This window comes from Euphorbia lathyris, chromosome 9 (assembly GCF_963576675.1).
Source record: "Euphorbia lathyris chromosome 9, ddEupLath1.1, whole genome shotgun sequence".
Lineage (NCBI taxonomy): Eukaryota > Viridiplantae > Streptophyta > Magnoliopsida > Malpighiales > Euphorbiaceae > Euphorbia > Euphorbia lathyris.
The window spans coordinates 29,102,736-29,174,824 of record NC_088918.1 but is presented as its reverse complement, the minus strand read 5'-3'; the positions used below and the strand labels follow the sequence as shown (position 1 = coordinate 29,174,824).

The 72,089-nt window shown below is 38.2% G+C and overlaps 3 protein-coding genes across 5 annotated transcripts in view; 2 read left to right on the top strand and 1 right to left on the bottom strand.

Annotated features, from left to right (window-relative positions):
- Positions 1 to 47,397: 47,397 nt before the first annotated feature.
- LOC136206158 (protein PHR1-LIKE 1) lies at positions 47,398 to 53,716 on the top strand. 2 transcript variants are annotated; one of them, XM_065997106.1, is made up of 8 exons: positions 47,398 to 47,703; positions 48,839 to 49,448; positions 49,709 to 49,898; positions 49,998 to 50,074; positions 50,185 to 50,224; positions 50,430 to 50,487; positions 50,974 to 51,043; positions 53,191 to 53,716. In XM_065997106.1, the coding sequence occupies exons 2-8, from the start codon at positions 48,867 to 48,869 to the stop codon at positions 53,551 to 53,553; spliced, it is 1,380 nt and encodes a 459-aa protein (XP_065853178.1). In that variant the 5' UTR covers positions 47,398 to 47,703; positions 48,839 to 48,866; the 3' UTR covers positions 53,554 to 53,716. The 2 variants fall into 2 exon arrangements, with proteins under 2 accessions (XP_065853178.1, XP_065853179.1); XM_065997107.1 differs by having other exon boundaries at positions 47,403 to 47,703; positions 48,939 to 49,448.
- Positions 53,717 to 53,803: 87 nt separating this feature from the next.
- On the bottom strand, positions 53,804 to 57,757 carry LOC136206157 (probable linoleate 9S-lipoxygenase 5). Its single transcript, XM_065997105.1, has 9 exons — positions 57,513 to 57,757; positions 57,162 to 57,436; positions 56,319 to 56,538; positions 55,914 to 56,240; positions 55,742 to 55,827; positions 55,561 to 55,668; positions 55,139 to 55,446; positions 54,800 to 55,063; positions 53,804 to 54,721 (listed from the first exon to the last, which is right to left on the bottom strand). Exons 1-9 carry the CDS (start codon positions 57,688 to 57,690, stop codon positions 53,962 to 53,964), a joined length of 2,526 nt encoding a protein of 841 aa, XP_065853177.1. The 5' UTR covers positions 57,691 to 57,757; the 3' UTR covers positions 53,804 to 53,961.
- A 10,450-nt stretch (positions 57,758 to 68,207) lies between these two features.
- The window catches only part of LOC136206205 (peroxisome biogenesis protein 12), a 4,791-nt gene continuing 909 nt past the window's right edge, over positions 68,208 to 72,089 (top strand). The window contains exons 1-8 of one of the 2 annotated variants that reach the window (XM_065997167.1): positions 68,208 to 68,470; positions 68,744 to 68,849; positions 69,711 to 69,859; positions 70,138 to 70,387; positions 70,854 to 70,963; positions 71,376 to 71,450; positions 71,586 to 71,672; positions 71,919 to 72,005. In XM_065997167.1, the coding sequence (XP_065853239.1) occupies positions 68,363 to 68,470; positions 68,744 to 68,849; positions 69,711 to 69,859; positions 70,138 to 70,387; positions 70,854 to 70,963; positions 71,376 to 71,450; positions 71,586 to 71,672; positions 71,919 to 72,005 (972 nt within the window). In that variant the 5' untranslated portion in view covers positions 68,208 to 68,362. The remainder of the gene's footprint in view (positions 68,471 to 68,743; positions 68,850 to 69,710; positions 69,860 to 70,137; positions 70,388 to 70,853; positions 70,964 to 71,375; positions 71,451 to 71,585; positions 71,673 to 71,918; positions 72,006 to 72,089) is intronic. The other variant, XM_065997168.1, reaches the window with a different exon arrangement.

The following is a 72,089-nucleotide window of genomic DNA, read 5'->3' as shown; positions in this document are numbered from 1 at the left end:
ATTTTGTCCGCTTTACGGAGCACAAGGTCTCCCACATTCAGGTTTATAAGCTTGGCATTTTTATCATGGTAAGCTGCGATCCGCTGCTTGTAAGCTGCCATGCGGACATATGCATGTTCCCGCTTGTCCTCTACTTGATCAAGACTTTCTTTCAATCCTTGGCTGTTTTCGTCTTCGCAGTAGAATGCGACTCGGTCACTGGGGACCTGTATTTCGACCGGGATTACAGCTTCCATGCCATGAGAGAGGGCGAATGGCGTTTCGCATGTGGCTATTCTGAGCGTAGTGCGATACACCCATAGGACGCTCATTAATTGATCCGCCCATTTCTTGTCATGCTCCCCCAATCTTTTCTTTATTCCTTTTACGATCGTCCGATTTGTGACTTCGGTCATACCGTTGGATTGAGGATAATAAACGGAGGCGAATCTGTTCTGAATGTCCAATTGTTCACAGAAAGTTTTGAACTCTCCACATTTGAATTGCGTCCCATTATCAGTGATAATCGTGTGGGGAACTCCATATCTTCCCATGATATTATCTTTGACGAACTCTACCATTCGTTCCGCATTGATGGAGGAGACAGCTTCAGCCTCTACCCATTTGGTGAAATGATCTACTGCCACTACCACGTACTTCCTTTGTCTTCGGGTAGGAGGAAATTGTTGGTCCCTTGTAAGGTTGCAAATATAGTTCCAAGGGGGGGTTAGGAACTATTTTACCCTTTTTAAAAGATTAGGGCAGATTTCTTTTTCTTAAGAAAAGATTATATGACAGCGGCGCTGATCAATCGACAAGACTCTGGCTTAGTCAACTAGTGACTAGGTCAGTTTCGTTGCTTAGGTCAGGAAATAGCACTTAGAGTCTATTCCTGAACTAATTCATTGGCAGCGGACAACTCAGCTTGACCACTTTTACTTGATCAGTTTTAGTTTGTTTTAAGCAAGCAATATAAATAAGGAGTTAAGGTTTAGAAATACTTCACTTAGCAGATTTATCCAGGTTCGGCTTCTTCTAAGCCTACGTCCTGTCCCCGGAACACTTCCGAGATTTCAAATCCTCTACTGAGCTCTTTAAAGGTAGAGCCTCAAACCATTTACAATATCAGCAATTGAGTATGACAAGAGTACCTTCCTCTATACTTCTACTCAATCCTAATCTCTCCGCTGAGTACTTAAAACCGAGTACTCAACCTCTCCTTTCTATCTCTAGAAATGATAAGTGTTTTTGTCCTAATACAAAGATGTGCTAAGACACTTTAGATGATTTACAATCACTCTAGACTTTTACACAGATATGAAAATGTAGTGTAAGAATTTTGCTTTGCTTCTTGCTTGCAGAACTTGTAGAGATTTGGACAGCGTAATGGCTTGATCAAGTACTGTGTTTTGTGAAGCTTGTGATGACACTATTTATAGAGACGTCTGGTCATTCGGTCATTTCGAATTTCGAAATAACCGTTGGAGGGAAATGGCTATGTGTCGTTGTCATCCTGACTTGCACAGAGCTCTCGGCCAATCACAATCGTGTATCTTCTGTCCTCGATCAGCACAGCAGATGGTCTCTCCTTTTATGGTAAAGTCAACTGGACAGCATACTGTGTCGTCTGAACTTTGCCAAAAGAGGAAACACTTTGTCTGGAAGTTTTCCTTTGCCAGTCTGCTGTCTTGTACGCTTTGTCGAGACTACTCAGCAGCTTCATTGTGAAGTTGTTCCCGAAGGTCTTCTAGATCCTTCCGTTTGCTGAGTTGCGTTTTTGTCCAAAACGACAACGTCTTGACATACGCGGGCCGAGTGTACTGAGTTGTTTGACTTGGGCCTTGGCTTCCGTATTGGGCTTGGGCCTTCCAATCCTTATGACTTATAACATTTATACTCAACATTGAACAAACACATTAGTAGAATAAATCAAAGCATTTAAACTTAGTGTGTTTAAAATATGTATTCTAATTTATACTTAAACAATTTTGTCAAATCAAAATTATGTGGAAAGGTGTTTCAACAAACTCCCCCATTTTGATGTTGGCAAAACTATTCAGCAAGGAACTCAGTATGAGCTCCCCCATGATAGTTGACCTTATATCATTTAGCAAACTCCCCCGTAAGGGTTGCACTACTGACTTAGTTTTAATTGCAACATTTAAGAATTTAAATGAGTGAGTCTAAGGTCAGTTTTTAGGTGAAGGTCAGCTATATTACATATTCTATTTACTCAGTGTTAAGCGGAAGTTTTAGATATACAGAGCGCGCTGAGCAAATTATTGTTCAATGAGTTCTTTATCAGAATGTTTCATAAGATCATAGTATGATGTCAAACATGTTATCAGCATATCATTTAGTCAATAAATATTATAAGTGTTAAGCATAGCTGATATAAACGAAGATACATAATAACTCAGTACTTAATAGCATATATCATAACTCAGTATTTGAATAAGAAAAAGAAGTATGATATATTGATAGAAGTTAGCAGTTACACAACAAAAGAAATAAAATAGCACATATAGCACATATTACAAAAGTTAAGACTTAGCCTAACTATTTCTTTTTCTTGCCCTGTGACTGACTTCTCTCGTACTGACGTTGCTTATGCTGAGCTCTAGCAGCTTGCGCTTTCTCCCCCGTTTTGTCAACTTCAGGGAGCTTAAACGCATCGGTTAAGACAGCGCAAGTCAGTTCTTGTGAAAGCTCTTTGAGTTTGTCAGCACTTTCATTGACCCCATAAAAAATGGCAACGCCATCAGCTGATACTTCGACTGGTATATGAAGATCAGCAGCACTGAGCATATTTACACTGAAGGCTTGTGCTTTGGCTTGCCAAATGAGAGCTTCAGTGAGACCAGCAAAGACTTGGTGGAAGGTTTTCAAGAGTGCTGAGTCATAATGATGACACTGGATATTGTTATGACGGATGTGATTGAAGGATTGCAGTGCAAGAGATAGCAACTCATTTTGCTTCATCGCATCGGTATCCATCTCTTGCTTGTTGAGATTAAGGAGCCGGATGGCCTCACCAATTTGCTCGACTGAGCACTGACTATAGGATACCATTTGCTCATTTGTCTTAAGTTGCTCAGTATGAAGCTGAGCAAAGAGCATCTTGAGTTCTGAGGAAGTGGCGTAGTCAGTGTTCACAGCAGACAGCTTCTGAACTTGCTGATGGAGTGAGTTCAGATGTTGAATTGTTGACAGCTGTATCTCTGCCAACTTGGCAATTGAATCCTGCTTAGCTTGCTGGGCTTGTAATGACAGGACGACATTCAGCAGATTCTTGAGTCCCTTGACTTCGTTGAGAAGTAGAGTGACTTGAGAGAGCTGAGTTGCGTCAGGAATTGAAGATCCAGCAGCAGGCGAAGCGGAATGTTGAAGATCGTGGATGAGTGCTTGCAATGAGCCAATGAGCTTTTTGCCGGACTTAGTGGTATCCCGATGTACATCAGTATGACTAGAAGAAGGTGGGGTGAAAGGAGTACCCTGGTCAGTGACTGGATGACTTGGCTCAATCTGCACGTGAGTTGGAGGTAAGTTTGATTGATCAGCAGAGAGGTTGTTGATGATGGAAGTCATAACCCGAACACTGTCTGTGCTGACGGAAGAGGGATGAGGAGTCAGCATTATGCTTGAGGAAACAGCATGGGCAGTGCTTGGTTCAACCTGACTTGTAGAAGTGGTTGAAGTGTTATGCTCGGCATGTTCCTGTTGAGAAGAAACAGAGGCTTGTTTTTCCAACGACGTTGTAGTAGAGGAAGTTGAGGGCCGTTTGAAAAATTTTAATTGGACGGTAGAAGGATCCTTTGTTGTCTTGGAGAGGACAAGTTCAGGAATGGATGGTGGTTGCACAGGAGGGTCACTAACTATTACCTCACTGGCCTTAACCAGTTTTCGCCTTCTACGTGGTGGAGTAGTATGATGAGCAGGTTCTTTTGAGTGAGTAGGAGAAGGTTCCTATTGCTCAGTCTGAATCTGGTCAGCTTGCTCTTCAACTTGTTCAACTCCCACAGCCAACTCAGTGTCAGTCTGCACAGCTCCACCTGCTAACCCAGGGTCAGCGTCCTCAGCTTCAATTTCGCTGGCATATTCTTCAGACTCCTCAGCGTCATTCTGACCGCTGGTTTCATCATCTTCTTCTTCTTCCTCAGTATTATCTCCATCAAGTTCTTCCTCAACTTGGGAGATGAAGTGGTCATCTAACTGGACCTCAGTTCCCTCAGCATCAGTACCTTGGCATTGAGTGAAGTGAGAATCACCCGGTATAATAAAATCCATCGGCATGACGTCGAGAGGGGCCAGTGTTGAAGACTTCTGCTTCTTCTGAGGGAGCTCAGCAGCTTCCTCAGTGTTAGGCTCATCTTGCCTGCTTCTCTTCTCAGCTGACTTTCCAGCTGACCTCTGCCTCTTTGCTGGAGACACAACATTAGGTGTCTCAGCAGATTTTCTCTTGCGAGAAGCTGGGGCCTTAGTTCTTCGCCTTGTCTTAGGCTCAGCTATAGTCTCCTCAGTCTGATCAGCTTGGCCAGCAGTAGCAGCAGCTTTTCCTTTCTTCAAAGGCTGCCCATATTTCAGTGCCCTCAGCGAGGTTGCTGTGATTTTGGTTCCTCTGAAAGATTCCTCACCTTCGAGGTCAATCTTGTGGTCGATAAGGATCCTGGTAATGATTGATCCCAACCTCATTGTACCCGTGCTGCGTAGGAACCCAGCAACTAGGAAGACCGGCATGTTGATAGGGGTGTACGTCAGCATGTGCCATATAAAGCACTGTTCAAAGTTCGTTGCTGAGGTCGTGCAGTTTATCTTAGGGTAAATGAAGTAGCTCAGCAGGTAGTGAGCCATCTTTTAGTGCTGTCCCATTGAAGATGTTGAGATCTCGCCTGAGTGACCCTCAGGTTTGCAGAAAGTATGGACGTAGTCGGTCTTGTCCTGATCTCCAGACTTCCTCAGCCTTACTCCCTCAGTTTTAAGCTGAAGGAGATTTCCTATGTACAGAGGGTTGATGAAGATCGTCTTTCCTCTTACTTTAGTGCTTAGATAGTCAGGGGAGTCACTGGCAACCATGAGATTGTGGTAAAACTCCCTTACCAGGTCAGGATACGTCTCATCTCTGACAGAGAACAACCCAGTCCATTCGTTCTTTGCAATCCATTCGGCAAACGGTTGTTCATGTTGGACGAAGTGCTCAGAAACCCATCTGGAGGGCTCAACTTTCCATTCGAGGACACTTTCGAAGACTTTGGAGTAGGTACGTATCTTCACAGCTTTCTCTTTTCCAGAGTTTTGATCAGTTTTACCCTTGCTAGAGGTGGAAGGGTTTCGTGAAGGTTCATCGGAGCTGGACTTATTTTGGCCGGCACCGGAGACGTTGAAGGATAGCTTAGTCATTCTTCTAAGATGGAGAGAATAGAGGTATTTGAGAGAGAGAAATTTGGGTGATTTCGTAGCCTTAAGAATTTGTTAAGCGTAAGGAGTAAAAGATGGGGAAATGCCCATAATTTATAGACGAGTTGAACGGTGTGGATCTTAACCAAATCCATGTGTCAGTTTTGCCTTGGGATCATGTACCGATAAGGATCCTGGCATTTATGACACATTACGGCGAATACGTCATCCTAGGTTATACGCGTGCTTAGAATTTATGCTAACGGATTAATCACTCAGTATTTAGAATGTCAAGCGTTTGATATTCTGAGTGGTCAGTGCATTATTTAAGGATGATTTTAAGTTCAAGTTCTAAACTAATTTACTCAGTGTGCAAGTTTACTCAGTATTGTATATTCAGTCAGTTTCAATGAGATACTCAGCAAACAATAAATCATTCAGCATGTAATTCACTCAGCATTCAATATGCATTTAGCACAGGAATTTACTGAAGAGGATTAAACATACCAATTGCTTCTCTCAGTATGCTGAACTGCTCACGAGCCAGTGGCTTCGTGAAGATATCCGCCAGCTGTTCGTTCGTTGGGACAAAAGTCAGCTTGATCTCATCTTTGAGTACATGGTCTCTAATGAAGTGATGTCTGATGCTGACATGCTTCATTCGGCTGTGTTGAATTGGGTTCTTGGAAAGATCAATTGCACTTTTGTTGTCATATTTGACTTCAATTGTCTTCGTTTGAACACCATAATCTTCAAGTTGTTGCTTGATCCATAGGACTTGAGCAACACAGTGACCAGCAGCAATGTACTCAGCTTCAGTGGTAGACAATGCTACTGACGCCTGCTTTTTGCTGAACCAAGATACAAGGCAGCTTCCTAAGAAGTGGCATCCTCTAGAGGTGCTTTTACGTTCCAGCTTATCTTGTCCATAGTCAGCGTCAGTGTATCCGATGAGTGTAAAATCATGAGTATTTGGATACCACAAACCTGCGTTCACTGAGCTTTGCAAATATCTAAGGATTCTTTTTACAGCAATGTAATGAGATTCCTTAGGGTTAGATTGATATCTAGCACAGTAGCATACTGAAAACTGAATGTCCGGTCTACTGGCTGTTAAGTAAAGTAGAGAGCCTATCATACCTCGATATAACTTGCTGTCTACTGACTTACCATTCTCAGCAGCGCAGAGGACAGTGTCAGTGCCCATAGGAGTGGATATTGGCTTGCAATTTTCCAAGTCATATTTCTTTAAGATCTCCTTGGCATATTTGGCTTGACTGATGAAGATACCATTCTTTCCTTGTTTGATTTGAAGACCGAGGAAGAAGTTGAGTTCTCCCATCATAGATATTTCAAACTCAGTCTGCATTTGTTTGCTAAACTCCTTGCACATTGATTCGTTAGTTGCACCAAATATTATATCATCAACATAAATTTGGGCCAACAGGGTATCTTTACCCTTTTTCTTAATGAATAAGGTTGTATCAGCTTTACCCCTGACATAATTTCTAGTCAGTAGGAAACTGGTCAGCCTCTCATACCAAGCACGTGGTGCTTGCTTGAGGCCGTACAGAGCCTTTTTGAGTTTGTAAACATGGTTTGGGAACTTAGGGTCCTCAAAACCTGGAGGTTGATTTACATAAACCTCCTCGTTTATAACTCCATTAAGAAAAGCACTTTTGACATCCATTTGGAATAATTTAAAGTTCATGTAAGATGCATATGCACACAGTATTCTAATTGCCTCTAGCCTTGCCACTGGGGCAAAGGTCTCACCGTAGTCTATACCTTCTTGCTGACTGTAGCCCTGAGCTACAAGCCTTGCTTTGTTCCTGACTATGTTTCCTTGTTCGTCCATCTTGTTCCTGAAGACCCATCTTGTTCCGATGGTCTTTTGACTCTTTGGATGAGGCACTAACTCCCATACATCATTTCTTCGAAATTGATCGAGCTCCTCTTGCATTGCGTTCATCCAGAATTCATCGTACTCAGCTTCAGCGAAATTCTTCGGTTCGTGTACTGAGACGAAAGCAACATTGCTGAGGTACTTCCTGAGTTGATTCCTCATCATCAGGGTATTCCCAGCAGAATCAAGGATTGCACTTTCGGAGTGCCCTCTTGGAATCCTTATTTCTTTGGGTAGATTCATGTCTTGTGTTGTTCCTGTTTCAACAATCTCTGCAGAAGTAGATGGGTCAGTAAAAGTAATCTTAGGTTCACTCTTACTCTTGGTCAGCCTTTTCGTGAATGACTCAGTAGCTGGTTCTGAGTCAGCGATGGTTACTGAGTTTGGTTCATCTTCGGTCAGCGGCTGGTATCTACCTGCAGGGTCAGTTTCATCGAACTCTACATGTATTGACTCTTCTAAAACTTGAGTTCGCTTATTAAAAACTCTGTATGCTTTGCTGTTTGTTGAGTAGCCCAAAAAGATAGCTTCATCAGCTTTTGAATCAAACTTTGCTAAGCTATCTTTGGTATTTAAAATGAAGCATCTACAGCCAAAGGCACGAAAGTATCCAATATTGGGCTTTCGTCCTTTCCAAAGTTCATAGGGGGTTTTCTTGAGTATAGGTCTAACTAGAGCCCTATTAAGAATGTAGCATGCTGTGTTAACAGCCTCTCCCCAAAAATACTTTGGAAGCCTATGCTCATCCAGCATTGTCCTTGCTATTTCAACAAGAGTTCTGTTCTTCCTTTCAACAACCCCATTTTGCTGAGGCGTTCTAGGAGCAGAGAAATTGTGGTCAATGCCGCTGGCTTCACAGAATTCAACAAACTTTTGGTTTTTGAATTCTCCACCGTTATCACTACGGATATGAGCTAATTTTAGGTCTTTCTCATTTTCAATTTTTTTAACCAAGTTTGAAAATGTCTCAAAGGTCTCATCCTTACTGGTCAGCAGGATAACCCATATGTACCGAGAGAAATCATCTACAATAACCAAGGAAAACCTTCTTCCACCCAGACTCAGCGGCTGGACTGGACCAAAGAGATCCAAGTGTAGCATTTCTAACGGACGCTTAGTTGAGACAATGTTTTTACTGTGAAAAGATTGCTTGGTTTGTTTTCCAAGCGTGGCATAGTTGATCTTTTTGGAATTTAAGTTCAGGCAGTCCCTCAACCAATTGCTTTCTTGCTAATTTGGCCAGGAGGTCCATGCTTACATGACCAAGTCTCCTGTGCCATAGCCAGGAATTTTCTTCCTTTGTTACTAAGCACACAGTTTTTGAAAACTTTTTCTCTAAGTCTAGCATAAAGACATTATCTATCCGAGGGGCAGTTAAAATTAACTCATTAGTTTTACCCTCGTATATTTTACATCCAGTAGCATCAAATATAACTTTTCTCCCATTGTCACATAGCTGAGCTACGCTGAGTAAGTTATATTTGAGTCCGCTGACTAGGGAGACAGATTCAATAGTAGGGTTACCTCCGATGGTTCCTGAGCCTACTATCTTACCCTTCTTGTTGTCTCCAAAACTTACACTCCCTCCTCGTTTACGTTCAAACGTGATGAACTGAGTTTCATCACCCATCATATGCCTTGAGCATGCGCTGTCAATATACCACATCTTTGACTTCTCGGCACATCTCAGGCTTACCTGCATTGTAACTAGTTACTTTTAGGTACCCAATTCTTTTTGGGTCCTGAATTGTTAGGTGCAACAGGTATAGCATCATATTTTATTTTATGGCGGCATACATGGATAGTATGGCCATTCTTTCCACAGAAGTCACAACTGACCTTCTGTTTAGGATTTTTTACTGACTTGTCAGCACCCCAGTGCTGAGCGTGCCAGCACACTTTAGTAGTGTGTCCTAACTTCCCACAAAAGTCACATTGAACTTTTCTCTGGGGATTTCGTCTCTGCTGAGTACCTTGGTACTGTGTACCTTGATACTGAGTTCTCAGCGGAAAATTGTTTTTGTTTGGAACCTTTAATTGGTTCTGAATGGTTGTGACATCCTTCCTCAGTTTCTTTGAAACTGACAGGACTTCAGAGACAGACTCATGAGTGATTTTCATATTTTTATGCAAAACTGAGTTGTCTTGAAGAAGGTATCTGAGGTCACTCAGTTTGACCTCTTCTACTTCATCACAGCGTCGGCTGAGTGCTTTAATCTTCCTGTTACACTTTTTAACAAGTGTATAGAGATCACTCAGGGCGTTACCCATTTCATTTCTGAGTTGAGAGAGTGAGATTACCTCATTAGATTGCTCTTCATTATCTGACTCATCAGATTGGTCAGCATGCTCAGAAATGCATGGCTCAGCAAGTTCGTCAGCCATAAAGCATATCTTCGCTGACTCGGTGGCCTCAGTTTCTATTGATGAAGATTCATCACTGTCACTCCAAGTAGCCACCATTGCCTTCTTCCCACTTTTCTTGTCTTTCCTCAGCGTGGGGCAGTTTGACTTAATATGGCCATCTTGGTGGCACTCAAAGCATGTAATGGGCTTTGAGCTGTCCTTTCTGTATTTGCTGTCGCTTGAGTCAGCCTTATACTTATCAAACTTTTTGTAAGGCTTTTTAGAATATTTGTCGTTCTTCCTGAACAGCCTCTTCATCTTTCTTGTGAACATAGCCATCTCCTCATCATCAATTGAACTCCCGTCAGTGGAGTCAGCCTTCATGACAAGTGACTTCTGCTTCTTGTCATCAGATTTTTCCTTCACCTCAAAGTTTTTCATGGATATCTCATGGGTCAGCAATGAACCGATGAGTTCGTCATATTTGTAGGTGGTTAAATCCTGAGCTTCCTCAACTGCTGTCTTCTTTGCTTGCCAGTCTTTTGGAAGACTCCTGAGTATCTTTTTGACTTGTTCTTCCTTAGTGAAGATTTTCCCAAGTCTCTTGAGCTCATTAATGATGTTGGTGAACCTTGCGTTCATGTCTGAAATGCCCTCATCATTGTTGATCTCGAACAGCTCGTACAGTCTCATCTGCTGATTCACCTTGGATTCTTTTACTTTGTTTATTCCCTCGTAGGTGACTTCCAGCTTTTTCCAGATCTCTTGTGCCGACTCACAACCTGAGATTTTGTTATATTCTGCAGCATCGAGCGCACAGTGAAGCATATTGATAGCCGAAGCATGGTTTTAAAGCTTCTTAAGATCATCCTCTGTCCATTCAACCTCAGCTTTAACAACTGACTGGCCAGCAACAACTTTCACAGGTACAAACGGGCCTTGGACTATAGATAGCCAGGCACTCATGTTTGTAGCTTGAATGAAGTTTTTCATCCTATTCTTCCAAAAGGTATACTTTGACCCGAAGAATAGGGGAGGCCTGATAATGGACAACCCCTCAGGTAATATCTGAGTTGTCTGGTTTCTAGGGAGAAACCGAGTGCTGTTTTCGCCCATGGTATGGATCAACTCAAGGTTGTTAGACCTTTAGTAATGAGCTTTTAGGCTCTGATACCACTTGTTGGTCCCTTGTAAGGTTGCAAATATAGTTCCAAGGGGGGGTTAGGAACTATTTTACCCTTTTTAAAAGATTAGGGCAGATTTCTTTTTCTTTAGAAAAGATTATATGACAGCGGCGCTGATCAATCGACAAGACTCTGGCTTAGTCAACTAGTGACTAGGTCAGTTTCGTTGCTTAGGTCAGGAAATAGCACTTAGAGTCTATTCCTGAACTAATTCGTTGGCAGCGGACAACTCAGCTTGACCACTTTTACTTGATCAGTTTTAGTTTGTTTTAAGCAAGCAATATAAATAAGGAGTTAAGGTTTAGAAATACTTCACTCAGCAGATTTATCCAGGTTCGGCTTCTTCTAAGCCTACGTCCTGTCCCCGGAACACTTCCGAGATTTCAAATCCTCTACTGAGCTCTTTAAAGGTAGAGCCTCAAACCTTTTACAATATCAGCAATTGAGTATGACAAGAGTACCTTCCTCTATACTTTTACTCAATCCTAATCTCTCCGCTGAGTACTTAAAACCGAGTACTCAGCCTCTCCTTTCTATCTCTAGAAATGATAAGTGTTTTTGTCCTAATACAAAGATGTGCTAAGACACTTTAGATGATTTACAATCATTCTAGACTTTTACACAGATATGAAAATGTAGTGTAAGAATTTTGCTTTGCTTCTTGCTTGCAGAACTTGTAGAGATTTGGACAGCGTAATGGCTTGATCAAGTTCTGTGTTTTGTGAAGCTTGTGATGGCACTATTTATAGAGACGTCTGGTCATTCGGTCATTTCGAATTTCGAAATAACCGTTGGAGGGAAACGGCTATGTGTCGTTGTCATCCTGACTTGCACAGAGCTCTCGGCCAATCACAATCGTGTATCTTCTGTCCTCGATCAGCACAGCAGATGGTCTCTCCTTTTATGGTAAAGTCAACTGGACAGCATACTGTGTCGTCTGAACTTTGCCAAAAGAGGAAACACTTTATCTGGAAGTTTTCCTTTGCCAGTCTGCTGTCTTGTACGCTTTGTCGAGACTACTCAGCAGCTTCATTGTGAAGTTGTTCCCGAAGGTCTTCTAGATCCTTCCGTTTGCTGAGTTGCATTTTTGTCCAAAACGACAACGTCTTGACATACGCGGGCCGAGTGTACTGAGTTGTTTGACTTGGGCCTTGGCTTCCGTATTGGGCTTGGGCCTTCCAATCCTTATGACTTATAACATTTATACTCAACATTGAACAAACACATTAGTAGAATAAATCAAAGCATTTAAACTTAGTGTGTTTAGAATATGTATTCTAATTTATACTTAAACAATTTTGTCAAATCAAAATTATATGGAAAGGTGTTTCAACAGAAATGGTCCAACAATGTCAATTCCCCAAATAGCAAAGGGTCGACCTTCAAGGATGGGTCTTTGGAGGTGTTTGGCAGTGTGTGATTCATTTGCATGAATCTGACAACTATGGCAAGATTCCACCAATTTTTGTGCATCGAGTTCCGCTGTGGGCCAATAAAATCCTGCTAACCTAGATTTCTTCAAGATGGAGGCAGATGCCTCATGGGCTCCACATATTCCTTCGTGCAACTCCTTGAGGACCTGTTGTCCTTTTTCTGGCACAATGCATTTTAACCAGGGGTGGCTAAAATACTTTCTGTAGAGGCATCCATTAATCATGGAGAAATAGGCTGCCTTCCTTACTATCCGTCGAGCTTCTTCCTTGTCCAAAGGTAGAGTTCCATCTATCAGATACTGACGGATTAATGATCTCCAATCATTTTCCACTGTCGTGAGTAAGGATACCTCCTCCAAGGCAAATGTCGGGGCTGCTTTGACTTCAAATGGGCACTATAGATCCGCCCAGTTCTCCTTGTTGGAAGCCATTTTAGCTAGGTGATTCACCTCTGTGTTTGATCCTCGAGGTATATGGATTAGCTCCCACTTAGTTTCTTTAGCTTCAAGGTGATTCAGTAATTTTTTAACCTCATCAACGTATTTGGCTAGAACATCATCTTTTACCTCGAAATTTTTGATCACCTGGTTAACCATTAATTTGGAATCACTGTAGATCACGATCCGCTCAGGAGTGATTTCCTTTACCAGGCGTAGCCCCAATATTAAGGCCTCATATTCCGCCGCATTGTTGGTTGCAAGGAAATCCAATTTTGATGCGTACCGTAGCTTTATATATTGGGGACCCTTGATCACGATGCCTATACCTGCACCTTCTGCCGAGGAAGCTCCATCTGTATGCATCGTCCATTCCTCGATTTTAGATTTGGGGAGATTCATTCCCTCTTTAGTGAATTCATTCACAAAGTCTGCCAAGACTTGACTTTTCAGGGCTGATCGGCTTTCATAACGAACATCGAATTCTCCCAGGCGAATTGCCCATTCCATCAATCTTCCTGAGGTCTCGGGCTTTTGCAACACTTTCCTCATTGGTATGTTTGTGCGAACTATGACAGCATGAGCCTGAAAGTAGGGCCTAAGGCGAATCGCTGTGGTGACAACGGCCAACGCCATTTTATCGAGCTTGGAGTATCGGGTTTCAGCATCTTTTAATACTTTTCTCACGTAATAAATGGGATACTGCTGACCATCTTCTTCCCTTATCATGACCATACAAACGGCTTTATCTGTTACCGAAACATACATATAGAGATTCTCACCTTTCTGAGGCCGGCTCATCAGGGGCGGCTCCGTGAGAAACCGTTTGATCCCTTCAAAGGCCTTCTCACAATCCTCGTTCCATTCAAATGCCTTTTGCTTCTTGATTACTTCGTAGAAGGGTTGGCATCTACGAGCAGAACATGAGATAAACCTGCCCAAGGCTACGATGCGCCCGTTAAGACGTTGCACCTCCCTAATATTCTGTGGCGCTTTCATTTCCAGGACAGCTTTGATTTTGTCGGGATTTGGGCTTAATCCCTTCTGACTGATCATGAATCCTAAGAATTTTCCATACGTTGCTCCAAAGGTACATTTTTCTGGATTTAACTTGATGTTGTGACGTCGAAGTACGCCCAGTACCTCCTTTATATCATCCGTATGTTTTTCCACAGTGGTACTCTTGATGATCATATCATCTACATAGACAGAAAAGTTATCACCTTTGCTTTCTCCGAATATTTTGTTCATCATCCGTTGATAAGTTGCCCCTGCATTTTTAAGCCCGAAGGGCATGACTTTGAAGCAATAGGTGGCCTGGTGAGTCACGAACGAAGTCTTGATTCTATCCGATGGCTCCATTGGGATCTGGTGATAACTCGACTTCACGTCGGTGAAGGAGTACATGGCGTGTCCCGCGGTTCCATCCACTAAGATATCAATACATGGCAGGGGGTAGTTGTCTTTAGGACAAGCTTTGTTGAGATCTGTGAAGTCAATACACATGCGGTACGATCCGCCTGCTTTTTTGACAAGAACCACATTTTCCAGCCACTGTGTATAAAGCACCTCCTCGATGGCGTCCGCCCGTTTAAGCTTGGTGATCTCCTCTTCTATCACCTTTTGCCTTTTAGGGCCATGATTTCATCGTTTTTGTGCCACCGGGACCGCATCCTTGTCAATGTTGAGCTTGTGGGTGATCACGTCTGGACTAATTCCGGGGAGAATCTCATCTTTCCACGCAAAGACATCCTCCAAATCATGGAGAACTTTGGTAATCGCTTCTTTGATCTCTCCCTTCAGCCCCTTAGCCATCCGTACCTGCTTTTCATCCGCCATAAGGTACATCTCCGTTTCACCCAAGGCCATGGTGACAAGTTCTTCCTCGTCTTCCTCCTTAGACTGCGGACGAATCGTTAAAGAGGCCGAATATGTCTCCTGAGCCACTTTTTGATTCCCTCGGATCATTACACCTCCCTTGGCCGTGGGGATGTAAATGGTTAAATGGTGTATGGAGATGAGAGATGCGGCTTCAGAGATAAAGGGTCGCCCAAGGATAATATTGTAAGCTAACTGGCCATCCAGGATGGAGAATTCCAAATCTCCTTTCCAGACTTGATCTTCATGAGCTAACTCACAATCTAATGTTACCTGGCCCTTTGTTTGGATGGTGTGCCCTGTTACTCCCAGAATGTCTACTATGGTGGTTTCCACTTGGATGGGGTCGACCATAAGCTTGGCGAATGCTCCTCTCGTGATTACATTGCATGAACTTCCCGTATCAATCATCACTCTTTTCATCTCCCAGCCTTCCACCATCATAGTAATGACCAGGGCATCCGCATGAGGAGAGATCTCAGAGCCGGCATCTGCAAAAAGGCGATTGAGTGATGTCCTATCCAGAGCAGTTGTTTTTGCCTTTTTCAACACAGGTTGGTATCCAGGTCCGCCTGCTATGACATTGATGGTCCCTTTTGCCTTTTTCTTCTGATCATCTCTCGACCTGTCTCCATCACCCTTCTTACTATCATTTTGGACGAACCTGTCCAACTTTCCTCTTTCGATAAGCCTTTCTATCTCCCTGGCCAACTCCCAGCATGCGTCTGTGTCATGGCCATTCTTTCTATGGTATTTGCAATAATTTTTGGGATTTTTCCCGGTGTTGGTATACTCCCCCCCTTTTGGTTCGGGGTATGAAATGCTCCGTTTGTGCTGGCTGTTCTCAATCCACATCAGCACTTTGCTTTTAGAGGCATTGAGCGGCGTAAATGATGACACATATGCCGATTTGTTCTTAGAGCCCCTCCGCCGACCTCTAGATGAGGAATCAGAGTTCTTATCTTTCTCCTTATCCCGATGGCGAGATTCACCTTTATCCTTCTTTGGTGGAGATAAGGACTCCCTGCGGATATCATCGACCTTCATGAAGTCTTTGCATCTTTCAATTAGTTCTGCCATATCCCTGGGCTTCTTCCTAATTAGATCTTCCTGCAAGCTTTTACACGTGGTGTTCTTCACTAAAGCTTCCACTACCATGGAGACATCCACATCGATAATTCGTATGCATAATTTGTTGAAATTGTCTACATATTCTCGAAGGGGTTCATTCGTCTTCTGCTTCAATTCAAAAAGCTTCCGCGACTTGACCACTGGAGGGATACACCCGGCGAATTTAGCACAAAATTCCCTACTCAACTGATCCCAGCTGTCTATTGATCCGGGAGGTAAAGATTGGAACCAATCATAAGCAGGGCCTCCTAATGTGGTGATAAACATCCGGCATAAGACCGCCTCACTTGCACGGTTAAGTCTGAGCAACATTCGATACTTTCTGGCATGGGCCTCCGGGTTGTCTACACCCATGTAAACCGGGATATTAGGTATTTTGAAATGCCTATCTGTTTCCTCAGCTTCGATCCATGCCGTAAATGGTGAATCACGATTGGCGAATGGGTTATGCCTAACATTATCTTCATTTATGCGGAGCACCGTAGCTCTAACTCGATCGTCAAAATTTTTTGGACCCGCCCTGGGGCGTCCCTGACACGGGGATCGACTTGGTGAAGATGAGGAGCTAGAGCCGGACGACGGGTCTGATGGCGAATGTCCACCTCCACTTCCACTTTCCTCCAAGAGGAGCTTGTCCATCGTCCCCTCCACATCTTCCAGGAGGTGCTTGCCTATCTTCCCCCTGGTTCGGCGGTGGTGGAGGCCTATCTGAATGAGGTGTCTCTATTGGCCGCTTACTTTGTCTCCGTCCGGAGGATGGGGGTGATCTACCTCGTCGGGAGGATCTCCGTCTAGGCGAAGGTGACTTTGATCGCCTGCTTTTCCCCTTTCTTCTTTTTTTATGCCTTTGGCCCTCCGATCCACCGTCTGGAATATTTGGTCGTGAGTGACCGGGTGCACCGAATCCGCCGAGAGAAACTCTAGGGTTTGCTGATCCGCCAGAAAAAGCTGTAGCATTCCTCTGACTTCCTTCTGCTCCATCAGGAAATAATTCCCGATTGATCGGCCGTTCGCCAGGCGGTAGTGTGGTGGTTACCAAAGAATCTGTAGTTTGAGCTTGGAAAAACGAAGAGTTATGGGCATTCGATCCTATAGCCGCCTATGGCCATTGAGATACAGTAGAAGTGGGTGCCATGCTCCAAAGCGGAGGAATGATCATGAATGACCGTAGGTGGTTACCCATCTCAGGTCCGAACTCTCTTCCTACTGATCCCGCACACATGTCGATGAATGCATCCGGTGCCATACTCCCTTTAGCCTGCGTCGTTGGAGCACTTGAGTCAGCGCGACCAGCACTGGCGTCAGGTTGGCTTGATGGTGTTACCAATGGTGTTTCGACCCCCAAGGAGGGGTTCTGTTCTCCATTCATCATATCATTTAACGTGAACGAAAACCCTCTATTTGATTAAGGGGTCCACGATCACCGCACCAATTGATGACTTGTGGAGAATTTCCAATTAGCTTTCGTCCATGTGGGGGCGTCGTTGGGTTCGACGGGGGGAAGCTCCGATGCCAAAGTCAGTATTGAGGAACAAGAGAGTAAACTGAATTGACAAAAGGTAAGTGAATGTGTAAATGTACCTTGATAGCTCGAGATACAAGCTATATATAGTCATGAAGTTGTAACCTTTAGTAACTAGAAAGTCTCCATTAATGCTCCATTAATGGCGGTTATTGGTTTCCTTTAAGCACATCCGTTAGCTCATTAATAGTTCGTTAATAGCTTTTATGAAGGAATCGGCTCAGCTGTTTCAACTGGCGGATCGAGGGATTATGGCGGATCTCTACGTAGGTTTGCCTACGGATCTCAGATGGCGTATTCTCGTTGATCCGCCCATCGGATCTCTTCGTTTGATTCGCCTTAGCGTTCCGACATCGAGTGATCAATACACGGCCGTTTTGAGGTAAATATCTCTTTTGATCCTTTGGATAATATCCCAATGTTATCAAAATGTCATAAAATTTAATTTTTTAACATCAAAATTATCTGATAACAAAGAGAGAACGTCAAACCGAACCTCAAAGAGATGTTTCGGGTCGAGTGTTTTATAGAGAATCTGGAAGGAGGTTATAAAGGGAATACGGTGCGGCCAATAAGAGATTCACGTTCTAAATTTTGGAGATCCGACCGATAGAGCCTAAAAAAAGAACTCTGAGCCTTACGTGAGCAAGGGCTCCGAAACCGAGATACCAGAAAAGGCACACTAGCCACGTGTAAAAAGAGTGTTAGTGTCAGCACGAGTCCTAAGCAGTTTTTACATACGGATGGCTCTCATTAGGACAATAAGGTACACCAATGAGAATGAGACACAAAAGGAGTAAAAAATAAGCTTTTATAGGTCAGCCAATATTTTCAGAAATTTCTGTCTCTTGTCACGTCATTAATGTTAAGTGTGTAATGTAAAATTTCTCGATTATATAAGGTGCAAATCACGGTTCTCGTTGTGCAACAAAAAAACTACACTGACTGATTTTGGATAAAATATAACCATGATTTATTTTTATTTTTTGAAAAAGTACAAAAGAATCCATGCAGTTTCATCGGTTTGCAAGTAGGGAAGTGTGGTATTTTTTTCTTACAAAAATGGCATGTGATTTACAAAATTATCAAAAAGAAATTTGACTAATGGTGTTCAGACCCCATTTGTTTATCGAAAAATATTGTGTTTTGGAAAATATTGGATAAGAAAAAAATGTTGGAAAATAAATACTTTTCGGTGTTTGGTAAAAACATCAGAAAACGGTAAGAAGTGATGGGTGCCTACAATTTTCAAAATTGTAAGAAGAAATGAAGTAGTGTTCCAAAAGGTTTAGGAAAGTATTTTACTCTTTTCAAAATGGAAGCAAACAACCATTGGAAAATTAAGAAAATATTTTCATACACAATATTTTCCGACAAACAAACGAAACTTTAGTCTTGGATGATGATGCATGTTGACTTTGATGACTCAAACTTATTAACTTTGCTTACGTGGTACAATGAAATTTTAGCTTTTGATGATGTGGCATGTTGACTTAATGATATAGCAAATATCCTATTTGCTAATTTTGTAAAGCACATATCCTATTTTACAAGAAAAAATAATGCGTGCCTTTACTTGGAAATTGATGAAACCATGTAGATTAAGTTTTTTTAATTGTACTTTTTCTTTTTCCATAATTTACTCTAAATTTTATTATTATAGTAAGTTTCTAAACTCAAATATGTTTATAAATGAAAGATATAGATATTACTTATTAGAGAAACATATGGAAATCATAAACCATGTAATTCAAAAGGAAAGAAAACTAAATAAACATTAAAGACTTGTTTAGTTTATCTATTGTTTGTTATTATGGTTTGCTGTTGGAAAAGAAAAATGAAAGAATGGGAAAAGTAAAAGCAAGATTAATGAATACTTACGTTCAACTCAAAATCGCTAGAAAAAGGAGAGCAGGAAGCATTAAGAAGGCAATGGGCGAGATGTAAAAAGAAACTCATCAAACCCCTCTTATATTATGGAAGAAGAAAGCGAAGCAACAACCATCATCATTACTAATAATAATGATCAAAGAGAATTAACTGCTCCGAGCACGCCCCTTCAAAGAACACAAAATGCAACATGTTGCAAGCAAAGACAAACCACCATCAACTCGAAAAACACTCAAACATAGATAAATGCACTCTGACACAATTGTAGTTAAGAGCATACCAAAAGACAAGAAAATCAATCTGCATGAGCTCATGCAATCTCCTTATCAGTCCTTCAGTTCTTGAAAAATCCAAAAATTGCAAGATCGGACTCCCTCATATAAAGGCTCGTGCCCCTTTTTGATCCAGCAAGAATAAGTAAATACAGTGGCCCCGAGGCGAGGGCTTTCCCATCCTAAAAAACGATAAACTTAATTCGGGGGGCATATGATATGAGACGAATATAAACACATCCATTTGGCACTTATGAAATCTGAGCCACCACACAGGGTCAGAGCCCACATGGAATGATCATAGGGAATCAGCTACCGGTACGACCCAGTCTTATAGTCTTGGCCCGTGAGATCTCCATCGACCCCATCAAAGATCAAGTTGTTACAACAATCATGCACAATCCCATTAAACACAGATCAAGTGGGTTTAAGGGACATAAACCTCGATCTACAGGTACACGTTCACCTATCAACATGTGACACATAGCTCAACACACTCCAAGGCTTACAATCGCCTCTCAATGTCCGAACATAATATAAATAGAGTAAGAACCATCCAAGGTACAATACTTCATTCTGATAACAACCCAAATTATTCTTGAATAAGGAATAAGGGAAAATTAATAGAAATAATGGCAAACCATTATTCCTTCTAAAAGAGATATTTATGCATGATTAATATGGAATTAATGACAATTATTGCAGGATTAATGCAGGGGTGAATATATAAATAATGAAGAAAAGGAAGGAGTTTCTAGCATTATGCCATGGCGAGATACGCCATAACGAGATACGCCCGATGAGAGCGAGTAGTGGAGACCCGCCATAGCTCTCAAGGAGAGCGTACATACGCCTTGACGGATCAAAGAATACGAAAAGGCGCCTTTATTACCATCCATGAATGGGAATAAATACAATTAAATGGCAATTAATAGCCATTAAAGGGGAATAAAGACTTGACTGTTCGAATACCTCAACTCTGAGGGTTTCGATGCTAAATGTTGTGATTAATGGAGAATTGATAGCAATTAAAGATGAGTAATGACATGACTCTTCACCTGCTTCCCCATTAATGCTGAAGGTTATAGAAACCTATATAAATACCCCAGCTTTCTAGGATCAAAGGTACACTTACTGATTCTCTACTTTTGTGCTTACAGTTTATTCTCAGAAATATTACTGACTTTGGCATCGGAGTGTCCCCGGCCGATCCCAACGGTGCCTCACAGGGAAGTGCTCCGATCAAGGATTTTTCCACAAGTTATCAATTAGTGCGGTGAAGGTGGATCTCTAACAAACAGAAGATCACAAAATCTTGATTGTATAGAGTTTCACAAAGAACAAAATAATGGAGTCAACGGAACAGAAATCTCAATCTCAAACCTTGGCTCAATCAGTACAAACAAATTTATCCAAAGATACAGTTCTCCATATATTGGTGGGAAAGAGTTTTCTACATTAAATCTGGAATTTTATGATGAAAAAGATAAGTTTCCTCCCCTTTCTTATTCAATTTTTAATTAAAGAAAATTGAGATCCCTCACTCTTATAAAGTGCTATGAATATCATTACATGTTATTATAATAAATCTAATAAATTGTGAAAGATAAAGTAATAGGCATAAATCTTTCATTAAATCTTGCATGCTCAATATTCTTATATTTTTATGCATGACAAGTATAATATGTCATTATCATTGAATTAGTACAAGATGCATATATAAGATCCGTAATCTTGGAATTTTATAAAAAAATTCATCCATTCAATGTGATTTTATCACTTAATATTAAGATATCATAAAAGGCTCGTGTAATTACAGATGATTTAGGTCTGGTCAGTCTTTTGGATGAACATGCATATAACTATTAGAAGAAATTATAAAAAATCATATTTGGTTTTTCTTGTATAATTCACTATCTATGTATGGCTTTTCTCATATATAGTACTTTTAATATAAATTCATATTTTTGAATATTGTTTTGTCAAACAGTTATTTCATTCCCTTTTTTACAAGGATGTGTTTATTCATAATAAAAACTGTTTATCTGACATTGTTAGAATTTCTTTTACCAACGTAAGAGAATTGAACATATTGAATCTATTTGTGATTATCATGTAATTGTCCCTAACTATTAAATGCATTATGGACTGATGAATTACCAAATTGGATAAACGAAACTTTCATACCCTGAGCTAACTACAAAATAGTGCAAGTATCAGTTTCGAATGAGAACATTATTTTATGCAAAGTTCTTTGGCTATACATGAGCGTTCTTTAAAGATTATTTGGATGATGGCAGTTGAAGGTATGTGAGGGTGAATTTTAGGTAATTTTCCTTACATCCCAAATTGAAGGAGAATCATGGTACATGTCTTTTTCTTCCAAAATTACCCTTTGTCTTTTATTTTATTTATACAAATCAAAGGATATAAGATTAATTTTATATGTAACTATATTATTAAATCATCACTTACCTTACTTTAATTACACCTCATTCAAATGAGTCCTTAATGATCTCTGAATGTCATTAATGCATGAATGCACAATATTAATTGCAAGTAAATAGCAACTATGTAAGATATCTTACCCAATATAGAATGTCATAACTTTTATGATGTTTAAAATAAATATGCTATCTTGGATATTAATGCGCATTGAAATACAAAAGGACATTGTTCTTAAACCATTTTCATTATGGTTATTTATTAAGAATTCATTATGATATTCATGTGCAATAGTAATCTTTATGGTTATGACCATTATATATGGTATTATTAACACAAGACTGAATAAGATTCTATTATGAATTTGTTTGACATATAATATTTACTCGGTTTTGTCCTTTGACTAAGTTCATTCTAGAGTCAGGGACCAACGTAAAGGAATTACTAAATTGATTCCAAGATGAACTAAGAATTCCATAAAGAGACATTGCATCGTACATGATATTTGCCAACAAAGGTCAATGCAAATAGTCTTTCACTATGAAGTCAGTTCCATGGATCAAGTCATTGATCCCCAAGGTAAGTGAATATAGCTTTTATGCCTTACCACAATCTTTTAATAATGGACAGGATATGCCCCACTTCTAGAGTTCTTTCAGTACTAACCCACAAGTACAGGGGAATCGTTAATACTGCAACTAGCGCCAAACATTGGCATGAAAAGTAAAGCTCAACCTAGAGAGGTGTACATTCGAAGTCACTTCAGAAAAATTCCTTGACCACGTCATTAGCCAAAAAGGAGTTAGAGCAAATCCAGATAAAGTAAAAGCCCTACGAGGTAAATGGTGAAAAGAGCGCCTAAATAAAAGCCATACGAGGAGAAAGGTGAAAAGAGCGCCTAAATGAAAGCCCCACAATGGGTGAGAAAGATCCAGAGGTTGAACGGGCGGATCACCGTACTAGAAAGATTGTCAACAAGCATATCAAGGTATAAAACAATTCCTAGCAGAACCACCCTTGATGAGCAGACCAATCTGAAGGGGAGACCTGCATTTGTATCAATCTGTCATGGATAAAGCTATGTGCACCGTGGTTATTCAAGAAGAAGTAGGTCAACAGTTCCCCATCTATTATGTTAGCAAAATGTTGAAGGATGCGGAGACAACATATTCGAAGCTAGATAAAATGGCTCCAGCGGTTGTGACAACATCCATTCGCGTCAAACCGTAGTTCCAAGCATAACCTCAACATGATCGAGATCAAAATCAAGAGCCGATTTTGCCACCACTGAACACATGGATGATGAGATTGAAAGGCGAGTGCATGCCGCTCTAGATAGATGAAAGAACAATGCAGAAAGGTACGCCCATCCAGTTAACAGGAATTCACCATTCACAGCACGGATCATGTGGTACGAGGCGGACAGAAGGTTTAAGGCTTCCAACTTGCCACAATATAAAAGAGAAGACTCAATATAAACGGGACATTACATATCCCGAACCCGAAGGAGGGGAGCATGTAACCATTGGAAGAAACGCCAAAGCATACTACATGTTCCATAGAAGAAATGGCCACCACACTGAAGCTTGCTGGGAGTTAGCAAACTAGATAGATTCGTCCAGAATAACAAATAACAAGACGACAAGCAGAAGACAGAGCCCAGAAAAAAATTCAAAAGTGTCATTAATGTCATAGCAAATGGATCAGTGTATCAGCCACCCGTGGAAAAAGCAAAAATATCCGCTCTGGATAAAACATCCCTCAATTGCCCCTTTTGCAGAAACAGGTCCAGTAATCTCTCCATATACAGATGCGTTGACGATTGAAGGATGGGAGATGAAATGAAGCGAGTAATGGTAGACACGGGCAGTTCTTGCAATGTCATCACCAGAGGTGCATTCGCCAAACTAAAGGTTGGTCCGATCCAAATAGAAACAACCATTGTTGACATCATGGGAGTGATAGGTCACACTATCCGGACCAAGGGCCAGGTAACTTTGGAATGCAAGTTGGCGGATGATGATCAAGCGTGGATTGGTGATCTCGAGTTCTCTATTATGGATGGACAATTAGCTTATAACATCATTCTTGGGCGGCCGTTCATCTCAAAGGTTGTAGCCTTAATTTCCACCCGCCGTCTGGCAATGTACATTCCCAACAGCAAAGGAGGAGTAATGATTAGCGGGAACCAAAAGGTGGCTCAAGAGACTTACTCGGCGTCACTATCGATCCACCCACAATCCAAAGATGACGAAGGTGAGGAAGATGAACTTGTCACTACAGCTTTGGACGACACAGAAATGCTCCTTATTGCTGATGGAAAGCGGGTGCGGATCGCCAAAGGATTAAAACCTAAGATCAAGGAGGATGTTACGAAAGTTCTCATTGAGTCTGAAAGCGTATTTGCATGGGAGAATGAGATCCCCACAGGAGTAAGCCCAGATGTGATTACTCATAAGTTAAACATCATTGAGGATGCGGTTCTAGTTGCTCAGAAAAGACGGAACCATGGGCCTAAAAATCAGTATTTTTACGTATTCTTATATGTGCATTAAACTGTTATAGTATCCTATATTTTATAATTTATTCTTTCTCGCCATACTTCTTATATTCATTTGCCTAGTTTTGTTCTATATCTTTCCAAATTCTATAGAAGAAGAAATAGCAAAGCTGAAGAAGGCGGATGTAATCAAAGAGGTGATATACGCCCAGTGGCTGGCGAATGAAAAGTTCCACAAGCGGATCAATTACCTCAAAGATAGGACAATTGATCCCCATCACGGGCGGATCCCCTTTCCACAAAGATAAGAAACACAGACCCTCAAGAGCTTTCAAATGAGCTCAAATCTCTCCTCAAAGACAGGAAAAATATTGGTCACCATAAAAAACGGGTTAAAATTATCTCAAACATAAGAAAATTACACCCTAAACTTTCTCCTCAAAGATAGGAGAACAATAATCTCAGCGGCGGATCGATCTACCTCAAAGATAGGAAACGATTGATCGCCGTCAGGGACGGGTTAAAAATTTCTCAGACGTGAGATCTTTACACCCTCAAGTATTCTTCTCAAAAGGAGAGTATTAAGACCCGTTGGCGGATCGATTTACCTCAAAGATAGGAAACAATCGATCACCTGGGGCAGCTTAACTTCCTCACCAGGAATAAAAGCTTCTAGCCTTCAAAAAGGCTTATACTCCGAGGTATGGCTGGCCACCTACCTTGAACAAACCAAACAAATCCTAAACCAGATTCTAGAAAATTACTTGCTAAAAGATATAATGCATTAGTAAAAATAGTTCTGGAAAGAAAATGGTTCATCCAAATAATGAAGCCTCGTCTTCATCTCCAAACAATGAAGCCTCGTCTTCATCCAAACAATGAAGCCTCGTCTTCATCTCCAAATAATGAAGCATCGTCTTCGTCCAAGTAATGAAGCCTCGTCTTCATCTCCAAGTAATGAAGCCTCGTCTTCATCTCCAAATAATGAAGCCTCGTCTTCATCCAAGTAATGAAGCCTCGTCTTCATCCAAACAATGAAGCCTCGTCTTCATCCAAACAATGAAGCCTCGTCTTCATCTCCAAATAATGAAGCCTCGTCTTCATCCAAATAATGAAGCCTTATCTTCATCCAAGTAATGAAGCCTCGTCTTCATCAAAACAATGAAGCCTCGTCTTCATCCAAATCAATGAAGCCTCGTCTTCATCCAAGCAATGAAGCCTCATCTTCTTCCAATTAATGAATCCTCATCTTCATCAAAAGCAATGAAGTCTTGCCTTCACAAATGCAAAGTAAAAACACTTTGGAAAATGAGTAAAGGCTAAAAAGGCAAGTGCCTAGAGTGTCAAAAACCCCCACAAAATGCGCAAAAGTCCCTAAATGGCTGATCATTCTTACTGATCCCTAAGGGCGGGTCATTCTCCTCAATATGGCAGAACTGAAGAAAAGTAGTCCCTAAAGGCGAATCATAATCCTATGCGGTAGGAACAAATGGTCCCATAAAGGGCGGGTTATTCCCCTTCTAAAAGAAATATAACTCTCAAGAAGCCCCTAGAGGCTAACAATGGATACAGATGACCACCTATCCACGAAGAAGAAAAAACCCCTAAAAGTGCATCGTATCCACATATGATCCCATCTAGGGCGGGTCCACTTTCCTCCAACATAGAAAAATAAAACACCATCTAGACAGCCCTAAAGAGCTTTTTTATACCTTTAGGGGGGGCTTCTGATAACAACCCAAATTATTCTTGAATAAGGAATAAGGGAAAATTAATAGAAATAATGGCAAACCATTATTCCTTCTAAAAGAGATATTTATGCATGATTAATATGGAATTAATGACAATTATTGCAGGATTAATGCAGGGGTGAATATATAAATAATAAAGAAAAGGAAGGAGTTTTTAGCATTATGCCATGGCGAGATACGCCATAACGAGATACGCCCGATGAGAGCGAGTAGTGGAGACCCGTCATAGCTCTCAAGGAGAGCGTACATACGCCTTGACGGATCAAAGAATATGAAAAGGCGCCTTTATTACCATCCATGAAGGGGAATAAATACAATTAAATGGCAATTAATAGTCATTAAAGGGGAATAAAGACTTGACTGTTCGAATACCTCAACTCTGAGGGTTTCGATGCTAATCTCAGCGCTCTCTGAATGTTATAACTTCCGCTTAAACACTGAGTAAAATAAAATATGTTCCATGAGCTGACCTATATCTGAAAACTGACCTTAAACTTACTCGATTAAACCTTTAAATGTTTAGAGTAAAACTAAGTCAGTAGCTCAACCCTTACGGGGGAGTTTGCTAAGTTATATTAGGTCAACTATCATGGGGGAGCTCAATACTGAGTTCCTTGCTGAATAGTTTTGCCAACATCAAAATGGGGGAGTTTGTTGAAACACCTTTCCACATAATTTTGATTTGATAAAATTGTTTAAGTATAATTAAAAACATATTCTAAACACACTAAGTTTAAATGCTTTGATTTATTCTACTAATGTGTTTGTTCAATGGTGAGTTAAAATTGCTTATAAGACATAAGGATTAAAAGGCCCAAGCTCAATACAAGAGTCAAAGCCCAAGTCAAACTGCTCAAGACAACTCGGCCCGCGAATGTCAAAACGTTGTCGTTATGGACAAAACGCAACTCAGCGGAAGAAGGATCTAGAAGACCTTCAGGGAACAACTTCGGAACGAAGCTGCTGAGTTGTTTCGACAAAGCGTACAAGACAGCAGCTGGCTAAGGAAAACTTCCAGACAAAGTGTTTCCACTTTGGGTAAAGTTCAGACGACACAGTATGCTGTCTAGTTGACATTACCATAAATGGAGAGACACTCTGCCGAGCTGACCAAAAGCTGACCGAGGACAGAAGATACTCAAATCTGATTGGCCAAGAGCTCTGAGCAAGTCAGGATGACAACGACAGGTAGCCGTTTCCCTCCAACGGTTATTTCGAAATTCAAAATGACCGATGCCTCAAGACGTCTCTATAAATAGTGCCATCAGAAGCTTCATTCACTACAGAACTTGATCAAGCCATTACGCTGACCAAATTTCTACGCAAGTTCTGCAAGCAAAAAGCAAAGCAATCTTACACTATATTTCATATCTTTTGTGTAAAAGTCTAGAGTGATTATTCAATCATCTAAGGTGTCTTAGCAATCATTGTTTAGGACAAACACTTATCATTTCTAGAGATTAGAAAGGAGAGGCTGAGTACTCGGTTATAGTACTCAGCGAGAGATTAGGATTGAGTAGAGGTATAGAGGAAGGTACTCTTGTTATACTCAGTCGCTAAGATTGTAAAAGGTTTGAGGCTCTACCTTTAAAGAGCTCAGTAGAGGATTTGAAAGCTCGGAACGTGTTCCGGGGATAGGACGTAGGCTTAGAAGCCGAACCTGGATAAATCTGCCGAGTAACGTATTTCTTACCTTAAAACTCCTTATATATATTGCTTGCTTAAATAACAAAAAACTGACCAAGTAAAGAGGTCAAGCTGAGTTGTGTGCATCAAACATCTGAGCTCAGGAATAGACTCTAAGTGCTATCTACTGACTCAAGTCAAGAAACTGACCTAGTCACCAGTTGACTAAGCCAGTATCTTGCTGTTTACTCAGCGCCGCTGTTAAAACCTTTTCTCTTAAGAAAAGAAGTCTGCCCTAAGCTTTAAAAAGTTTGAATAGTTCCTAACCCCCCCTTGGAACTATACTTGTAACGTTATAAGGGACCAACAAGTGGTATCAGAGCATAAAAGCTCACTGTAAAAGGTTTAACAACCTTGAGCTGATCCCCACTATGGGCGAAAACAGTACTCGGTTTCTCCCAGGAAACTAAACAACTCAGATATTGCCTGAGGGGATGTCCATCACTCGGCCTCCCCTATTCTTCGGGTCTAACTATACCTTCTGGAAGAATAGGATGAAAAATTTCATTCAGGCTGCAAATATGAGTGCCTAGCTATCTATAGTGCAAGGCCCATTTGTACCTGTCGAAGTTGTGGCTGGCCAAACAGTTGTAAAAGCTGAGGCCAAATGGACAGAGGATGATCTCAAGAAGCTTCAAAATCACGCTTCGGCTATTAATATGCTTCACTGTGCACTCGATGCTGCAGAATATAATAAAATTTCAGGTTGTGAGTCGGCGCAAGAGATCTGGAAGAAGCTAGAGGTCACCTACGAAGGAACCAACAAAGTAAAGGAGTCCAAGGTGAACCAGCATATGAGATTGTACGAGCTGCTCGAAATGAACAATGATGAGGGCATATCTGACATGAATGCAAGATTTACGAACATCATAAATGAGCTCAAGAGACTTAGGAAGATCTTCACTGAGGAAGAACAAGTCAAAAAGATACTCAGGAGTCTTCCTAAAGACTGGCAAGCAAAGAAGATCGCTGTTGAGGAAGCTCATGACTTAACCACCTACAAATATGACGAACTCATCGGCTCGTTGCTGACCCATGAGATATCAATGAAAAACTTCGAGGTGAAGGAAAGGTCTGAAGATAAGAAGCAGAAATCTCTTGTCATGAAAGCTGACTCCACTGATGGGAGCTCAACAAATGATGAAGAGATGGCTATGTTCACAAGGAAAATGAAAAGGCTGTTCAGGAAAAATGACAAATACTCTAAGAAGCCTTACAGAAAGTTTGATAAGTATAAAGCTGAGTCCAGCGACAGCAAATACAAGAAAGACAACTCAAAGCCCATTACATGCTTTGAATGTCATCAAACTGGCCATATAAAGTCAAGCTGCCCCACGCTGAGGAAAGATAAGAAGAACGGAAAAAAGGCAATGGTGGCTACATGGAGCGACAGTGATGAGTCTTCATCAACAGAAGCTGAGGCCACCGAGTCAGCGAAGATATGCTTCATGGCTGACGAACTTGCTGAGCCGTGCGTCTCTGAGCATACTGACCCCTCTATTGCATCTGATGACGAGGAGCAATCAAATGAGGTAATATCACTTTCCCAGCTCAGAAATGAAATGGGTAATGCCCTGAGTGATCTCTATACACTTGTCAAAAAGTGTAATAAGAAAATTAGAGCACTCAGCAGGCGATGTGACGAGGTTGAAGAGGTCAAGCTAAGTGACCTCAAATTCCTTCTTCAGGACAACTCAACTTTGCATGATAACATGAAGATCATACATGAGTCTGTCTCTGAAGTCCAATCAGTTTCAAAGAAACTGAGAAAGGACGTCACAACTATCCAGAACCAATTAAAGGTTCCAAATAAAAGAAACATTCCTTTGAGAACTCAGTACCAAGGTACTCAGCAGAGATGGAATCCCCAGCGGAATGTCCAGTGTGACTTCTGTAGGAAGAAAGGTCACACCATAAAGGTGTGCTGGCATGCTCAGCACTGGGGTGCTGACCAGTCAGTGAGACAACCCAAACAGAAGGTCAGCTGTGACTTCTGTGGAAAGAATGGCCATACTGTCCATGTATGCCGCCATAAAATAAAATATGATGCTTTACCTGTTGAACCTAACAAGCAAGGATCCAAAAAGAATTGAGTACCTAAAAGTAACTAGTTACAATGCAGGTAAGCCTGAGGTGTGCTGAGAAGTCAAAGATGTGGTATATTGACAGCGCATGCTCGAGGCACATGACTGGTGATGAAACTCAGTTCATCACATTCGAGCGTAAACGAGGAGGAAGCGTAAGTTTTGGAGACAACAAAAAGGGTAAGATAGTAGGGTCAGGAACCATCGGAGGTAATCCTACTATTGAGTCAGTCTCCCTAGTCAGCGGACTCAAATATAACTTACTCAGCGTAGCTCAGCTATGTGATAATGGGAGAAAAGTTATATTTGATGCTACTGGATGTAAAATATATGAGGGTAAAACAAATGAGTTAATTTTAACTGCCCCTCGCATAGATAATGTCTTTATGCTAAACTTAGAGAAAAAGTTTTCAAAAACTGTATGCTTAGTATCAAAGGAAGAAAATTTCTGGCTATGGCACAGGAGACTTGGTCATGTAAGCATGGACCTCCTGGCCAAATTAGCAAGAAAGCAATTGGTTGAGGGACTGCCTGAACTTAAATTTGAAAAAGATCAATTATGCCACGCTTGCCAAGCTGGAAAACAAACCAAACAATCTTTTCATAGCAAAAACATTGTCTCAACTAAGCGTCCGTTAGAATTACTACACTTGGATCTCTTCGGTCCAGTCCAGCCGCTGAGTCTGGGTGGAAGAAGATTTTCCTTGGTCATTGTAGATGACTTCTCTCGGTACACTTGGGTCATCTTGCTGAGTAGCAAGGATGAGACCTTTGAGACATTTTCAAATTTGGTTAGAAAAATTGAAAATGATAAAGACCTAAAATTGGCTCACATCCGAAGTGATAATGGTGGAGAATTCAAAAACCAAAAGTTTGTTGAATTCTGTGAAGCCAGCGGCATTGACCACAATTTTTCTGCTCCTAGAACACCTCAACAAAATGGGGTTGTTGAAAGGAAGAACAGAACTCTGGTTGAAATAGCCAGGACAATGCTGGATGAGCATAGGCTTCCAAAGTATTTTTGGGGAGAGGCTATTAACACAGCGTGCTATATTCTTAATAGGGCTCTAGTTAGACCTATATTAAAGAAAACCCCCTATGAACTTTGGAAAGGACGAAAGCCCAACATTGGATACTTTCGTGCCTTTGGCTGTAAATGTTTTATTTTGAATACCAAAGATAGCTTAGGAAAGTTTGACTCAAAAGCTGATGAAGCTATCTTTCTAGGCTACTCAACAAACAGCAAAGCATACAGAGTTTTCAATAAACGAACTCAAACTTTAAAAGAGTCAGTACATGTTGAGTTCGACGAGACTAACCCTGCAGGTAGATACCAGCCACTGACCGAGGATGATCCACACTCAGTAACCGCTGACCAAGAACCAGCTGCTGAGTCATTCACTAAAAGGCTGACCAAGAGTAAGAGTGAACCTAAGATTACTTTCACTAACCAGTCTACTTCTGCAGAGATTGTTGAAACACAGACAGCACAAGACATCAATCTACCTAAAGAGATAAGGATTCCAAGAGGGCACTCAGAGAGTGCAATCCTTGATTCTACTGGGAATACCCTGATGACGAGGAATCAACTCAGGAGGTACCTCAGCAATGTAGCCTTCGTCTCAGTTCAGGAACCTAAGAACTTCGCTGATGCTGAGGAAGATGAATTCTGGATGAGCGCAATGCAAGAGGAACTTGACCAATTCAGAAGAAACGATGTATGGGAGCTAGTGCCACATCCAAAGAGTCAGAAGACCATTGGAACAAGATGGGTCTTCCGAAACAAGCTGGATGAGCAAGGAAACGTAGTCAGGAACAAAGCAAGGCTTGTAGCTCAGGGCTACAGTCAGCAAGAAGGTATTGACTATGGTGAGACCTTTGCCCCAGTGGCAAGGCTAGAAGCTATTAGGATCTTATGTGCATATGCATCTTACATGAACTTTAAATTATTCCAAATGGATGTTAAGAGTGCATTTCTTAATGGAGTTATAAACGAGGAAGTTTATGTTAATCAACCTCCAGGGTTTGAGGATCCTAAATTCCCAAACCACGTTTATAAGCTCAAAAAGGCTCTGTACGGCCTCAAGCAAGCACCACGTGCTTGGTATGAGAGGCTGACCAGTTTCCTGCTAACTAGAAGCTATGTCAGGGGCAAAGCTGATACAACCTTATTCATTAAGAGAAAGGGTAAAGATACCCTGCTGGCTCAAATTTATGTTGATGATATAATATTTGGTGCAACTAACGAATCAATGTGCAAGGAATTTAGCAAACAAATGTAGACTGAGTTTGAAATGTCGATGATGGGAGAACTCAACTTCTTCCTCGGACTTCAAATAAAACAAGGAAAGAATGGCATCTTCATCAGTCAAGCCAAATATGCCAAGGAGATATTAAAGAAATATGACTTGGAAAATTGCAAGCCAATATCCACTCCTATGGGCACTGACACTATCCTCTACGCTGACGAGAATGGTAAGTCAGTAGACAGCAAATTGTATCGAGGTATGATAGGCTCTCTACTTTACTTAACAACCAGTAGACCGGACATTCAGTTCTCAGTATGCTACTGTGCTAGATATCAATCTAACCCTAAGGAATCTCATTACATAGCTGTAAAAAGAATCCTTAGATACTTGCAAAGCTCAGTGAACGCAGGTTTATGGTATCCCAACACTCATGGCTTTACACTCGTTGGATACACTGACGCTGACTATGGTCGAGACAAGCTAGAACGAAAAAGCACATTTGGAGGATGTCATTTCTTAGGAAGCTGTCTTGTATCTTGGTTCAGCAAGAAGCATGCGTCATTAGCCTTGTCTACCACTGAAGCTGAGTACATTGCTGCTGGTCATTGTGTTGCTCAAGTCCTATGGATTAAGCAACAGCTTGAAGACTATGGTGTTCAAACAAAGACAATTGAGGTCAAATGCGACAACAAAAGTGCAATTGATTTATCAAAGAACCCAATTCAACACAGCAGAATGAAGCATGTCAGCATAAGGCATCACTTCATTAGAGACCATGTACTCAAAGGTGAGATAAAGCTGACTTACGTCCCAACGGATGAGCAGCTTGCGGATATCTTCACAAAGCCACTGGCTCGTGAACATTTCAGCATACTGAGAGAAGCCATTGGTATGTTTAATCCTCTTCAGTAAATTCCTGTTCTAAAATGTAAATTTATGCTGAGTGAATTACTATGCTGAATGATTTATGCAAATGCATGCTGAGTGATTGTTATGCTGAGTACTTAACACAAAATACACATCAATACTGAGTCAATATGCACAACGAGTAGTTATCTTAAATTGAGAAATCATCCTTTCATATACTACTGACCACTCAGAATCCAAAACGCTTAGTATTCTAAACGCTGAGTGTTAGATCCGTTGCATTAAATGCAAAAGCACGCGTATAGCCACCTAGGATGACGTATGCGCCGAATGTGTCATAAAAGCCAGGATCTTTGTCGATTGACAATCCCAAGGAAAAACTGACATATGGATTCGATAAGATCCACTCTTCACCGCTATAAATAATGGGTAAATCCCCATTCTTTATTTTCTTTACACCTATCGAATTCTAAGGCAAAGCTTTCTCTCTAAAAACTCTCAAAGCTTCCCAAACTTGTTCTGAAACTATGACTAAAGTTTCCATCAACATCTCTGGTGCCGGTCACCCTAAGACCAGCTCCGATGAACCCTCCAGGCAAACTTCTGTGCCTGAAACTGCCAAGGTCACTACGACGAGTAAAGGAAAAACTGGGCAAGCTACCTCCTCCAAAGGAAAACCGACCAAAACCAGAACCTATACCAAGGTTTTTGGTAATATTAGCGAATGGAAAGTGGACTTCTCTCGATGGGTCTCTGAGTCCTTCGTGACTTCCGAGCAACCCTTCTGCGAATGGATATCGCAAAATGGATGGACCGAGCTGTTCTCTATTAGGGATCACACATATCCTGACCTCGTAAGGGAATTCTACAAGAACCTCCAAGTCGCTGATGATAACCAGGACTGTCTGGCAACAGTAGTAAGGGGAAAAACGATTTTCATCAATCCCACCTATTTGGCGAATTTGCTGAAGTTGAAAAATGAAGGAGCAAAGCTGAGAAGATCTGGAGATCATGAAGGTACTGGGTACGAGGTCACCTTCTGTAAACCTGAAGGTCACTCAGGAGAAGTCTCCAGTTCCTCTATGGGTCAGCATCAAAAGATGGCTCACTATCTCCTGACCTACTTTATTTATCCTAAGATCAACTGCACCACCTCAGCAATGAATTTTGAGCAATGCTTCATATGGCATATGCTGACATATAAGCCGATCAACATGCCAATATTTCTGATTTCTGGGTTCCTACGAAGCACTGGAACTCTAAGGCTGGGCTCGCTCATCACCAGGATCCTCATTGATCATCAAATAGACCTAACTGATGAAGTTAAAGCTAGAGGATCTGAAATCACAGCAGCTTCGCTGAGGGCTTTGAAGTTCAATCAGCCTCTGAAGAAAGGAAAATCTGCTGCTGCTGGTGAACAACAAGCTGAGGAAACAGCTGTCCCGAAGAAAGGGAGAAGAACTAAGGCTCCAGCTGCCCGCAAGAGGAAAGCTGTTGAGACCCCTTCAAAGAAGGCTGAGCCTAAGGCAAAGAAGCCTAAGTCAGTTGCTGAATCAGGTCAGGAGAGACCTAAGTCAGCTGAGAAAAGGAGCAGGCAAGATGAGCCTGAAATTGAGGAAAGACAAGTTACTGATGAGCAACCTCAAAAGAAGCAGAAGTCTTCTTCACTGACTCCAATTGATGTTATCCCTACTGACGTCATTGTTCCTAGTGACTCTCACTACACATAGTGTCTAGGAACTGTAGCTGAGCATCAAGAAGATGAGGTGCATTTGGACGATCAGTTCATTACACAAGTTGAGGAAGAGCTAGATGGTGACAGTTCAGAAGGTGACGAAGAAGAAGAGGACAGCGGTCAGGATGACGCTGAGGACAATGAGGAAACAATTAGTGAGGTTGAAGCTGAGCAAGCCAATACTGAGTTGGCTGCTGGAGAAGAACAAGAACATGACCAACACAATGTTGATCAAGTACAAGAACAAGTTGACCAGCTTAATGCTGATCAAGAAGCTGATCAAGAAGAAACTTCTCCATCTCACTCAGGAGAGTCTATTCAAGCTGACCCTCCTCCTCGCAGAAGAAGATTGGTTAAGGCAAGTCAGACGACAGTCAGTGACATTCCTGTTCAACAACCAACCCTTCCTGACTTTGCTATTCAGAAGCCAACCAAGGACCCTTCTGCACTTAAGCTGAAATTTTTCAGAAAGCAACCATCCTCTACTCCACCGGCTTCTCTAGAAAATCAAGCCTCTGTTTCTTCACTAAAGGAACATGCCAACTTGAATGCTTCCGCAAATTCTACGAGTCAAGTAGAATCAATTCCCGTCGATGCTGTCAATCCAAGTCTTGTGCTGACTTAGAACATTCCTGCCTCAGTTAGCACCGATAACATCCGGATTACTTCTTCTCCAATCAACACCTCTGCCGATCAATCAGTTCTACCTGAAACACAAGTGCAGATTGGAAACTCACTTCCAGTCACTGACCACGTCATTCCCTTGACTCCTCTTCCAACCGGTCATACTGATGTCACTGGACAACTTGATGAAGGCTCTCGAACCTACTTAAATGCCACTGAGTCTGGCAAAAGAATAATCGACTCAGTGCAAGCATTGATCAAAGACCTTCAACAAACTACTCCTCCTGCTGCTGGGTCTTCCACTATTGAGACAACTCAGCTTTCCCAAGTCACTCAGCTTCTCAACGAAGTTAAGGGATTCAAGGATTTGCTGAATGTCATCATTACCTTTCAAGCACAGCAAGCTAAGCAGGATTCCATCGCAAAGCTGGCTGAGATCCAGCCGACAACAGTTCAACATCTCAACGCTCTTCAAGAACAAGTTCAGACTTTGTCAGCTGCGAACACACGCTATGCTACTTCTGATGAAGTTAAAATGCTCTTTGCTCAGCTTCACACCGAGCAAATCAAAACCAACGAGCAAATGGTCTCCTATTCTCAGTGCTTAGTGGAGCAAATTGGTGAGGCCGTTCGATTGCTGAATCTGAACAAGCAAGAGATGGATACTGACGCTATGAAGCAAAATGAAATGCTGTCTATCACCAGACAAACCTTCAACCACATACGTCACAGCAATATTCAGCGTCAATACTATGACACCTACTTACTCAAAACATTCCATCAAGTCATTGCTGGTCTGACCGATGCACTTACATGGATAGGCAAATCTCAAGCCTTCACAGTCAGCATGATCAGCGCTGCTAAGCTTAATATACCCACCGGGGTCTCAGATAATGGAGTGGCTATTTTTGATGGTGTCAATGAAAGCGCCGATAGACTTAAAGCGCTGTCCACAGAACTGACCAGAGCCGTCTTAACCGACGCCTTTAGGATTCCTCCTCCCGATGCTGACAAAACAGGGGAGAAAGAACAAGCGAGAACACAGCATGAGTCTTGATAACTCGGGGAAAAATTCTTGATCGGAGCACTTCCCTGTGAGGCGCCGTTGGGATCGGCCGGGGACACTCCGATGCCAAAGTCAGTAAGGAAGAACAAGAGAGCAAACTGAATTGACAAAGGTTGTGAGAATGTGTACCTTGATAGCCTAGGGATGTAGGCTATATATAGCTAGGAAGTCGTAACCTTCAGCAACTAGAAGGTCTCCATTAATGCTCCATTAATGGCGGTTACTGGTTACCTTTAAGCTGGCGGTTACTGGTTACCTTTAACCTGATGGTTAGCTAATTGATAGCTCATTAATGGTCTTTATGGCCGAGTCGGCGGTTAGCCGTTACTGTGATGAATCAGGTGAAAGAGGAGATTCGCCTCATAGGTTCGCCAGCAGATCTCACTGAGCTGAAACCGTGGAGATCCGCCATCCGGTTCTTCTTGCGGCGTTCTCAAGGTGAATATCCCTTTTGGTCCTTGGGATAATATTCTGTCAGTAAGATGAATATCCCTTTTCGTATTCTTTGATCCGTCAAGGCGTATGTACGCTCTCCTTGAGAGCTATGGCGGGTCTCCGCTACTCGCTCTCATCGGGCGTATCTCGTTATGGCGTATCTCGCCATGGTCCACGTGGCATGGCATAATGCTAGAGACTCCTTCCTTTTCCTCATTATTTGCATATTCTCCCCTACATTAATTATCATTAATTCCACATTAATCATGTATAAATATCTCTTTTAGAAGGAATAATGGTTTGCCATTATTTCTATTAATTTTCCCTTATTCCTTATTCAAGAATAATTTGGGTTGTTATCAGAAGCCCTCCCTAAAAGTATAAAAAGCTCTTTAGGGCTGTCTAAATGGTGTTTTATTTTTCTATCTTGGAGGAAAGTGGACCCGCCCTAGATGGGGGATCATATATGGAAATGATGCGCCTTTTGGTGCTTCCTTATGTGGGATCTTATGAACAAGATCCGCCCTATGTGGGATCATATATGGATATGATACGCTTTTAGGGGATTTTGTTTCTTCGTGGATAGGTGGCCAACCGTATCCATTGTTAGCCTCTAGGGGCTTCTTGAGAGTTATATTTCCTTTAGAAAGGAATAACCTGCCCTTTATGGGACCATTTGTTCCTACCCCATAGGATTATGATTCGCCTTTAGGGACTTGTTTTCTTCAGTTCTGCCATATTGAGGAGAATGACCCGCCCTTAGGGATCAGTAAGAATGATCAGCCATTTAGGGACTTTTGTGCATTTTGTGGAGGCGAGACTTTGTTATTTCTATGATAAAGATGAGGATTCATTACTTTGATGAAAACGAGACTTCATTGTTTGGATAAAAATGAGGCTTCATTGATTGGATGAAGACGAGGCTTCATAAATTGGATGAAGACGAGGCTTCATGAATTGGATGAAGACGAGGCTTCATTACTTGGAGATGAAGCTTCATTATTTGGAGATGAAGACGAGGCTTCATTAGTTGGAGATGAAGACGAGGCTTCATTGATTGGATGAAGACGAGGCTTCATTGTTTGGAGATGAACCCTTTGCTTTCCAGAACTATTTTTACTAATGCATTATATCTTTTAGCAAGTAATTTTCTAGAATCTGGTTTAAGATTTCTCCGATTGTTTAGGGTAGGTGGCCAGCCGTACCCCAATGTGTGAACCTTTGTGAAGGTTTAGAAGCTGTTCTATTCCTTCTAGAGGAAGTAAAGCTGCCTAGGGGATCAACTTGCTACCTATCTTTGAGGTGAAGCGATCCGCCCGTAGGACTTGTGAACCCTTCTTTGGGAAGGGAGTGAGAGAGTGTAAAGTCCTTGCGTCCAAGGAATGTTTTAACTCTTTCTCGAATGGTGATCATCTAAAGATGGATCCGCCCATGAGAATGTTCTCCTATCTTTGAGGAGAAAGTTGAGGGTGTAATGATCTCATGTTTGAGACGATTTTAACCCGCTTTTGATGGTGGTCAATCCTTTTCCTGTCTTTGAGGAGAGAGTTGAGCTCATTTGAAAGCTCCTGAGGGTCTGTGCTTCTTATCTTTGTGGAAAGGGGATCCGCCCGTGATGGGATCAATTGTCCTATCTTTGAGGTAATTGATCCACCTGTGGAACTTATGATTCGCCAGCCACTGGGCGTATATCAGCACTAAAAGCTAGACAAATGAATATAAGAAGTATGGCGAGAAAGAATAAATTATAAAATGTAGGATACTATAACAGTTTAATGCACATATAAGAATATGTAAAAATACTGATTTTTAGGCCCATGGTTCTGCCTTTTCCGAGCAACTAGAACCGCATCCTCAATGATGTTTAACTTATGAGTAATCACATCTGGGCTTACTCCTGTGGGGATATCATTCTCCTATGTAAATACGCTTTCAGACTCAATGAGAACTTTTTTAACATCCTCTTTGATCTCAAGTTTTAATCCTTTGGCGATCCGCACCCGCTTTCCATCAGCAATAAGGAGCGTTTCTGTGTCGCCCAAAGCTGTAGTGACAAGTTAATATTTATCACCTTCGTCCTTTTTGGATTGTGGGCGGATTGATAGTGACGTCGAGTATAAGTCTCTTTAGCCACCTTTTGGTTCCCGCTAATCATTACTCCTCCTTTGCTGGTGGGAATGTACATTGTCAGACGACGGATGGAAATTAGGGCTGCAACCTCTGGCCCTTGGTCTGGATAGTGTGACCCGTCACTCCAATGATGTCAACAATGGTTGTTTCCATTTGGATCAGATCAACCTTTAGTTTGGCGAATGCACCTTTGGTGATGACATTGTGAGAACTGCCCGTGTCTTTACTCGCTTTATTTTATCTCCCATCCTTGAATCTCCATTGTTACTACCAATGCATCTGCATGTGGAGAGATTACTGGACCTGTTTCTGCAAAAGGAGCAATGGAGGGATGTTTTATCAAGAGCGGATATTTTTGCTTTTTCCACGGGTGGCTGATACACTGGTCCATCTGCTATGACATTAATGACACTTTTGAATTTATTTTTGGGATCTGTCTTCTGCTTGTCATCTTGTTATTTGTTATTCTGGACAAAGCTATCTAGTTTGCCAGCTCCCAGCAAGCTTCAGTGTGGTGGCCAACCAATGTGGTGGCCAACCTGTAGTACGCTTTGGCGTTTCTTCCAACGGTTACATGCTCCCTTCCTTTGGGTTCGGGATATGTAATGTCCCGCTTATATTGAATCTTTTCTTTTATAGTGTGGCAAGTTGGAAGCTTTAAATATTCTGTCCGCTTCGTACCCCAGGATCCGTGCTGTGAATGGCGATTTCATGTTAACTTGATGGCGTACCTTTCTGCATTGTTCTCTTGTCTATATAGAGCGGCATGCACTCGCCTTTCAATCTCATCATTCGTGTGTTCAATGTTGAATCATGATGGTGAAGCCGGTTCTTGATCTTGATCTCGATCATGTTGAGGTTATGCTTGGAGATATGGTTTAACGCGGATGGATGTTGTCACAACCGTGGGAGCCATTTTATCTAACTTCTGATATCTTGTCTCCGCATCCTTCAACATTTTGCTAACGTAATAGATGGAGAACTGCTGACCTTCTTCTTCTTGAATAACCACGGTGCATATAGCTTTATCCATGACAGATTGATACAAATGCAGGTCTCCCCTTCAGATTGGTCTGCTCATCAAGGGTGGTTCTGCTAGAAATTGTTTTATACCTTGATATGCTTGTTGACAATCTTTCTAGTATGATGATCCGCCCGTTCAACCTCTGGATCTTTCTCACCCATTGTGGGGTTTTCATTTAGGCGCTCTTTTCACATTTTTCCTCGCATGGCTTTTATTTAGGTGCTCTTTTCACCTTTTTCCTCGCAAGGCTTTTATTTTATCTGGATTTGCTCTAACTCCTTTTTGGCCAATGACATAGTCAAGGAATTTTTCTGAAGTGACTCTGCATATACACTTCTTTGGATTGAGCTTTATTTTTCATATCAGTGTTTGCACTGGTTGTAGTATTAGCAACTCCCTTGTACCTGTGGGTTAGCACTGAAAGAACTCCAGAAGTGGGGCATACTCTTTCCATTATTAAAAGATTGTGGTAAGTCATAAAAGCTATATTCACTTACATTGGGGATCAATGGCTTGATCCATGGAACATACTTCATAGCAAAAGAATGTTTGCATTTGCTTTATTGGCAAATATCATGTATGATGCAATGTCTCTTTATGGAATTTTTAGTTCATATTGGAATCAACTTAATAATTCCTTCACGTTGGTCCCTGACTCTAAAATGAGCTTAGTCAAAGGATAAAACCGAGTAAATATTATATGTCAAACAAATTCATAATAGAATTTTAATCGTGCTTGTTTTAATAATAATATCACGTATAACGGTCATAACCATAAAGATTGCTACTGCACATGAATATCATAATGAATTCTTAATAAATAACCATAATGAGAATGGTTTAAGAATAATGTCCTTTTGTATTTCAATGCGCATTAATATCCAAGATAGCATATTTATTTTAAACGTCATAAAAGTTATGTCATTCTATATTGGGTAAGATATCTTACATAGTTGCTATTTACTTGCAATTAATATTGTGCATCCATACATTAATGGCATTCAGAGATCATTAAAGCCTCATTTGAATGAGGTGTAATTAAAAAAAGGTAAGTGATGATTTAATAATATAGTTATATATAAAATTACTCTTATATCATTTCATTTGTACGAATAATATAGAAGAGAAAGGGTAATTTTAGAAGAAAAATACATGTACCATGATTCTCCTCCAATCTTTAAGGAATTCTCATGTATATCCTAAGAATTTTGCATAAATTAATGTTCTGATCCGAAACCGACACTTGCACTATTTTGTAGTCAGCTCAGGACATGAAAGTTTTGTTTATCCAATTTGGTAATTCATCAGCCCATAATGGCCTTAATAGTTAGGGACAATTACAGGATAATTACAAATAGACTCAATATTTTCAAGTCTCTTGTGTTGGTAACAGAAATTCTAACAATGTCAAATAAACAGTTTTTATATGAATAGACACATCCTTGTAAAAAAGGGAATGAAATAACTGTTTGACAAAACAATATTCAAAAATATGAATTTTTGATATTAAAAGTACTATATAGGAGAAAAGCCATATATAGATGGTGAATTGTACAAGGAAAAACCAAATATGATTTTTTTGTAATTTTTTCTAATAGTTATATGCATGTTCATCCAAAAGACCGACCAGATCTAAATAATTTGTAATTACATGAGCCCTTTATGATATTTTAATATCAAATGACAAAATCACATTGAATGGATGATTTTTTTTGTAAATCCCAAGATTACGGGTCTTATACATGCGTTTGTACTAATTCAATGATAATATCATATTACACTTGTCATGCATAAAAATATGAGGGCATAGTAAGCATGCAAGATTTAATGAAAGATTTGTGTCTATGACTTCATCTTTCACAGTTTATTAGATTTATCATAATAACATGTAATGATATTCATAGCACTTTATAAGAGTGAGGGATCTCAATTTTCTTTAATTAAAAATGGAATAAGAAAGGGGAGGAAACTTATCTTTTTCATCATAAAGTTCCAGATTTAATGTAGAAAACTCTTTCCCACCAATATATGGAGAACTGTATCTTTGGATAGATTTGTTGTACTAATTGAGCCAAGGTTTGAGATTGTGATTTCTATTCCGTTGACTCCATTGTTTTGTTCTTTGTGAAACTCTATACAATCAAGATTTTGTAATCTTCTGTTTGTTAGAGATCCACGATCACCGCACCAATTGATAACTCGGGGAAAAATTCTTGATCGGAGCACTTCCCTGTGAGGCGCCGTTGGGATCGGCCGGGGACACTCCGATGCCAAAGTCAGTAAGGAAGAACAAGAGAGCAAACTGAATTGACAAAGGTTGTGAGAATGTGTACCTTGATAGCCTAGGGATGTAGGCTATATATAGCTAGGAAGTCGTAACCTTCAGCAACTAGAAGGTCTCCATTAATGCTCCATTAATGGCGGTTACTGGTTACCTTTAAGCTGGCGGTTACTGGTTACCTTTAACCTGGCGGTTAGCTAATTGATAGCTCATTAATGGTCTTTATGGCCGAGTCGGCGGTTAGCCGTTACTGTGATGAATCAGGTGAAAGAGGAGATTCGCCTTATAGGTTCGCCAACGGATCTCACTGAGCTGAACCGTGGAGATCCGCCATCCGGTTCTTCTTGCGGCGTTCTCAAGGTGAATATCCCTTTTGGTCATTGGGATAATATTCTGTCAGTAAGATGAATATCCCTTTTCGTATTCTTTGATCCGTCAAGGCGTATGTACGCTCTCCTTGAGAGCTATGGCGGGTCTCCGCTACTCGCTCTCATCGGGCGTATCTCGTTATGGCGTATCTCGCCATGGTCCACGTGGCGTGGCATAATGCTAGAGACTCCTTCCTTTTCCTCATTATTTGCATATTCTCCCATGCATTAATTATCATTAATTCCACATTAATCATGTATAAATATCTCTTTTAGAAGGAATAATGGTTTGCCATTATTTCTATTAATTTTCCCTTATTCCTTATTCAAGAATAATTTGGGTTGTTATCAAGTCTAGTCAGTCCAAACAGAAGAGAAAGAAATAGATATAGGCTAGCTCAGTATAGACTAAGTATGTAGTCTCTATGCCTGTCTTGAACTTTTGTTTGTAAACGCTGACTACCTATATTAATTATCAATACTTGCATCTTCTGTTCAAACCATGAGTTATGAATTATTTTTATACGATGCTGTGTATTATGTCATTATGTATCTTCAATTGAATCAGCTATGTTTAATGCTTATAAACTTTAATGATTGAACCCAATGCTGATAACATGTTTGACACTGACTTATATGCTTATATAATATTGTCTTATAAAACTCATTGAACAACAAATTACTCAGCGCTCTCTGAATGCTATAACTTCCGCTTAAACACTGAGTAAAATAAAATATGTTCCATGAGCTGACCTATATCTGAAAACTGACCTTAGACTTACTCGATTAAACCTTTAAATGTTTAGAGTAAAACTAAGTCAGTAGCTCAACCCTTACGGGGGAGTTTGCTAAGTTATATTAGGTCAACTATCATGGGGGAGCTCAATACTGAGTTCCTTGCTGAATAGTTTTGCCAACATCAAAATGGGGGAGTTTGTTGAAACACCTTTCCACATAATTTTGATTTAACAAAATTGTTTAAGTATAATTAAAAACATATTCTAAACACACTAAGTTTAAATGCTTTGATTTATTCTACTAATGTGTTTGTTCAATGGTGAGTTAAAATTGCTTATAAGACATAAGGATTAAAAGGCCCAAGCTCAATACAAGAGTCAAAGCCCAAGTCAAACTGTTCAAGACAACTCGGCCCGTGAATGTCAAAACGTTGTCGTTATGGACAAAACGCAACTCAGCGGAAGAAGGATCTAGAAGACCTTCAGGGAACAACTTCGGAACGAAGCTGCTGAGTTGTTTCGACAAAGCGTACAAGACAGCAGCTGGCTAAGGAAAACTTCCAGACAAAGTGTTTCCACTTTGGGTAAAGTTCAGACGACACAGTATGCTGTCTACTTGACATTACCATAAATGGAGAGACACTCTGCCGAGCTGACCAAAAGCTGATCGAGGACAGAAGATACTCAAATCTGATTGGCCAAGAGCTCTGAGCAAGTCAGGATGACAATGATAGGAAGCCGTTTCCCTCCAACGGTTATTTCGAAATTCGAAATGACCGATGCCTCAAGACGTCTCTATAAATACTGCCATCAGAAGCTTCATTCACTACAGAACTTGATCAAGCCATTACGCTGACCAAATTTCTACGCAAGTTCTGCAAGCAAAAAGCAAAGCAATCTTACACTATATTTCATATCTTTTGTGTAAAAGTCTAGAGTGATTATTCAATCATCTAAGGTGTCTTAGCAATCATTGTTTAGGACAAACACTTATCATTTCTAGAGATTAGAAAGGAGAGGCTGAGTACTCGGTTATAGTACTCAGCGAGAGATTAGGATTGAGTAGAGGTATAGAGGAAGGTACTCTTGTTATACTCAGTCGCTAAGATTGTAAAAGGTTTGAGGCTCCACCTTTAAAGAGCTCAGTAGAGGATTCGAAAGCTCGGAATGTGTTCCGGGGACAGGACGTAGGCTTAGAAGCCGAACCTGGATAAATCTGCTGAGTAACGTATTTCTTACCTTAAAACTCCTTATATATATTGCTTGCTTAAATAACCAAAAACTGACCAAGTAAAGAGGTCAAGCTGAGTTGTGCGCATCAAACATCTGAGCTCAGGAATAGACTCTAAGTGCTATCTCCTGACTCAAGTCAAGAAACTGACCTAGTCACCAGTTGACTAAGCCAGTATCTTGCTGTTTACTCAGCGCCGCTGTTAAAACCTTTTCTCTTAAGAAAAGAAGTCTGCCCTAAGCTTTAAAAAGTTTGAATAGTTCCTAACCCCCCCTTGGAACTATACTTGTAACGTTATAAAGGACCAACATAAGGTTCAGGAATTTGGATCCATTTACTGTGATTTTGTCAATATCTGTAATTTCCGATATAGACAGCCGAATTAGACTCGTAATATGAATCAAGTAATTATTTGGACTTTTGAATGATTTAACACAATTAAGCAAAAACATAAACAGAAAGATTAATAACACAATTGGAAATCAAACTGAACTTTGTATTAAAGATGAAGTGTAATTGTCACAAATACAACCAATTCAGAATTCCTAGAAGGATCTAAAAAAGTAAATAGAGTTTAAAGAGGGTAAAAATCCCTTTTGGAACCTGTCGACTCAAACAACCGTCTTTCTGAACTTGGAGGATGAGACTTGAGAATCCTTGAGCAGAGATGGATTAAGCTTTTTTTTTTGTGATTTAATGGCAGATGGAGGTAGGAGAAGATGAATTCTCAAGGGTACCGAGTTTACACAAATGACGATGGATTAAAAACTAATTACAGATTGATAAAAACTAAGAAAACTAATTGATTACATGATGCCTTGTGAATCAACACTTAAGGTCTTTAAATAAGCAAAAGAAAACTTAAAATACCAAATCAAACGTTATAGGCTTTTTTCAAATATTCAAAACAGACTGGATCATTTTTAAATTAGGATTGAACCAGTCAAAATTGACTGGTTTGCAGGTCCAGCTCGTTGAGCTGGACCTTATCGATGGCGTAGGCCAGTTTTGGTGGCCAGCTCGCTGAGATGTCCCCCCAGACCGGCCTAGCTAGTGATACTAATGGCCAGGTCGTCGAGCTGGCATGGAGGGGGGTCAGGAGTAGATTTTCTTTTGATTTTCCTCTTGGCCAGTCTTGCCATTTGATCTTTACATGCAAAAACACACTAAAATCTCCAAAAATCATTAGTTCTAAAGCTAATTTGATTCACCAAACTAAGTCTATACATACCAAGTCATTTCATTTTGATATTTGGTGAATCAATTAGCTTAGAGATTAAGGAAAATTTAAATGAACACTTAATCTGACACTATTTCATTGAAAATGACAAAAATAAAGCATAAAAATGACAAAGTGCTATAAAAGATAATAAAAAACTAAAAGTGGATGAAAGTGAGATAACAACTATAAAATTGACATTACTTGACTCAAAACAATATGAAATAATCCCGAAAATTGTACCAAAAGATAGAGGTTTTTCACCCCTATCAATTATCAATATCCACCATAAGGATAACTTATGTACCTCCACTAATCTAATGAGAGATTGCATCATTGATTAACTTACTCCTATGGTGGATGATTATATTGACAAAGATGGACTCCATAAGTTACTAAGTTACTGTCAAAATAGAAAACAAAGAAAACAATCCATTCTTAACTATATCCAAACACACATATTATGAATAAACAGTTAATAAACAAATCAAAATCAAATTGTAAATGTAATAAAATTATCCATTATTCATTAATCCCAATCTAACAACCAATTTGTTAATAAAATCCTCTTGCATAAAATTCACTTGTCAAACTAAAAGTATATTTGTACAAAACCCCTAATTTTTTTGACATTATAACCAAAATACCACCATCTTGTCACGAATAATTTTAAACTTCTCTAAAAATGCGACAAAATATGGAGACCTTATTTGTTTTTTTAGAACTCAGACTATCTTCTTAGTTACTGAAATAACAAAGAGTGAGAGATGCGAGATGAATAAAGGAAAAAGGTAAAGAGAGTAATCTCGAAGAGAGAGAAAGAGAGCCGAAACAACCAAATTCAATTTTTATTGGAATTCCAACGCAGTGTCGAGGTGACATTTGTGTCAAACGCGTGTTCCTCAAGCTTTTCCTTTAAAGTGGTCATTTTGCGAATGAGTGTTAAATGATATCACTTTTAATCACTTCATGGGACAATTCGAAGCTTTTATTAGTTCAGAGATCAAACAACGCTATTATTATAGGTGAGGGGTCACAAATACATTAAGCCTAAAAATAAAATGTCTAAACCATACGGAACCTCCTAAATTATCTATTTTGGTCACTTTGATCTCTGAACTTAAGGGTAACCCATTAGCCACTCAATTTCACTGAAAGTAATAAAACGAGCCATTAGTTTGCCTCAATCAGAGAAGATTTTGATCATTCGCCTTCGGTTGACTTCTAGCTTAACTTAAGGGCGAAAACAATTGGAAAATATCCATTTTTTTTTTCATTTAAACAACTTTAATTTTTTTAATTACAAATGTAAGAGCATAAAAAGTCATATTGTATGTGAGAATTTAATCGAAAAGTGAGTGATCTTCATATACCGATATCCAGTGTATTCTCCTATTGAGGAAAAATAAGAGATGTGTTGTGGACTTTCATGGAGTTGAAATGATAATTTACCCCCAAAATAAAATATAGATCCATTGGCTCCTCCTAGTTGTGTGTAGCAGCCTTTCTTTAATCACAATCATCAACATCAACAGAACAACCTTGAGTCCTTGTGTTGCTTTTCCTCCTCGCTCTACATCTCCACCGTTAAAAAACATGACTTTATTCCGATCTCATAATACCAAATAAGATCAACGGCTGATAACAATTTATTCATAGTTGTAAATCACAATGCAATCATAGCGAAACACAAAAAGCCAAATACGTATTTTCTTAGGTGCTGAGAGAGAGAGAGATAGAGAATGGATTCGTGGGATTGCTGAATTCAAGAAAGACAAATCGATATCGTGCGTCAATATTCCTCCTTTTTGCTTGCGTTTCAGCCTCCAATAGACACTTGGGGGTACTTATCCAATTACCACCTTCTCGACTCTATTTTCGACTTCCGTACAATTTCAGGTGAGATTCTCTCCCACCACTCTTCATTCTTCTGAGCTCCAGATTTTTTTATTTTTTTTTATATGAACAGTCTTAGATTTTCTTGCCCGCTTTTTCTGTCTCCTGGAGTGAATTTTAGTGTGTTTATTGTGAGATTCTGTTTGATTGCGAATTGGCTGAGTAATTTATTGTGTTGTAGAGTTTATTGATTGTTTTCTTCAAGGAACTATGGTCTTCCGTGCTGTATGAATTGAATTTGAGTTTAGCTTTTGAAATTGGTTTGGGTGTTCGATATTGGTTCTTCCTGCAAAAATTATTCTTTTGTTGTTTACAAAGATGATTTATCTGCTAAAATTGGAGTTATTTAGATGGTTTTAGTCGATTTTATACTTTTATTTTTAGAGGTGATAGTTCAGAGTTTAGTTTTGAATGATGATCCTACAAGCTCAAATAGCCTTAGTTTTGCATAATTGATTTTTCTGAGCACTTCAATATTCTGTATTGATTTTATGCTTGTTGCGTATTTTGTGTAATAATGTAGCTGGTTGGGTTTGACTGTGCATTCTGATTGATTTTCTATGATCTTGCTTTATTTTTAGGCATCCGGGTTTCCATTATTCCTGTTATTATCTGATCCCTTTTAAAAGTAGCGTATGTGCTCAATGCTGGCTCATTTAATTCTCTTTGCAATAGTTATCAGTATCATTGCTTACCCCCATACAAAGTTACACTGAATATCTTGATCATGCTGATGACAGAAAATTACTGCTTGAACAAAAATTTCTCTTATATTTACCATGACTTGTTGTATTGCCTACTGTGTGCTCTAAACTATTGGCAACTAGGACTTCCACTTTATGCTTTCAGTTTTATCTACTTGGAATACTCAATGTGTGTTGTTCTCATCCAATCCGCTTCTTCAAATTCAAGTTAGCAGTAAACATCAATAGTTGCAATTTAATGTGGCACTTCAATTTTTAAAGTGTTGCAAGCATTCATTGTGACCGTTTTCAACTTCAAAAATGTCTTCTTATTTGTGCCAAAGTTCCTTTTTTTTTGGTTTCTGTTAAGTTTGAGTTGATTGTATGGCTGTATTGCTGTCACTGTTTTGAGATTCTGTGCAACAATAGATGTTTGATATGTTTTCATTAATCAGGGATCAAGTGCAAGGTGGCTGACTGGCCATGTCTTCATCTTTTCCAGTTCTTCCTAGCCCCCTTGAAGAGAAGTACCCTAAATTGCCTGATTCTTTTCAGGTGTGCGCAGAAAAGGAACTCATCAGGAACCCAGTACTCCAGCAGGCATCTTCATTTGGTCCCTACAGTGGCGCCACTGGGCACTTGTTCTCATCTTTTGTGAAATCTCCTAGTGAAATTCATGCTACTTCAGTTTCAATGCAAGGAGGAGGGTCTCAAAATTCTCCATTTATTTTTCAGTCATCAAGGGACAGAGGAACTTTGCCAATGTCACCAAATCTTTCTTCCCACTCTGAAGTGCAATCCACAACACTGATCAATTCCTCTGAAGAAAATAAGGATATGTCCTGGTCAATAGATCCACTTCATGACTTGCTTGGGTTTCCTGAAAATGTCCCAGTCCAGAATGGTCAAGTGGAAAGTAGTATTGGTGTCATTGCATCTGAGGACCTTTCTAAGAGAACAGATTGGCAGGAGTGGGCAGATCAGTTGATCTCTGTTGACGGTGACCTGGAACCAGATTGGAGTGAGATTCTTAATGATGCTGATGCCGCAGATGTCAAACAAAAGGTCGGATTCCTTCTCTGCGCATCTCTCAGCTGTGTATAAAATTATCTTTGCTATGTGCTTTACAAAGTGTTTGGGCTGGACAATTATCTGAGCTGTTTTTGGAAACTTCCATACAAAAGAATGGAGTTAATATCTAGAATTTGCTTAAGCTCTTGCCCTTTTACGTTTTGTCATTAAACTGATAAAGGTCTTTTAGCTGTCCTTTTTCTCTCGTACTTTTCTGGTTACTTCATTTATATAATATGTAAAAAATGTTACAGGTGCTTAATTCATCTTCTGAAATATCAGTGCAACCCCAAATTCATCAGCATCCATCTGTACATAATGGAGAAATTTATCCCGCTGCCAACCCTATATCGACTCCAAGTGGAAACAAACCCCGAATGCGTTGGACACCTGAACTTCACGAGGCTTTTGTTGAAGCTGTTAATAAGCTTGGTGGTAGTGAAAGTGCGTAATTTTCCTGGTTATATTATGCATTTCACAAATCTGAGGGCAAGAGAAATTAGAGTGCATTATGTTAATATTGACTTATATTTAAAATTTCAGGAGCTACTCCAAAGGGTGTTTTAAAGCTCATGAATGTAGAAGGGTTGACCATCTACCATGTTAAAAGCCACCTGCAGGTGTGTTAAATTTCTTTCATCTTAAATGCTTGACCATCTATTTTTGTTTCCACTCGGAAGTTAGTTGTATGTCTTATTGATGTAGCAATTATTATTTGTTTAAATTGCAGAAGTACAGAACAGCCAGGTATAAACCAGAGTCACCTGAAGGTAACCCTGACTAGCCTCCAAAAATTTCTTACATCTCCTTTTTTTTTTTTTATTAATGTTCCATAATTTTTTCTAAGGGATATTGTGGAACAGTGTTTTCATGTCTACTCGCTTCATCATCCGCATCTATTTTCTTTTTCCTTTTATTTTAATGTTTTTTTGAAGTTGCATCATTTTGAAATTTGCTGTTCTCTTGTCGTTTCAGGATCTTCTGAGAAAAATTTGAGCACCGTTGATGAAATGAAATCTATAGATTTGAAAACGTAAGTTCCCACACTCCAGGATGAGTCTGAGAGTATTTTTATCTGTTTGTTTAAGTTGAACACCCTTCCTCTGCCTTTTCTTTCCCTTCTAAGTTCTATCAGTTCATTTCAAATTTTAGACTAAACCATATGCTTGAATCCGTATTAGCGATATATGAAAGAATTGCATTTCTCCCTAACATGAATTGAATTGCCTCACTTGAATAGATGAATTCATTCTTTCAGTGCATCCAGCATTTTCTTAGGCCGAAGTGTTCCTAACTTTTCTTCTTTCTGTTTTATGTTTTGTGATTACTTTCATATGAGATTTTTCTGAGGTCATCAGTTCCCAAAGTGATGTCTAGTTATATTTTTATGAGTGATGAATGGAGCTGCATGTGTTTGGGCTCCTTTATGTCAAAATAGCCACCATACATGTACTTAATCTGGAATTTAAGAATAAGTGATTGAGTTGATCATACGAACTTCGGTTGAATTTGATAACAGGAGCATGGGGATCACTGAAGCCTTGCGATTGCAAATGGAGGTTCAGAAGCAGCTCCATGAACAGCTTGAGGTATGCTATTAATAATTGAGCTTAAATATATCTCTCTCTCTTCGAATTCAAAAAACATGTTTTTGTTTTATTAATTAAGCTTAAAAAGTGCTCTAGTCGGGAAAACACGGCTAGTTCTTCTTTTTCACAATGTTCCATTTTGGTACAATTCTTTTTTTTCTTAAAACATGCATGTTTCTGAAATTTTGTTACTTTATCTTGTTAGATTGAGGTTCCAAAGCATAGAAAAGTTTTGACATTGCTGTTTTCCCCTTCTTCTTCTTTTTTTAGTAATTGGATTTCTTAATTAACTTTGTTGTGGTTTCAATCAAGTTGATTTGGAAATCTCTGATAGATAATATGATAATAGGCATAAAGGGTAATATGGAAATCAAAGGACACGTGGTATGGGTAGTTAGTTACTGGAGAGAAGAGCTTTAGTTGATATCTACATAGGTGTAGGGAGAGATGGAATCTTTTGAGTTATGCTCTGCTCTATGACTGGAGAGGGAAGTGTTCTTCCTGAGTTCCTGTGGGGGTTAAGTTATGCTTAGTCCATTTTTATCTTTGATCATTGTCGTTGTTTTGTGTTCAGTTCTCTTGCTGTTGAGAAATCAGAAATCTATCAATGAACCTCAGTATTTCTTCTATTTCTTGTGTGTGTTCTGTTTCTACTTGCTAGTATTCTGTTTCTATCAGTCTCTCATTGCTTCCAGGCCATTGGTATTTCTTTTTAATTGCTTGGCAACCGAGTTACTTCTAGGACAAAAGCATGGGTTTTATCCTTTTTTAATTGAATTGTAGTTTTCCATTCCCCTGCACCTTCTGTCCTATTGGGATATATTTTGCATTCTGTGATGGCTCTAAGAGGCATCTACAGAGCAATTGATTAGCATCGTTTTTAAAAAAAATTCTTGCCAGCTCGTCTCATTTGTCTGTGTAGCCTCAGGAGTATGGTAATCATGCTAACACAATATGCATATTTTAACAGGAAAAAAATCTAGCTTTTAGATTTTTTTTTCTTATTTATAATTATTCAATTCTCTTACTGCTTTGTGTGACATTATTATTGAAACTTTTTCCGTTTATTGTATTTCACGTGCTCCGTTACCGTGAATAACAACTTCTCTCAAACGTACTTATAATGCATTTCTTCCATCTTCTCTCACCGTTAGGAAATATCATAGCCAGCAAATAGAATAAAAAGGAAATGTGAATGTGTTGTAATCAAGACTATATTAAAAAAAATAGACTTGCTTATTGAGGAGCTATCTAGCAATATTTTGCAATTTCTCATTAGCAGTGATTAGGGAGAATCTCAAAATGGTATCGAGCCTTGTTTTGGCTTCTGTCTTGGGTTTCTGGATTGAGATTCCAGAATTTGTTTTCTGCCTTGTGAGCAGAATTTCTGGGTTTGTATTTTTGGGTTGTTTCTTTCAGCATTACTGTCTGCCTTGTGAGCAGAGTCTGATTTCACCTCAAAGGATTGTCGCCGTTCCTCTTCCGCCGCCGTCACCTCTCTGCTTCTGACCTGTCTGTCCGGTTAGTTTGCCGGTGAATCTCCTTTTGTGCAATGACGGTGCTGGCAGCCTCTTGCGTGTTGCTTCGACTGAGTTTTGCTTGTCCGTTTCCGACAAAGCTTGATGTTCCGCTCCGCCATTGTCTCTCCTGTCCAATTTGCTCTTCTAGGTTGGGTCTCCCGATTATATTTTATATTCCAAAGTATCTTGAGATTCTTGTTTTGAGTTGTATTGTCTTTAAGACTATATTATAAGTATCTATAGCAAGCTGAGCATGATTAAAATCCATGCTTCAGCTTGAGAGGGGAGTGTTAGAGCATGAGTCAATGTAATTAATGAATAGCATGCCTAAGGCTGTTGTAGGGCTGCTAGAGCTGCTGGTAGGGTCAGTTTGTCTCCTTGATTGAAGGATAACCTTGTGTATATATATGCGTATTGCTCTTAAATAGAACATATCAATGTAGGCTCTTACATACATGGTATCCCATGTATTCCTAGTGTATTACAATAAGGCAGTTAGATGGACCCATTGTTTTTACTGATGTTTGGCTGATTGTGTTGGTGTTTGCAAAATACTTGTGCATGTAAAGCTTTTATGGTTATAGATTTGGGAATTCTGCTGTTGATGATGTTATCTTATCTTGACAGATCCAGAGAAATTTGCAGTTGAGGATTGAGGAACAGGGGAAATGTCTTCAAATGATGTTTGAGAAACAAAGAAAGATGGAAGATGACAAGTCTAAGACTTCTCCCTCCTCCAAGGATTGCCCTTCCCCCCCACTTTCAAGTATAGTGCAGTCATCTGCAAACAAAACATTGGACATCGCTGTGCCGGATCATGCAAAAACATTCTCAGAAAAAAGCAATGGTGGTGCTGCACCTGAAGAAAGTTCCCAAAGTCTAAGCAGAAAACATAAGGCACCTGAAAGTGGACCCAGTAAAGATCTTGACCCAAAAGATGATGAATCAACACCATCGAAGCGACCAAGAGCAGATGAAACTGCATTATAATAAATCGCCTGCATCTGATTGAATATCTTATAAAAGAATTTCCATCTTAATGCTTGTGGGGTTGACATGATAGACCTGGAAACAGATTGTAGGTTGTGTGCATTCTGATTATGTGATATGCAAGGGAAAATGAAATTTTGGAACTCAATCTTGTTTTTACTTCTCTAGCTTAAGCATCCGACGATCCAAAGTGAATTTCCTGACTTGTGACCTTTTAATTCTAGGGTAGAATTTGCATTAGGAACTGGTATTAGAGAATAGGACGTACTGTATATATTGCTTGCACAATGTTGAATGTTCTGAAAACTTGCATTTTTTCAATAAATTAACATCTCTGCTTTTATAGCAATTGAAAGTACAATTTGCAGTTATTAATGACACTTCAACAGCAAAATAGTAGAATGAAGTTTAAATAGAAACACTGTTGGGTATGCCCTGGCATGTCAATCCTTCTCCGCTTGTTGGAAGCAGCAAAGTGTAAGGCATATTTACAGGCCCGACCCGGTTCTTCAATCTTGTATTTTTGTTCCTTTCCATGATTCTTTCCCCAATATCTTTAAGTGTCTCCTGAAATTTCTTAAATGCTTGCTTTGGTTCTTCATCAGAAGTCCATTCAGGGGTTCGCTGATCAAGATATTCCTCATCCGATGAATGCTTTGACAGAACCTCTACAAGGGAAATGCCGAGAAGTGCCAGTGGCTTGCTAGTGACAGTTTTCAGGAAAAGTTCTTCAAAATATTCAGGATGCAACTCTAGCTTCTTGTACTCATCTGACTCAATTTCAGGCATCAACCTGCGGCTTATTGTTGGCCGATTCGGGAGGTAACCACCATAAGGATACTGTCCAAAATTTATAGCCGCGTGGAGAGCAGAGGCTATCCATATGATTATGGTGCATGTTTCTATTAGCTCTTCACAAGTTTGCATACTTGGCCACCACTTTTCTCCTTTCTTGTCGCCATGACCCTCCTCTCGGATTTCCTTCCACCAAGATTGGAGTTCAGGATCTTGCCGGACTGTGGCATTTGTCCTGTAGTAGAAGCTGCAGTATCTTTTTACCCATTGTTTTATTGCTGACCATATCTCAAGACCATCAACTGCAAATGGGTAGTCCTCTATCAACAGGCGAAGGCCGTGCGGTGAATTCTCATCCTCAACTGCCATTCCTCTGAATAAAAAAACACCAATGAAGAACACCTCATTGGAATAATAGACGTATGCCAAGCTTTATGTATATAAAGCTTACCTATTCTTGAGATCTTCAGGAAGTGCTTGGTCAGTGAAAACCCAGTCTTTGTAACTTACAGAAGAGAGCTCCAAGGCATATTTTCCGGGGAAAACAGTATGCTCTAGGACTCCTCCAGCATTAATGAGGATCTGTCTAGCTAGTGCATTTATATATAGTGTGTCCTTGAAATGAGGATGCAAGAGCTTATAAATTGGATGAAGCACACTTAGCTGCCTATTTGTTGCAATCACAACTGGTTCAAGCACTGCATGTGTGTGCAACCTATGAGCAAAATGGTAGAGATATCAGTAATTACCGTTGTGAAATCGGAAACTGCATTAAAATGCTTGTATTTACCAGTGGCTAATGAGCTGATGATAACCTCCATCATTTACAGCCACATATGCTTTAGCCAACTTCCAGAGGGAAGCTCCAATCCCATGTTCAACAGGTGTGTATACTTGGCTTACTGCTCCGAATTCATCTCCCTTAGTATGAGGCAAGCTTAGTTCAATTGCCAGTGGCTTCAGGGCACCGTCTTCTTTCAACAAAAGGAGTGTTCTTGATGCATAAATCTTTGAACTAGTATCGTTGTTTATCCGACTCAGGTATGGCACCAGTGCGTCGTGGTAATCCAGTATGAATAATTTGTTCCTCGCAATTGCCTGTTCGAAAAAGAAAAAGAAAAAAATTAATTCAGTGGAATTGGCTTATGACATTGGATTGAAGTTAAGCTAATTGAAGAGCAAAGCATCCAAAGATCAAAAGGGAAACATTACCTCTTCTACTGTCATCTCCCCTAGGTTGTTGTTTATATGCTCTTTGGTCATTGTACTATTCTGATCACCATATTGCTTACTTTCCAGCTTGCTTTTGGGGGGAAATTCCTGCAATCAAAATTCTCCTATGTTATTTACTGTGTTTGACAAATAATAGGAAAATTTGGGAGCTTCAGCTGACCTCAAGACGGCGAATGACAACAGGATTTACTCCAGCTAGCATTTCTCTACCAAATTCCTCATCACTCATCCATGCCGAGCAATTCTCTGCACTCCGAGTCATCAATTAGAACATCAAGACTTGGCATCATGGAAATGTTTTGTTAATCTGAATATTAAAGAGAATACAATACCTCTAATCACATGAGGTTCTTGAAACTTGAATGGAGGCTCCTCGCACCGAAATATTGCCTTAAATATCTGGAGGGGATTATTGGTTTCTATGATATTGTGTAAAGGGCCATCAGGAAGCTCAATTCCCTTATAGAGAGTCAGGACATCTTCAAAAGAGTGAAACTCTCTCTGAAATAGAGATGATAGCTCTGGTTTAATAGAGTGAGCAATAGCTTTCAGTGAATTCTTCAGGAACTCCTTGTGCTTCAACGGACTAAACTGCTCGTCTCGAGGAACGTATACGCTTAAACTCTTGTGCAGAGGCAGTCTGGTCTCAGTGTTAGAATCTGTTCAAGACAATGGCATGTTAATTTTGCGAAAATGTGAACGTATTGATCCGAAAAGGATGATTATGAATATGAAACCTGGCTTTGTAAGTGGTCTGCCCGTCCTTAGTCTGCGAGGATATGGATGATCTGCACAGCCACCGAGAATGGGACGGTCGTCGCCAAGGTCATTATAGCAAGCATAATCGTAAATTCTGTCATCTTTTTGGAGCTCTCCTTCTCCATTTCCTCTTAAATCCAGCAATTCGTTTTCTCTGTACTTCCTCAATGGCATTGGTGTATTATTGGGAAGGTATGCCTGCACATTTTCCATCATATTAAGCATTATCCAAGCAGTGTTCTTTTCATTCTAGTTTGCACTTGCACATACAGTTTCAACCAAACACCAGTCAACAGTCAACACTTTTCATAATTGATTCCCTTTATTCCAAGGACAAGTGTAACTACCCGATAAGGGTAGCCCCGAGAGCAAACAACAACCTTAAAGGATGGTGACAGACGGAATCCCACATCGGGAATTGGGATAGACTAATTAGACTACACACGTAGTGTGCATTTCCAAGACATATAGATGCAATTTGAAGCTGTGAGGTTGAAAGCGGACAATATAGCATATAGGGACTAATTCAACCGTTATATAAATGTCACATTGCACTTTCAAACATGAATTACGTCTAAAATATTTACTTAATTAACACAATTATAAACAACACGCCAAAATATCAACAATTAAGTTTTACATTTATAAATTAATCACAAAAAATTGTTTAGAATGTTTGATATGCAATTAACTGTTTCTTTCAAATTATCTCTTAAATATGGATAAACTTGATCTTCTTCGTCTTAGGTTAGGATAAATATGGGATTCCAAAAAACGGTAGGAAAAATTTGGACCTTGATGAAAACCCAAAATGTGCTGACCTTGTTAGAGAAGAAGAGACGATCTTTTTGGGGAGAAATCCAGGAGTTGCAAACAAAGTGGATTGAATCATAGCCAGGAACATCTTCAAGAGTGAGAGTCTTGAGGTAGAACTCATGATGATGATGATTTCTGATAATGAATGCCCCTGGATTCCCAATTTCCTCTTCCCAATCAAATGTTATATCGAATTTCACTTCATCTTCATCATGGTGACCAAGTATAACTTTTGTTTCCAGGTACGCTGCAGACCCTAATTTCCCTCTGTTTTCATGCTCTGCAAAATCAATACTTACTTAGAATTAGAACAACTTTTGAACATATTCATAACATGAAGGAAAAGAAAAGCTCACCAGGATCACCATTGACGCAACTAATGAGATTCAGAGAAACCTTTTTGTCCTCGAATCCATGGAAGATATCTTTCAAACCTGTGTGGTGAAAGTTCATCAGAATAACAGTGCCTTTGATTTTCCTCTGCTCGATTTCCTCATCACGTCTCCTTTTCTTGCTTCCATTTTCACCACTCATGATATTCTGGGAAATGCTTGCTCCTGCAACTGCAACTTCTCAAGGTATGGAATGGATTCAAAAGTAAGGTAATGATTTTGCTATTTATAGATAGATTTAAGCTTAATCATTTACAAAGACTTGGAGTATAGCCATTGACTAATTAAAAAAGTAATTAACTATGATTTAGTTTAGAAGACTTGAGCTAATATCTTCATTAAGTCACCTTAATTTTTTTTATCTTGATTTTTTAGAGGCAATTTGCAGATTTTTTTTTTTTATTGGAACTTGTGAAATGTTCATTATTAAACTTATCAAGGAAAACAAATTGAAGTAATTTAGTTGAATAAGTTGATTTTGGATCAATTTAGACACTAACCAACACTTTAGACAAAAGGAATATTTGGAAAGAGTGATAGAAATAGCAATAGCAATAGGTTGGTTGCCCATGAAATTTACCCTTCTAGAATCTGAATTAATTAAAATTATATAAATTTATATTATAATATTATATGGTAAATTTCGGGAAAGATGGTCTAAAACTGTTCAATAAAATAATTTTTTATGAGATCTTAATTGATGAATTTACTTAAGATGGAAATTCAATTTATGATTTTTATTAGTTTAAAGTTCTAAAAAGAATCGAAAAAATTAAATTCAAATATCAAATTTTAATTGGAAAAGTAATAATTAGATTGACTTAAAAAAAAAGTAATTCCACTGAAATCTGGCATGAATAATAAATTACAAATTAATTAATTTGTAGTAGTCATTGTATTAAATTATTGATAAACAACTTTGTCAGCAAAGAGTAGTAAATCCGTACATATGGGCATCCATATCGTTTTTATGACTAATAAAATAATGTTGGCATCCTATGTTGCTAAACATGCACATTATCGTTTTAACATCTTCAAAAATTATTCCTAAAATATCAACAAAAAAAAAAAAAAGAAAATTCTGCCTCAATATCTCCTTTAATAATAACCGTGCTACAACAATTTCACTAAGGTTAATATAATTTCACCAAGTTTCATAGAATTTCGCCAAAGCTTCAGAGAGCTCACAAATGTTCCACAAAGTTCTGCAAATTGCAGAGTTTTACCAAAATTTCAAAGAGTTTCATATTTCAACAAGATTTCATAGAATTCCATCAAGGTTTCAAAAAAAAAAAAAATGTTACCAATATTTCACATAGTTTAACAAGGTTTCGTAGAGTTTTAACAAGGTGAAAATAATAAAGAAAAAAAATATAGGACCTGTTTGATTCAAATGTTAGTTAATAGTTATTGTTGTTAGCTGTTTGCGGTTATAGTAAGTTGTTAGCTATTTGTTATTAACTATTTAATTAGTAATATTTAGTAAAATTATATTGAACTGTTGTTGTAGTATTTAAAATGTTCAATATGTATATTTTTAAATTAATCAACAGATAAATTATAGAATAAAAATGTATTATATAAATTAATAAAAAAATTAAATGAAAAAATTTATTAAACACATCAAACCTTGTTCTTTCGATAATTATGCTATAGAAACATATATAATATTAAAGAAGAAACATATTTTGTGAAAATAAAAAGGATAATTTTGTCAATAATAAATAACTACAAATAGATGTTCATGAAAAACTCAAACATGAAAAGGTCCAAAACGTTGTAGTTTCCAAAGAAAATATTAAATACTGCGGTTATAAACTTAACAAATGTTATATTTCCTACGGTTTTGAAATGAAACGCTAAACACTCGTTTAAAAAGCTGAAACAAACATTCGGGTGGATAAGAGATTAAAAAAATGAATTAAAAACAAGCAACAATGGTGGAAAAAATATTAATATTTTGATACGAAAGATAATATATATATTTAAAAAATAATAATTCATGTAAGGTATAAGAAAGACATTTTTGGTAATTTTTCAAATTGAATAAACAAATAAATTAATTAATTAAATCATTTACTAAATTTCAAGTTTGAATATTAATGTATATAATAAATTTAAATTAGAAGAAAGTTCATCTAAGGAATTTCTGATGAGTTTCAAGTTGATTTTTTTTTTTTAAACTAAGTTTCAGATCTAACCTTGTGTACTATATATTATCCCAAAAAAAAAAAAAAAAAAACTTGTGTACTATATTAATATTTATATAATTGTACATGAATTGACGGACATGTTGTTCCTTGGAAGCATTATTTTAATAGGCATAAAACAAAAGTATCATACGCGTTCTTATATTTCCAATTTAGTATTAATATAAATGATAAATGAAATATTCCAATTTATGCTTTTATCTACAAGCAAAATGAAACCAGTAAACCATTAAATTAGAGAAGAAACATCAGAGCAAGAGTACAAGGTTAAACTATTCATAATCAATAAGATTGTAAATGGGGTAAGAATGTAAAAAGATATTTCTCCAAAAATTGGGATGCTTCCGCTCCTACTCGCCCTTAAAACATAGTTGTACTCTTAAGTTAAAATTTGAGAAGTGGGAGTTAAAATACAATTCGACAGTCTCTTAATGACTCATTTGAATGTGAAAGGGTTTCTGCTCACTCAACTTAGGGCTTTATACCTTTTCGTTGCCAGACTACTATTAATTAACCAATAAAATGGCGGTCTCCTATTGGGAAACGTGGATCAGTACGACATGAATTAAATTGATATCTCACATGTAGGGTCCGTTTGTTTTACCTACTGTTTGATGTTCCTGTTTACTGTTTGCTGTTACGGGTTGCTGTTTGCCATTGGAAAAAACTGTTTTTCCAAAAAGCAGAGATTCTCTGCTTTTGTAAAATGCTACTTTTCAGAGGTAAAAGACAAACAGAATGTCACTAACCAAACACCTCAAACTTTTCATTTTGAAGTGAAAAAACAAAAAGGAGCATGAAAAGGAGCTACCAAACACCCCCGTAATGATTCGAAATACACCATTAGAGAGACGTCTATTTCGAACCTAATGCATTAAAGGCCCACGCAAACGGTTTTTTTTTTTTTGTATAAAAAATGGTGTATTTCGAAATGATTCGAAATACACCATTAAGGCTCTGTTCATTGTTACTTAATTTCAGTATCAATCAGTTCAGTAGTATTCAGTTTAGTTCAATTCAGTAACTTATCATTACTTATTATAATTATTCTTTTTATTATTATTATTATTAGAACCATTATTATTTTTATAAGTATTTTATTTTAACTATTATTATTTTTAAAGGATTATATTATTATTTCGATGTTAGTAGAATTCAGTTCAATTCAGTAGCATTCAGTTCAGTTCAGTAAAAAAAACAGAACCTTAATATTTTTAAATAAGTTTAGGAGACTCGTGAATAGTTAAGCGTTAAGCTAAAAAAGAAAGAAAGAAAAATATTGACAAAAGGTTTCTTGTGTATTGAGTTTTGATATTTTATTTCAATACATTATATTTCTAAACATGCACAACAAGTTTTACTTGTTTTTATTTATTGGGTAAATTACACTCACAGTCACTCAACTTTACTATTACTAACATTATAATCATTCAACTTCAAAATCTAATATAAAAATCACTCCATTTTGCCATTTATTAACATATACCTAATTGATATGCAAGTTATATAAATAAATTAAATTTCATTTTAAAATTCAGCAAAATTATATTTTGAGAGGATTAAAATGGTCACTCAACTTCAATTTGTCTTAATAAAATCATCCAACTTTGAGTTTTATCTCTATTAGGCCACTCCGCCGATTTCAGTGGTTAACATACATCGAAATAATAACATAGGTGACACGTCAACATGAGTCAATTCAGATATCTGACCGAAACAAAACGTGACAGACATGTGTCGGTTATTTTTATGAAAAAAAACTAAATCTTATTTCTTTTTTCATGAAAATAACCGACACGTAATAGCCAGGTGACATATACGTGGATGTTATGTGTTGTTTCGATCAGAGAGTTGAGTTCGCATGATAACATGTCACCTATGTCATCATTCTGATACTTTTTAATCACTAAAATCTACAGAATAACTTAATTAAAGTTGGATTCATTAATTTATAATTGAAAGGAAAGTAACATAAATAAAAAGAGGTCAACTTAAAATTCACGTGGATAGGCTAGGATGAGGATGTGAAGAAATCAATAAAATTGCCGGTTTTACATTCAGATATGTAACCGCTCATTACGGGTCTTATGCTTACACTTGCTTTCTTGTTCATACGGGTCTTATGCTTACACTTGCTTTCTTGTTCATACCTACCTAGATATTTGTTCTTTTTTTAATTGTTAAATTCTACTAGTTTTATAATTAGGGATGCACACAAAAATCCGTAAAACTGAAAAATCGAAAAACCAAACAGAAACCAATTTGAAAATAAGGTTAACCAAAACCGATGGACTAGTGTACTGTATGGTTTTTAATTTTAAAAATAGTGGTTAATGGTTACGGTTACGGTTTTCATATTCTAAAAACCACGATTAACCGAAACCGACCGAATTCAATTAAATATATAAAAATATATTTATTTGTATTTATATTTATACATATAATTATATATTATCCCACTTAAAATAAATACAGGGATCAATAGCAAAAAATTAATAAGAAACACTAATTATTTCCGGTGACTAAAACTCAACAATGGAATATTTCGTCCCAAATGTCGCCGTAATATTAAATTTGTCACAAAATAAATAATCAGTGAAATTAATATACATGAATATGGCTGAGTTGGTAAAGCACGAAAGATAATAATTCTGGTCCAAAAAAACATAGTAATTTGATACCTTAAAGAGTTGCTGTAAGGGAAAATGCAGTGTCCAATCCGTAGTCCACACCTACATAATGCACACACATCTCCCTTTCTGCCGTTAATCTCTCCAACTCGTTATTGACCCGTCGTTCCACTCACAGTAAAAATTAGAAGTTTTTTTTTATTTTTTTATCTAATAATGGTTAGAAACCAAAATAAAAGGTTAACCGACCGAAATAATTGGTTAATCGAATTTAATGGACTAGTGTATGGTTAGTGTTTTAAAAAAACCGATAAAATGGTTAACCGACCGAATTAACCTTAATGGACTGGTTAATCGACCACGTGCATCCCTACTTATAATAGATGTGCGGGTCTTAATATTATTTTTTAATCTGAAACGATCCGATCTAAAGTTTTAGTGGTTGGAAGATCTGAGCAAAGACCAATACTAAAGAATGATAACAGAAGTATAAATGAATTTGATCCTATGTCAAAAATTGAGAGACAAAGAATGACTGCAGCTTATTACTACTAGTAAGGTAGGAATCCAAATATGAAGATGCATTTTTAAATTGTGATTTTTTTTTTTTTAAAAAATTGCTAAGGTTGTTGTCAAAAGTGAATATGTGCCTTATCTAAAATTATCTATATCCTCACATGAGGTTGTGATAGAGTGGTAAAGGTTCATCCTCCCTTAACCAAAAGGTCGAAGTTCGATCAAAACTAACGCATTCGAGGTTTGATAAAATTGAAATGAACTTTGATGAAAAAGTAAGTTAAGCATCCTGAAAACTATCATACTTTCACATAACTCCTTCTAGGAGTGTTCGTAACCAATCTAAACTAAACCTTAAAAAAAATGGTGAGATTTTGATGGCTAGAGAAATAATTCAATAAATAGTTTGTAAAAAACTGAAAAACATGAGAAATAGAAAAAAAGAAAACGTGTAAAATGCAAAAATAGAAAAACATAAAAAGTAGAAAAAATGGGGAAAACGTAAATAACAAATGCAAAAAATAGCACTTAGTTGTGAAAGATTTTTTAACTATTTCGGATTAAAAATTTAATCATTACGTCCATAAAACTCATAGTTTTCCAAGAATTTGTTGCTTTCATCAAGTTTGATACAGCAATTATCTTATTTCACATTCAAATTAAAATTGAACTTTCCATTTGAATTAATTAATTATTGTTCAAATTTGAAATACCTTTAAAATTTAGTATAAGAAAAAGAAAAGAAAAATACTCAGCAAATGTTAAATTCATCTAAATTTGAAAAAAAAAAAGATATATTGATTATAAGTAAACTGAAATCAACCTTTTTTTTTTACGGTGGTCATTCCTAAAAAATAAAATATTAAATTATATCAAACATGTACAAATAGAAATTATATTATACTAGAGTTTAGAACACTGTATTTTTTTCCATTTTCATATTTCCCATTTTTTTCGCTTGTTGGTTTTCCGTCTAATTCATTTTTTCATGTTTTTTCGTTCTCCATGTTTTTTTGTTTGTCACATTTTTTTCCGTTTTTCCATTTTTTGTTCTTTTTTTTTCTGTGTTTTCACGTATTGGATATGTCATATATTTAAATAAAATTGATAAGATTATTTAATCTAGCTAAGAAATAAATTCAGATGAAATTGATGATTGGATATTGGTTGTTAATAACCAATCTAAACCAAAACAATCCAACTCTATGGAGTATCTATGGATTAGTTTGGTTATTTACAACCAATCTATGTATTCTTTCTTTTATTGGATTGGATTGGTTTTTTTTATCCAATAACCATTGGATTGACTCATGAATACTCCTGACTACTTCCACACGTACTGTTCATGACTAAAGACTTCACTTGCTTTACAACTGAACTAACATGTTGTAACTTCCAATTCTCCATATAAACACATTTAACTTTTATTCGTTTAATTTCTTAACTAATTAATTTTAATTATAATAAATTTAGGGTATTGCTATATACCGCAATTTTTTTTTCCACCCACCGCACTCTTTTGACATTTATGTCCTTGCCATAATTTTTTATCAAAAACCAAAACTTTTTTTTCCTCTCTTTCTCTCCCAAACCTAAAAACCCTAATTAGACGAAAATGGACCCGAGCATTCTCGAAGACCATGATTTCGTACACGAGGTAATCCTACGATATAAATTTAAATTAAAATTTCGTTTATTAAATTTTGATTTTTTTTTAAATGGATTTGGCCTAAACGGGCAGCGCGCACCGTTCCACCGTAAGGTGGAACGGATGTGCCGCTCATTCCACCGTACGGTGGAACGAGCATGCCGTTCGTTCCACCGTACGGTGGAACGAGTGCGCCTCTCGTTCCACCACGGGTGGAACGGGCAGTTCGTCCGTTCCACCCGTGGTGGAAACGGCACGACCCATCCGTTTAGGCTAAATTCATACGGGTTCCGCCTCCAATTCGGAGACGGAACCCGTGATTTCAGAGTAATTTAAAAAAAAAACTTACCGGAGCATTCATGAAGCCTTTACTCGCTCCTGCCTTTGGAGGCATGTCGTTTTAGATCGGGTTTTTTGAAAATCCAAAAAGCTAGAGAGGATTTGAGAGTTTTGAGTTTTTGAGTTTAAATTATGAGGAGGGCAAAATTGTCAAAAAAGTGCGGTAGAAAGTATAACCATGGCGGTATATAGCAGCCCACTATATTTATGATATTAATTAACCATAAACTTAATAATAAATTAAAATTAAATAAATTGATCAAATAAGCCAAATTACTCATTTAGATCTAAACCTATTTATAATCACAAATTTGACTCTAAATAAACATGAGTGTAACAATTGCACCCCATGTGTTTAATTAATGAAATTAATAATTACATGTTGATAAAATGAAAAAACTGAAAATTTAGAGGATCAAGTATCATTTTTGCCATTATTTTGAGAAAACAAAAAAAAGTAAAAAGCATTATGAGGCCCCCGATCTTTCATTTTTTAGTATATTAAGCCTCTGATATTTTATTTGGATACATTAAGTCTCTTATCTTTTATTTTCTATCATATTAAACAACTAGCAAATGGCTGACTCGTTTGATTCTCATTGTGTGTGTGGGAGCATGGAGGGAGTTTGCATTTCAACTCCTCATCTCGTCATAATGATTAAATCCTACCAAGCCTCAAGAACGGAAAACAAATGTAATTCCCTCTAAAATATGCATGATCTTGGTGTATATTTTACGTAGAAATTTTTTCCACCTGAGTTTTTATGCTTTAATCCATCATAAAAAAGCTAAGAAGGTTAATCTAAATGTTTATTGTCAACCTTCCACCTTATCCGCCAAGGATTTAATAAAGATAGTAGCTGATTATTCTGAATTAAAAAAAAATGGTTGTCACTCTTCCTATTGAAACCTAGAGAGTCGTTAATCCGCCTCTAGATGCTTTAGGAATGTTTAAGCAGTTTCTGAAGTGGGACATGCATTTCTCCTTATCCTGAGGCGTCATAGAGGCTTTGAACGAATTTTGCCTATGTCTCTGCCAAATTTCTCCAAATGCTTGGCTGGAACTGATGTCTTTCTCCAAGGTGTGTACTAACCTTAACGATATGATATAATGGGAAACGCACCACAACCATAAAACTTTCTTAACAAAAAGATTGAAAGTGTGAAAGACTTCAAGCCAAAATGATTTTGGATAAAGCCGAATCCTTCGATCCTCGAAGGTCCTTAGGCTCGAGGTTACCTTTTGATACAAAGTGGAATGAGGCTCCATGTAGTCTCGAAACCTGAAAACCGGCCAGCAGACTTACTTCTAATGAGAAAGACAAGATTGTTCTCCTTTATGACTACAACCAACAGTGTTCGTATCAAAATAGGACGGATATGATTCACTCCAACATTCCTTGAGCTTACATACCTCGAAAGAGAAAAATTCTATATAGGGGCCAAAAAGACTACCAAAAATTAGAAAAAAGCGACCTTACTTTATCCTTCTTCTTTTTTTGTTAGATGCAGGTATCCTAACAATACGTCTCTTCGTGCTCAATTCATAACCCGAATCAACTGGACCATTTGTTAGGTTAGTCTGAATACCTAATATTAACCGATCTTTGAATTCTTTCCATCACTGAACTATCTGTTGATAAATTGAACAATGAGATTAGTCTTATTTGAACGAGTCCTACATTAATATATTTATACTCATCTTTGGATCTATTAACTATCTCTTTTATTTTTTATAGGTTAATTAAGGACATATCTAGTATTTCTAATTATGTGCTAGAAACTTGAGTTGTTGACTCATACTGGAAAACATCTATAACTGATTTAAAAGTAAATCTTGATTGATTGTAAACATTGTTGATGTCAACTTTAGGTAGTTTTCAATCTAGATAACTTTTAAAGAGATCCTCGTATAAGAAAGGCCCTTCTTGTAGTAGAATATAATCCAATGCGATAAACTCTTCATTTATCATAAATAACTGATTTGTCCATATATCAGATTCATCTATATCTGTTTTACATTGAGAAACTAATTCATATATAGAATTTGCTTCAAATTATACATCAGATATTTCATCTTTAATGGTTCATATTTTATAATCTCATTTTCAAAGAATGTTATTTAAGATTTTATCTTTTTTTGGACTTATAGGACAAGTATCAGTCTTATGACTTTTCAAGCCATCGACCTAACAATATGAACAACTGCTTAGAGGTTTTCTTTTAGACATTTAGATTTTCTTCAATATTTCTTGTTGAATACATCAATCCTATTTCAATCTCTAAAGCTAGTCATTCTTTTAATAAACCTATACAGTCATTTGAACCTTTTTTTTCTTCTTCTTTCTTTCTTCTCGTATTCTTCTTTTAAATCCTCCTAGATGAATACCACGTTCTCTGTTTTTGTTTTGTTCTAGAAGAACATCCATATTTTCCTTTAACATACTCAATTTGAGAACAAGAACTCTTATTAAAATAAGAAAGATGTTTTGCATCTTGACTTATTGGGAGCTTAGTGCATGCCATTAGCATGACATATCTTTTTGTCTCAGTTTTTCGTCCTAAATAATCTACTACTTTTTCTTCATTTAAAATGAGGTTAAAGGTCGTTTTAGCAACTTTAGGCTCAAAACTAGAAGTTTATTAAAAACCATTTGTGGCATCTAAATTTGGAGTGCGGGTGGCTAGTATTTTCATAGAGTGCGGGTGGCTAGTATTTTCCAAAAAAAAAAATGAACAACTATAAATGCCATATTGATTGTAAATTTTATCATGGTAATTCACTCATCTATCCTCTCAAATGGGTGCATCTCACAATTTAAATTGAAAAAAAGTTGTAGACTAATAATTACAGGTAGTAAAACATTATCCTTAGGTATAAATTGAGGTTTCTCTCTACGTGGATAATTGAGTTTGTATATAATTAAAAACTATTCGGCTAATTTTTAAAAGAGAAAAGTAAAAGAAATATACTTAGTGGTTCAATTAATTTGCAAATACATTTCATACGGTTTAAAAGTTTATAAACATGAGTTATTTGCTTTGTACAGTTTACAAACTAGGTCATTTCGAAAAAAAATTATTGTCATAATGTGTCCCGAAAAGTAAACGATTTGGAACAATTAAAAAGACTGAATTTACAAATTAACTAAACCATAACTATTATTTCAAAAAAAAAAAAAAATTGATTGACCTATTCTTTAACTAATTTATTAATATTGTAATTGATTTTAAGCTCAAATAAATTGAAAACAACAGTGTAATACTACTCATTTTCCATAAATGAAGCAGCTAAAATGTGAAAAATGAAAAAATAAAATAAAATATCAGAAGATAAAGAACTGGGCTGAGGCACTGGACTACAGAAGAAGATGAAACCTCGAAACCAGAAAACCCAATCCTGCAAAACTTGAAGCGGTGAATATAAACCAAAATCAGAGGGATATTGATCGAGAGGAGAGGAGGTAGAAGATGTTGTTCCAAGTAGGAGGCCAAGGGACCCGTCCCACCTTCTTTGAGATGGCCGCCGCCCAGCAACTTCCCGCCAGTCTCCGAGCCGCTCTTACCTACTCCATAGGCGTAAGCAACAATTATTTCACAAAATTCTGAAATTTACTTTTATCTGCTAAGTTTTTCCTGCTTTTAATGCAATTGGAATCTACACAGTGAGTGCTTTCTAAATTGTCATGTTCCTGTGTGTTCTTCTGAAAATTCACATTTATTGGTGCAGCATAATAAGTACTCTTTTGGTTGATCAAGGGATTACTTTGTTTTATAGTTTTTTATAATCATTTTTTTTACTTTGTATTAAGAATGATTAAATGTTTTTAATCCCTAATTGTGATCTTGAAGGTATTAGCATTAAGAAGACCAATCCTCCATAAAGTGTTGGACTATGAAGATGAATTCTTTGCTTTGCTCATGACTGTTCTTGAGACGCATAGCTTAAGAACAACAGGTATCCATATTTCTACTTTAGTATTGCTTGTACTTATTGAATCTTGTGTTACTTGATTTTGGTGGGGAATAGATATGTTTAATACTGTTTCCGTTCCTTCCAGTTGTTTTGTACTGGCAATTGTGTATACTCTATGCAATGGTTCCTTGTTTTTCTGGTCTATGATTTAATGTTCATGGTAGTTGTACGTCTAGAATAACTAGTAACTGATAATGCATAGTTCCAGTTAATAGTAACATGTTTCCTTGATGCTGAGAATTGTTTTATACTCTATGCTGTCATGACATTTTGATATGCATGTAGCCTTCTTTACTTTCTTCCTTGCTGGATGCCTTGCAATTGGAGGGGTGTATGGCTTCATCTGCTGGATATATTTAGAGTAACAAGTAGAGAAATTATAAGAAATATGTTCACCAATTTAGTGAAAACTAGATGTGAGAAAGCTGGAGTGGTAATGAATGAGTTTTCTTTTCGAAAAGAAAATGGCAGCTGCAATTTGGTTCTAGAATAGATAGCCTTTGGAAGTGGATATGACATTTCAGTTCTGTATAATGGAAGTGGTAGGTGGTCTACTTTGACTGTGAGAAGCAGCTATAGAGCTAGTTAAAGATAACTGCAATAGTAGAAATGTCATGTTATGAAGTAAAAGGTTTTCAGTTGAGAGAAAGATAGGAGGTTGAATGAATTCCATTGACTTATTGTTTTCCATGTGCTGTTATTCATAATTCTAGGGGCTTGAACTGCATCCTCGCAAGTCACATTGCCATATTTGCCTCTAGATCTCATCTTTTTCTGTCTCCTAAAACTGATTTTAAACTTAAGTACTTGATTCTCATTCTGTTGTTTATTTTTCCTATGTAGATGCTTCCTTTTCAGAATCTTTATATGGATTGCGGAGAAGAGCAGTGAAGATAAGAGTAAAGAAGATTGAAAATCGTTTGAACTCTGGGGATGGAGTTGAGCTCTCTGGGTTACACAAGCGCCAAAGAGTTCTATCAGTCGTATTCCTGGTATTGTTCTCTTTCTTTTGAGTTTGACAGTTTTGTTGGAGTCTCATTTTCTTTCCATTATTTGCTTGAATGAAACTGTGCCTGGATCTTCAGAATTGCAGAAGATTTAACTTATAAATTATAATTAGAAAGACAGCTGAGACAAAGTGTGACAACAACTTTTCACAAACTGTTAACCCCATTCGCAAGACAACTTCAACATGCTTATTCAGCAATGTTTCTGTAGTTTGAATGCTAGATGCAGGGTAATAACTTGTGAGTTTGATAAATTTGATCAGGTTGCGTTGCCTTATTTCAAGTCAAAGCTTCATTCAATATATAACAAAGAAAGGGAAGCTAGGCTTCAAGCAAGTTTATGGGGAGTTGGCGATGGAGGATTTGAAGAAACTGAAAATTTTGGTAGGGTTGAGAGTTCTTTTATTGCTAGAGGAACTACAGAAGCAGAATTGACAATTAGAGCACGCTTGTCAAGGAGAATTCAGAAGATAATTTTTGCTTGCTACCCATGGGTACATGCTACTAGTGAAGGTACATGCAGTTATAACTTATTAATGACTCTTTAATTGCCACATTTCTATTGTCTTTGATTTAAATGATATATTTGTATGTTGGAGCTTGTAATTGAGTAACCCTGCAATGGAAATTCTTCATGACCTTCCATTTTTTTCATAAAAAAAGTTATACATGTTACTGATGTTCATATGGTGAAACATAAATGTCATAAATTAGAACATCTTGTAACTATGGAGAACGTTGATATTTCTCTGCTAGAATTCCTGCTTTACCCTTTATTTGCCATTATGTTCAGTTTGATTTGGTGGGTTTTTTTTTCTTCTTCTTTGTTAACCCAAATAAAATATCTTAACGTATAGGATATCCCTTTTTGGCTTCAATATGGATTTATCTGCCAAGCTGATTTATATGATAATGTTTGTTTCAAAAATTATTCGAGTTTCAAAAGTTTTCCCATCTAATCTACAGCATGTTGATGCAGGATTTTCATTTACTTATCAGCTCCTATATCTCCTTGATGCTACTGGGTTCTATTCTTTAGGACTACAAGCACTTGGGGTTCATGTTTGTCGAGCAACTGGGCAAGAGTTGGTATATGATTTTCTGATCATTTATCTTGGAAATTTTATGAAGCATTTTATCTTTTTGAACTAGCATTTGCTTCCAACCACCACCATTTTCTCATACTCCCTCGCGTTTTACATGAAAACTTCAGCCTTTGACCTCAGATTTTTGGTTTCCAATCCATGAATAATTTTGTTGAAGGTTGGAAAGTATCACTGATGGAGGAAATATTTAATATGATTTTGTTGTGACTGTAAAACTTTCAACAGTTTTATGGTAATAATGGACTTGTAGCTCAATGATTTGTAGTTGTACAATTTTGGAATTAGATTGAACAATTTCCAATAGCATGTTATTTACTTCAATCAAGTTGGTTGTTGTTTCGTGAGCAATTTTTATAATTTAATTACTTTGTTCAATCATTTTGATGTCAAGGTAGATGGATACTTCTTCTAGAATTTCTAAGATCCGAAGTCGTGAACGTGATAGGCTTCGTGGCCCTCCATGGTTGAAGGTATGATATGAGTGGTTTTATGCAAACTTCATTTATCTTTTCCAGTACTACATATATTCGCTGAAGTGAATTCAGTTGTACTGGCTGGCTGTATTGCATTTTGGGATATTGATTTAGCATCGTGAATCTTTGTAGAAATTACAAGGAGCATTACTGAGTTGTTCATATGTGGTTCTTGATTATGCACAAACTGGCTTAATTGCAGCAGTCTTCTTCTTCAAAGTGAGTATGATTTACCTGCGACTTGTTTCCTTCAATTGATTGATTATATATGAAAAAGATAAGGAGATGAATAGTTTACTTGACTTACAAACTCGTCTTTCTTCTTCTGTTTCTTCAGTTTTTCTCGAATTGTTTATATATGGTGGTTCAAATTTTTCTAGCATTGTAGTTCTGTATTAAAACTCGGAATTCCAATTTTACGTAATTTTGACCTTTAAGTTGTGTTCCTTGCTTTGAAATACATAGATGATGGAATGGTGGTACCAATCTGCTGAGGAAAGAATGTCAGCTCCTACCGTGTATCCGCCGCCACCTCCACCCCCACGTCCAAAGGTGAATACGTAACTTCCCTATTCTTATAATTCCTTATCTCTCTCTTTGCTGCCTTTTTCAAATATGCGAATGGTTATTTTGCTG

What these genes read in the sequence shown, in the direction of transcription:
- LOC136206158 (XM_065997106.1), top strand. Translation starts at nt 48,867, where the DNA reads ATGTCTTCATCTTTTCCAGTTCTTCCTAGCCCCCTTGAAGAGAAGTAC. An exon ending in CCGCAGATGTCAAACAAAAG is followed by an intron (nt 49,449 to 49,708) that starts GTCGGATTCCTT and finishes AAAATGTTACAG; the next exon opens with GTGCTTAATTCATCTTCTGA. An exon ending in ATGTTAAAAGCCACCTGCAG is followed by an intron (nt 50,075 to 50,184) that starts GTGTGTTAAATT and finishes TTTAAATTGCAG; the next exon opens with AAGTACAGAACAGCCAGGTA.
- LOC136206157 (XM_065997105.1), bottom strand. Translation starts at nt 57,690, where the DNA reads ATGAGTGGTGAAAATGGAAGCAAGAAAAGGAGACGTGATGAGGAAATC. An exon ending in AGAACCTCATGTGATTAGAG is followed by an intron (nt 55,828 to 55,913) that starts GTATTGTATTCT and finishes CTCGGAGTGCAG; the next exon opens with AGAATTGCTCGGCATGGATG. An exon ending in GGGAGATGACAGTAGAAGAG is followed by an intron (nt 55,447 to 55,560) that starts GTAATGTTTCCC and finishes TTTTTCGAACAG; the next exon opens with GCAATTGCGAGGAACAAATT.